Source organism: Castanea sativa, chromosome 10 (assembly GCF_040712315.1).
Source record: "Castanea sativa cultivar Marrone di Chiusa Pesio chromosome 10, ASM4071231v1".
In the NCBI taxonomy this organism is placed as follows: domain Eukaryota; kingdom Viridiplantae; phylum Streptophyta; class Magnoliopsida; order Fagales; family Fagaceae; genus Castanea; species Castanea sativa.
Window position 1 is genome coordinate 17,310,061 of NC_134022.1, and position 72,089 is coordinate 17,382,149.

Below are 72,089 nucleotides of genomic sequence, written 5' to 3' on the forward strand. Positions count from 1 at the left end.
AAACTTTTCACATTCATCAAGCCGGTGAAGCCTGGCAGTCATTTGAGTTCCACCAAGAACAAGATTTTTGGTATCCTCATTCGGGTTCTCACCATCCATATTGATGCTTTGCCAGCCATCATCAATGATGACAAAGCGCGGTGAGACACCACCCTCGACGAAATCATTCACTCCATGCCAAACACCAAGAGGTTCAACGGTTAAGTAGAAGGCATCCCAAGTGCACCAACCAAATTTGTCAACAAGATTAGGGACTGTTTTCTCTTCTAAGAGCCTAAATGTATTGAGATGGACCCTAATAGCACTATAGGCCTCTTTCATCAAGTTGTAGGGATTATCACACACATGCACATAAGCAATTGCATCAAAATTAGATGCTTTCACCTGGCTAGAACCGCTCTCAGCACAAATCATGACATGCCCATCAGACCCAGGATGGAGAGCAGACCTAAAAGAGCCATCAATAATAGGTATAACAATGACATAAGACCTTATTTCAGGGACATCTAAGAGCACCCATTGGGTCTCCATTTGTAAATTTGACCCAGAATTTCCCACCCACATGGTAGACCACCATGTTTTGAACCTAAAGATACTTAGAAAATCTCTACCATTTAGCCTACCCAAGGTGTTCATCAACCTATCAGATGGCTCATCCTTATTAAATCCAAGAAACCCACCCCTATGAGAAAGCTTAAGGACACGCTGGAGCAAGGTAACTGAAGCATCGGAGGATTGGCAGATTGAAGTAAAGGGACTAAAAGAGACATTGGTTGGAATTTCAGTGAGCAAAGGCACACCTTTGACACTAAACTTCCCATTTGACAAATCAAAATACTTGTCCAATCTCTCCCCTTGGAGGACACTTAATTTTGAAGCAACAGGGTCGTTAGGGGGTGCCATGATTGAAGAATTTCAGAGAAAAACAGAGAAAACAAAGGAAGACAAAAACAGAGAACCCTTTGAAGAAAAATAAAAAAACACAAAGCCTAGAGAAAATTTTGGTTTTAACGTGGAAGATAAGGAGCCCTAACTTGATTTATATGGGAGTAAGAGATCACCGAGTTGTTAATAAAATATAACCAACTTTGATTTTTTTTTTTTTTTTTTTGGGGGAAGTACTATATTGAATGAGCAAAACTTTGATACGCTTTGTAGTTATGGAAAACTAGAAGAGAATCTCAAGGTAGACTTCCTAATATTTCTATATACCACAGTTGGAATATACAAATCTTTGATACACTAAACAAATAAGGAAACCGTGAAAGAGAGATTACTTAAAAGACTGCTTGGTAGAGAATGAATGCAAATTACAAGAATATAGGATGATTTGGTTGACAAAGAGCTCAAGAAGTTGTTTAGTTGCACAGAAAAAAGTGGGAGAGCTATGCATATATAGGCAGAGAAGCTGAATTAGGTGATTGGAAAAAATGAATAAACAATAGAATCAAGGAAGCTACTAAGATAAGAACTTTGGGCGGTTGTTGCCTTGTTGGTAATGATTGGTCTTTTCATTCTTTTGGGCTTTTGAGTTCTTTATGTTTTATTCTCTTTTAAGACACGAGGAACCTCCTTAAATGAAAAACATGCCGACTGGTTGTTTTCATGGACAGTGACTACATATTATCCCTCTCCTTTTTCTAATAAAAAGGAAAAAACATTAGACATTGGTTGAAAGTGGGAACCTCCATGGTGTGCACATGCGTGCCACCTTGCCATCCATGCATGCCAATTACATGTATATGTAGAAGGATAAAACCTAGTTCACACACATTATTATTACTAAAACACCAACTATTAAAGAGTGTTTTATATATATATATATATAAAACACCAACTATTAAAGAGTGTTTTATATATATATATATATATATATATATATATATTTGGGTAAACTACGTATTTGGTCCTTATCTTATACATCATATTTCAATTTGATCCCTAACCTTTTAATTGTGTCAATTTGGTTTCTAACCTTTCAATACCGTGTCAATTTAATCCCTACAGTTATCTTTTGGATGAAAATTAATGACGTGTCTAATGGCCAAAATAAAAAATTAGCTTCTGTTGATGTGACAATAAACTAAAATTTTATTTTGGCTGTTTGCTATGTAAGAAATTTTCCTCTAATATATAATGGCAAAGACTAAATTGACACGACACTAAAAGATTAAGGACCAAATTGACACAATTGAAAAGTTAAGGACCAAATTGAAATATGGTGTAAAGGCTAGGGACTAAATATGTAGTTTACCCTATATATATATATATATATATATATATATATATATATATATATATATATATATAGGGTAACCTGAACCTCTCTCTCTCTCTCCATGGTGTGCACATGCGTGCCACCTTGCCATCCATGCATGCCAATTACATGTATATGTAGAAGGATAAAACCTAGTTCACACAAATTATTATTACTAAAACACCAACTATTAAAGAGTGTTTTATATATATATATATATATATATTTGGGTAAACTACGTATTTGGTCCTTATCTTATACATCATATTTCAATTTGATCCCTAACCTTTTAATTGTGTCAATTTGGTTTCTAACCTTTCAATACCGTGTCAATTTAATCCCTACAGTTATCTTTTGGATGAAAATTAATGACGTGTCTAATGGCCAAAATAAAAAATTAGCTTCTGTTGATGTGACAATAAACTAAAATTTTATTTTGGCTATTTGCTATGTAAGAAATTTTCCTCTAATATATAATGGCAAAGACTAAATTGACACGACACTAAAAGATTAAGAACCAAATTGACACAATTGAAAAGTTAAGGACCAAATTGAAATATGGTGTAAAGGCTAGGGACTAAATATGTAGTTTACCCTATATATATATATATATATATATATATATATATATATATATATATATATATATATATATATATAGGGTAACCTGAACCTCTCTCTCTCTCTCTTTCTCTCTATATATATATATATATATATATATATATATATAGAGAGAGAGAGAGAGAGTGAGAGAGAGAGAGAGAGGTTCAGGTTACATCTGGTGTAACTCTCATAAAGTTACACATTTTTTACACCATAGATTTGTAAGTGATCTAACGGCTAAAAAAATATCATTAAATGCTATTACTTTCCATCTCATTCATAATTAATACTAGTATTTTCTCTTTCTCCTTATTTATTATTTTTTGCTTGATTAAATGGCACACTGCCATTTTTAACAACTTGCATTTCTATATTTAAAAAATATATATATATATATATATACACACACACAAGAAAAGGTGAAATTAATTATAATTACTACCCACAACAGGCTTAATATAAGCATAATACTGATAGCAACATTTCAATGCCAACGTGAAATGCAACATTTCTCCAAAATTATGATATTATATAAAATAAAATTGTACAGTTTTTTAGACCCCTTAAACACAACCAGATTAACCTAGTTATTTAGCCAAGTGATTAACTTAGGTAAATTAAGCAGATTTAGGTTAACACAAATATATCATATCATGCAAAGCAGCGAAAATATAAAGAACACAATGATATGATAACGACCTAGACCACCAACATCCTATTGCTACCCACCAGTAGAAAACTTACTGACACGACCACGTGCAAGCTCCGAGACCACAGACTCCTTCTTTCTTGGATTCTCCAGCAAGTACAAGCACTCCTGCTTGTATATTTTTAAGCTCTTATGGCAGCAACTGAATAATTATCTGGCTCTTGAATAAATCTCCTTCTTGATAATCCTAAGCTTGTGTGAAGGCAAGCACCTCTTAGATCTTACAAGAGATTCACACAAACAGCAATATGAGTAACCTCAAAAATGTGACTAGGGTTTGCCTTTTATACCTAGGGCAAAACATAAAACCCTACACGTCATATGGGCTTAGGGCTGAGTTGAAAATTTTGTAAAAAAAACAATCTGCACGACTTTCGATCAGTCAAGTCTAATTCTCGATCAATCGAGTCAGACAAATTTACACAGTAACTTCTGCAGTTACCTCGATTCCAACTTTACATGAATGACATACTTTGAGCAAGTCTAAAACAAGACTAAACACCTGTTTTGATCATGGTTTCCCAATAATACACATTAGAGTTCTAATATATTAGTTCATAAGTACTTAGAACCTAACAAACTCCCCATTTGGCAATCCGTGACAAAACACAACTAAAAGCTCAAAGATTACAAAGAAACGCCCTTTACAAAAAAAATGTCCATTATAACAAATCCAATCCTAACTACTATCCATTAGTTGCAAGTGTAGACAGCAGCTCAATTGAATCAACCTGTATATTTCCTGAAACCCTAAACAAAACGCATAAACGTATGTGTGGAAAATACAAGTAAACAAAATAAAAATCTTGATTTCACAAAACACAAAATATAGACAAATATCAATGAATAACTCATAAACATAAGTCAATAAGCAGTGAAACAAGAAACATATATAAAAATAAATGTATCTCCCCCTAACATGAATTCATCAAGAGCCAAAAAAGTGAAGCACCTAGATACAATCTAATCTCCACAGGCTCACAAAAAGAACTCTCCCCCTAACTACAAAAAAAAATGTACTAAAAAATACACAAATGTAATTGTACTCCCCCTTTTTGTGACGGAATGTCAAAGGGCAATCAGAATCCATCATCAAAAGGAGGTGGCGTAGGCAGACGTCTAAGATGCGCCAAATCAACTCGCAAAGCACGGAGCTCATCAAGCATGTCCACCAAAATCTGACCATGAGCCGCCTGAATGGTCACGACAGTCTCCAATGTACGACGAATGTCAAAGTCATCTGAAGTAGATGGTGGAGAAATAGCAGCAGCAGCAGCACCTACAAGATCAGCATACTCCTCACCAGAAGTAAAACCTGTAGAAGAAGAAGAGGGTGCGGTACCAGAAGGCTCAACTCGAGGACGTTTAGAGCGCTCTCTCATCTGAGCAGCCCTCTACCTAAGAAAAGTGGTACCTATGGGAGTAATAATGTGTACGGGCTCAGAAGCGGGGAAGTCATCTAAACCTTAAAGCAACAAAATCCTATGAATGAAAACAAGATGAAAAAGAGCATGAGCAGTAGAGGAACTCCTATAAACTTCATTCAAAGAACAAAAAAACAGATGAGGAAAACTAATAGGAGCATCTGTAACAAGAGCATACAAAAATGTACATCACTCTAAAGGAATGATGTGCAGATGAGAAATAGGCCACAAGGAATGACACGCTATCCTAAAGATAAGATAGGTAGACTCAGTGAGCTCAGTAGAAGTGATCCGAGGATCAGAACCCCACCGGATAGAAGTACCAGTGATGTATGACATGATGTCATCTAGGGGAGGAGACACATCATACGGGTAAACAGGATGCTGAACAAGAGGCACCCCAAGAGCATTAGCCACTACCGAAGGGGTAATGGTGTACTCAACACCATGAATCCAACTCCTAAGGACAGTGTTGGAATCATAGACATGAATAGAGAAGTTAGAATAGAACTCTCTAACCAAGATGGTTGGAGGAGGGGAATCAAAATCCAAAAGAGGCAACCAGCCCCGACGCTCAAAGTTAGCCCTAATGGCAGGATCTAGCTCATCTAACAAAACCCGTCTCTCAGCCCAAATCTTTCTGTTAAGGTTAAGTGTCTCAAAGGTCTCTTCGTGCTTCGCACTTAAGAATTTGTCACTCTCAAAGGAAGGGGCAGAAGAAGAGGAGGACAACCTATTGGCTCTAGTCTTCCTAGGCATAGTGCTAGAATAAGAACAGAGACACACGAGAAATAACAAAACAAAACACAAGGGCAGACTGCAAGTTAGCACAACAAAAGATAAAAAAAAAATCTATATAATGCATGAACATATAAATGTCATGATGCATGTTCTAATGCAGTGATAACAAGTTCAATTTTTAAGTTTATAATCACAAAATTGGCTTGAGCAAAGAGTTTATAACAAAAACTCCAAAATCTTGAAAAACCACTTGTAGAATTTTTACTAAATTAACCAATTGATCAAATTAAACACAATAGATCATGATTATACCATTGTATGACAAAAACCCATTGATCAATTTCAGAAAAATATGGCTTGAATCATCAAAAACCCCAAAATATGCATAGGTTCAAAAAACTCCCTTAAATGCATGAATTTATGCATGAAATATGAAAATAAAATGCAAAAGAAAGGGTAAAAAGGCCTTACCGGCCTTGGGAGAGGAAAACCTTGCAAAAAGATCGGAGGAAAACGACAAAAATCTTGATTGGAGCCTTGACCGAGTCGTGTAGAGAGAGAAAAAGTTGAAAAACTTTTGAAAAGTGAGTTTAACACGTGAAAATCAGTCTTTTAAAAAAATTCTCTACACGATTTTTGATCGATCGAAAAACATATTCGATCGGTTGAAAATACTTCGATTAATCCAACACTAATCGAGCACCGATCGAAATAGACAGAGGCTGACCAAAATTTTAATCGCAATTTCGATTGATCGAAAAACAGGTTCGACCAGTCGAAATTCTGGAAAAAACAGTTTTTGAAAAAAATAGAGCAATTTGATGTAGAAACTCCTCAAAGCATTGAATTTTATGAATAAAATGCATCAGTATGGGATGAAATGCTTTTCAAAAACACATGTTTTGAACCCAGTTTTCCCAAAATTAAGATTTTCAAACATTTTCCTTGAATTCTCAAGTATCAAATCTATTTTGCATAAAACTCAAGGCATTTTCAAACTTGGTTGGTTAGACCAAAAACACACACAATAACATGTACAAAGTTTAGCAAAGAGTAACTTGTGTAGTGTGTGCAACTAGCAAAAAGCTTGAGATACATGTGAGGTGATATGTGAACAGAAATCAGCCACAAAGTCTACAAAATTCATCACAAAGAATTTGAAAGAGACTATCACCTAAAGATTTACATCATATAACTCCCAAATCTCCTAGATCATAAGCTTGCAATCATGTAAGTTTCTTGATTTTGCCTCATATTGTACACACAAATTTTAATTGTTCAGAAACTTATTAAAAATAGCCGGGATAATGTACACACCATTTTTATTTATTTGATTTAGCATTAAGTCCAATAATGTACATACCAATTTTAAGCAATTAAACCGAGGCTACACCTTATGTTCTTTTTGTGCATGTGCTACACTTTCTCGAGCACAAAATCTTGCGATATGCACTAAGGTGTTCATGATTGGCTAATGAACAGTGGTGAGATGATTATGTATGCCTTTCTCAAAAGGATCAAGTCCGACAGTCAAAGACATGTGACTTCAAGATCAAGACAAAGTAATCAAAAACTACAAATATCTTCCCACACAACATGCACCACAAAGCTTTAACTAGTAAAGTGCAGGAAATAAGCTCATCCAAGCTAAACAAGGTACATAGACATGTTGTGTGAAAATAAATTAACCAACCTTGTTTTCAAAACCAAGAAATAAATGCAAAACACAATTTTCTTCCCTTCTAAAAAAAAAAAAAAAAAAAAAAAAACCTAGAATGAAAGGCATGAATATAATGCAATGTAGAGACAAAGAAAAAAAAATGGTCACAATGAGTAAAGCAACGAAGTACAAGGACCATGTCAGAAAGACTCAATTAGATTGAGCCTTTTGCATCCAAAACTTTTTTGATGCATGTCGAGCATTGGAGTTCTTATTCACATGGGAATGATTTCCAACTCCAGGATTGGAATAAAGGTTTAGAGCCTTTACCAATTCACCAATGAGTACCATAGGATTTTGTTGTTGAGGCACAGGTACTTTTGGTTTGTTTGCTCTCTTAGCAGCTTGTAACTTGTAACAATTTGGACGAATGTGCCCAGACTTTCCACAAAAATGACAAACCCATGCAGGCTTATCCTATGACTTGTTCTTAGAAAGGGTAGACTTCTTAGGTTTAGACTCTTTCAGATCAACTCTAATCTTCTTGGGAGATGAAACTTCTATGGGTTTGACAACCTCACTCACAGGGGGTTCAGAAGAAGATGAAGGAACAAAGATTGTGGAATTAGGTGCAGATACATTGATGCTTTCTACAAAACCTAAACCAGTTTTGTCGAAATGAGACTTTTGAACACTCAACATCTGATTAAGTTTGGAATTAGCAAACCTATTAGTTTGTTCTCTAGCAACAGATAGTTCATGTTCCAAAGATTTAACTTTATCAAGCAAAAGCATGTTCTCAGTCTTCACATTATTCAAAAGTTCAGTAGCATCAAACAAATTCACAAGCAAATTTTTCTTATCAAGCTCAAGAGATGCAATTTTCTTTAAGCCTAATTTAACACTCATGGCATCCTTTGCAGCAACTTTGTAAAGTTTATTGTAGGCTTCTTGAAGATCTACATCCTCAGAGAGTTTCCCATCAGAAGGGTTCTCTTCAATAGTCACACTTTCATTGACTACAACAGTAGCAGTGAAAGCAATGAAGTTTCCATCCTCGTCACAACCAGACTCATCATCAGAAACTTCATCATCACTAAGGGTTACAGCCATACCTTACCCTTAGATCTCAAGAATGTTGGACATTCAAATTTCATGTGACCATACACTTGACATCCAAAACATTGAGGACCTATAGAATTATTAGAAGATTGACCTGCTTTTTCTCTTGGTTTTTCAATTTGTTAACCTTAGTAGGATCATTCTTCCTAAAGTTTCTAGGTTCATCAGTGTTTTTACCTCTTGCCATTCTGTTGCTATTTCTAAGGAAATTCCTATAGTTCTTGGCAAGGTAAGCAATCTCTGTAGCAGAGAGATCATCATCAAATCCACCAAAATCAACATCATCAACAGACTTAAGCGCCATTGATTTGGATTTGCTAGTTTTGAGTAGGTCCAACTCATAGGACTGAAGAGATCTTACAAGTTCATCAACAGGGATGGAGTCCACATCCTTGCTTTCTGTGATGGCAGTCACTTTGAGTCTAAAATCTTCAGTTAAAGATTTAAGAATCTTCCTAACAATTTAGGTTGATCATAGATTTCACCCAAGTTGTATGCAGAATTAACAATGTCATCAAATTTAAAATAGAATTCATCAAAAGATTCATCATTAGACATCTTAATGCTTTCAAATCTACTTGTTAATTGTTGTAACTTATTGATCTTAACCGCCTTTGTGCCTTCATGCACAGCTTGGAGGATATTCCAGGCAGTGTGAGCAACCTCAACATTAGAGATTCTCTTAAATTTCTCCATAAAAACAACATTAAAGATAGCATTCATAACTTTGCTATTGAAGGCGGTTGCTTCTTTTGGAGAAGTTTGCCACCCACTCACAGGAGTAGTGGGCTTCTCCCATCCGTATTCAACGAATTTCGAGACTCTCTCATCAATGGATTTTAGGAATGCTTTCATCCTGACTTTCCAGTAAGCATAATTATTCCCATCCAAGCAATCTCTGTAGCAGAGAGATCATCATTAAATCCACCAACATCAACATCAACAACAGACTTAAACACCATTGATTTGGATTTGCTAGTTTTGGGTAGGTCCAACTCATAGGACTGAAGAGATCCTACAAGTTCATTAATAGGGATAGAGTCCAGATCCTTGCTTTCAGTAATGGCAGTCACTTTGGGTCTAAAATTTTCAGTTAAAGATCTAAGAATCTTCCTAACAATTTTAGGTTGATCATAGATTTCACCCAAGTTGTATGCAGAATTAACAATGTCATCAAGTTTAGCATAGAATTCATCAAAAGATTCATTATCAAACATCTTAATGCTTTCAAATCTAGTTGTTAATTGTTGCAAATTATTGATCTTAACTGCCTTTGTGCCTTCATGCACAGTCTGAAGGATATTTCAAGCAGTGTGAGCAACCTCAACATTAGAGATTCTCTTAAATTCCTCCATAGAAACAGCATTAAAGATAGCATTCATAGCTTTGCTATTGAAGGAGGCTGCTTCTTTCTGAGAAGTTTGCCACTCACTCACGGGAGTAGTGGGCTTCTCCCATCCGTATTCAACAGAGTTCTAGACTCTCTCATCAATACATTTCAGGAATGCTTTCATCCTGACTTTCTAGTAAGCATAATTATTCTCATCAAAGTGAGGAGGAATAACAAGAGAGTGTTCGTGTTCCATGACAACTGGGGTCAAGGATCAGCTCAGAGATCAAAAGATCTACACACAAGAGCTACCCGCACTGATACCACTTGTACAGTTTTTTAGACCCCTTAAACACAACCAGATTAACCTAGTTATTTAACCAAGTGATTAACTTAGGTAAATTAAGCAGATTTAGGTTAACACAAATATATCATATCATGCAAAGCATTGGAAATTTAAAGAACACAATGATATGATGACCCAGGAAAACCAAACCGGTAAAAAACCTGGGGAGGATTTAAACTGAATCCACTATGAAAGAATCGAAATTGAAAAATAGCGATTTAGACCACTAACATCCTATTGCTATCCACCAGTAGAAAACTTACTGACACGACCACGTGCAAGTTCCGAGACCACGGACTCCTTCTTTCTTGGATTCTCCAGCAAGTACAAGCACTCCCGCTTGTATATCTTTAAGCTCTTATGGCAGCAATTGAATAATCATCAAGCTCTTAAATAAATCTCCTTCTTGATGATCCTAAGCTTGTGTGAAGGCAATCACCTCTTAGATCTCATAAGAGATTCACACAAACAGCAATATGAGCAACCTCAAAAACGTGACTAGGGTTTGCCTTTTATACCTAAGGCAAAACATAAAACCCTACACGTCATATAAGCTTAGAGCTGAGTTGGAAATTCTGCAGAAAAAACAATCTGCACGACTTTCGATCGGTCAAGTCTAATTTTCGATCGATCGAGCCAGGTAGATTTACACTATAACTTCTGCAGTTAACTCGATTCCAACTTTACATGAATGACATACTTTGAGCAAGTCTAAAACAAGACTAAACACCTGTTTTGATCATGGTTTGCCAAAAATACACATTAGAGTTCTAATATATTAGTTCCTAAGTACTTAGAACCTAAAAAAAAAAAAAAAAAAACACACCAGTATTCAACCTGAATACCATGATATCACCAATATCCACCAAAGAAAGAGTCTAGCAATGAGTTCAAAGGAAAACATCTTCAGCAAAAATCTTTTTCTTTTTCATTTTTTAATCACAATGATCCTCCAGGTGTGTCAATCGGTAATTTTCTCAAGAAATTTCGCTAACGAAGGTTAAGCAATCAAAGAAATTAGATTACGTCAGAATCATTAATCATCGTTCAAAGAGTAGGAATCGAAACCAAACCCATCACCGACGGTTGAGTCAAATCCAAAACCAAACTCAAACCCATTTATCACATCCATCAGAAGCCCAGAATTAGATGGTGAAGAAACCAATATTTTCTTGTTTTTTTTTTTTTTTTCAAGTATTGAAATGCAAATTGTTAAAAAGGGCAGTGTGCCCTTTAAAGAAGCAAAAAACAATAAATAAGGAGAGAGAAAATATTAGTATTAAATATGAATGAGATTGAAAGTAATAGCATTTAATGATATTTTTTTAGCCGTTAGATCACTTACAAATTTACAGTGTAAAAAATGTGTAACTTTACAAGAGTCACACCACGTGTAACTTGAACCCATCTCTATATATATATATATATATATATATATATATGATCAGATGGGTTCAAGTTACACCTTTTATGGACCATTGATTACTATTAGATCTGAGGTTCAAAAAACACTCATAGTAATGTCATTATTACTTCCTAGAAATTAGTGATTTAGGCATTAACTCTTATTATTAAATGAAAAAAAATCACAGCATTAACTTTTTTTTTTCTTCCATATTATCATATTCTTCCTCTGTATTTCTTTTTGCACTAGACTTTCAGGCCTCCACCATTCATAAAATGCTCAAGATTAAATTGTTAATACAAGCTATATATATATATATATATATATATATATATTTTTTTTTTTTAATAAACAAAATAAAGATAGCTTTCTCTAAAACAATTGTAACTTTGGCCATATTAATTCAATGAAGAAATCAGTGCCCCTAATCGTATGCATAGAAATTGTGAAAAATGATTTTTAGCCAGTTGCTCTTTGGTTTTATTGTAACTTCTACTCTTGTGGTGGATATATATCTAGGCTTCAAATTAACTTTGACATCTTCATTCTTCACTTGGCAAAAAAATTAAACTAAATTGGAAATTTAAAGTATTTTTCAATTGAGAAATTTATCAGTAGAATTTCTCTTTCTCGACAATCAACTACGTACTTATATTATTTAAAAAAAATATTTTTAGGTTTTTAAGTATTAATTTAATAACTTAAATAAAGAGTTTAAAATTTTGATAATATCATTTCCCAACTTTCTCTCTATTTTATTTTACCACTTCCATTTGGACCATTCCTCCCTTTCTCTCAAAAATAACTATAGATTTTTTTACACTCCATCAATGTCTACTCTAAATTAATCTCCAAAACATCTAGGGTTCAATCCCCGCGTACACTAAAAACTGATTGGTGTTTTGGTCTGATGATAAAGAGCTATTATCAGAAGCGGACGCTAAAGGTTGAAACTCTCTCTCAAATTTTTTTTTTATATGCGCAAAAAATCATTAATATTTATATAGGCATGGTGAAAACATAGATTGTAGTGGTGGCAACGATGTTAAAGGAGTGATGGTGAGGACAAAAATAAAGATGGTATGATGTTGGTGGTAGTGACAGTAAAGGTGTTGCATTAATGGTGGAAGCAACTATATCTGGTTTTTTTTTTCCCCTTTAATAATAAGAGTTAAAGCCTAGACACTAATTTCTAGGGAGTAATAATGGCATTATTATGAGTGTTTTTTGACCCTTGGATCTAATAGGAATCAATAGTTCATAAAAGGTGTAACTCTTATGAAGTTACACCTAGTGTAACTTGCACCCATCATATATATATATATATATATATATATATATATATATATATATATATATATGTATATATAAGGTTCGGTTCAAGTTACACTTGGTGAAACTTTAATTAATGTTACACCACTCAATATTTTTTAATTGGATGCGAATTTTGACAAATCCACCATTAGATTACATTATCTTCGTATATTCTCTATGCTTGCAAATTTTCATGATGATCAAAGATTAATAGCCATGTCATCAATCAATTGTTTAAATTCAAATTTTTGTAGTTTAAAATAATGCATAAAATTGCGTTTATGAATCGAATAGTAAATAACATCAAATTAATATGAAAATTGGCAAGAATGTTAAAAACATATAAAACATGTAATTCAACGATGGGATTTTCAAAATATGAATTCTATAACAAGTTGTTGGATAGTGTAACATTGCTTAGAGTTACACGTAGTATAACTTGAACCCAACTCATATATATGTGTGTATATATATATATATATGGGGCGTCTCTTGTAACACCTAGTGTAACATCATAAGAGTTACACCTTTTATGGACTATTGATTGCTTAGTGGGTGATGCATTTCATAGGGCGTCTCTTGTAAAGAAGCATATAAAACATAATATTCAACGTCGCTCCTTTGGAATTAAATTTTTTTTTTAATTTCCTTTTCATAAGCCACAATAAGAATTATATTCCAAAATTTAGGCATGACAAAATCAAGTGTAGAAAAATATGAGGCAATTTTCATAATCCAATTTGAAAAATATTTTATCAACTAAGGTTGTTCCAACTTATGTTAAATAGAGTTGTTTCACATCAGGACATAGTTATATTAGCATATTTGACATGATACTCACCTCTTGAATATATATATATATATATATATTTTTTTTTTGGTTGAGAAAAACCTCTTCAAGAGTTGAGTTCTAAAAAGTGGCTATTTTCTAATATAAATTTATAAAACAATGTTATTTTTTCATATAATTCAAACTTAGAAATTATTGAGAAAAATTATTTGATGACAAAGAATTTAAAATCCAAATATATTTCGAGGGCACATCCACCATGGCCACAATTAATATAATGGCATTAGCTTGAACTTTTTCTTTTCTTTTTTCGACACATTGTATTTTTCTCTTTCATCCTTTGAGAGAGAGAGAGAGAGAGAGAGAGAGGATCTTTCCCTTATTTGATTTGATTGGGTGAAAAAGATAGTGCATGATGTTCTCTATGAAGTCACTTTTTAAGCCCCCCAAATTGAGAAGAAATGAATAGATGAAGAGAGAGAAAATCATGTTTAATTATTAAGGATTTCCACTCGTAGAATTCTCTTTCTATCTAATTTGGAAATTTTTTCTAAGTAAAATGTTATAGGGAACTTTCATTTCTTCCTTTTCTCTTCAAGTAAAAGCTAAGGACTACTAAAGTTCACTAAATTTCACAACTTGAAACACTTGACAAAGGCCTTGGTAGCTAACTAAGAATATATAAAGGGAAAAAAGAAAGAGAGAAGGGAAGGAGGTGTGCTTTGAAAATGGTCAAAACTTAGATACAATACTTTATATCATATACCTTAGGTTTCTCTCTTAGAATTTAGCCATGTGGCCGCTTAATATAAATATTATATGGACATTAAAACACTAAGAAAAAGACACTTTGAAAATCCAACTCCTTTCTCTTTACTCCCATTGAACTTAGTGGTGGCAGCGATTTTCTTGGTGAATGTTTTTGTGAAAAAAAATTCACTCACCTTTGTATGATTTTCACATTCTCTCTCAAAAAATTCTCTCACATTCTCACACTTTCCTAGCAAACCCACATAGAATTTTCCCTCAAAGAAAGTGGTTTTCCTTACCACAAGAACATACATATTCACTTTCAATCTCTCTCTATTCTCCTAAGCTTCATTATTTATTTCGTTAATATGTAAAATAACTTCTGAAGCCCATTGCAAATTCGCCTCCTCCAACCACAAAATTCACTTCTACCTCCACCAGGACTACTGAAATGGAAGCAATAAATCACTGCCGCTGCCTCTACTAGGTTCAATAGGAGTGACAGAGACAAGTTTTTAGGTTATCTCATGGGAAAATAGGGGTTTTTTACATCCATTTTATGTTTTTGTTAAATATACAGGTGGATAAATTTAAAAGAGGAACCTAAAATATAGGATATAAGATATTGTATTTATGTTTTGCCCGTACGTTGAATAGTTTGCATATTTAAAGTAAACTCAAAATCCCCATTTTAGGGAAGAAGATTAAAAAATTTTAAATTATAAATAATAATTCTTTGAGCAAGACTTAGGTACATTACTTAGGTGCTCTTTCTAAGGTTCATTTTTAAAGATTACTCCCATCCTATGATAAAAAATCCACATGCTAGAATATTAAAAAATGAACTTTAGGAACAGCACCTAAGGTACTGTACCTAAGCTTTGTCCTAATTCTTTATAGGATATTGATATTTTGCTTGATGAACAAATTTTAAAACTCACACTCTCTCTCTCCTTAAATTTTATTGAGATCCAAAAGTCAACACAATGAGAGAATATCTATTTTTAATCCCTAGATCTTTGCGCTCCATAATAAGCTCCTCTATTCGAGGATGCAGTCAATTAACAGTGGCGGCTCTAGGAATTTTTTCCAGGATGTTCCTCAACAAGTATAAATTACACGATCTAATAAAAAGAAAATTTTATATATTGACAACAACAATCAAAAAACATGTAAATACATAAAATTTACAATTGTCTTCTACGATTTTTCATTTTTTGAAATCGTTGCATGATAGTCTCATTATCAATGCTACAAGTTACATCTTTTTCAATATACACAACCAAGCAATCATTCATCCACTGATCTCCCATTCGATTGCGCAGTTCATTCTTTATATATTTCATTGCTGAAAAACTTCTTTCTACTGTTGCAGTAGCAACAGGAAGGGTCAAAGCTAACTTCACAAGCAAATAGACTAATGGATAAGTCTCATGCTTCCTCGTACTCACTAACTTTTCAGCAAGTTCACTAACCCCTTGAAGCTCTAAAAACAAGTCATTGTTGCGCATATCAAAAATGAAATTCTGAAGCTGAGAGTCAAGTGCCAAGATATCTGTCCCAGGAAAATCATATGGATAGAACTTTGCTAGATGTATTAACTTTTCCTTATCAAAAGCCACAAATGAATTACTTGGATTCAAGCAAGCCATACAAATTAGCAAATCGGTATTCACCTTTGAAAGACGATTGTTTAGCTCTTGAAGTTGCATATCTATGACTGTGTAGAATAGCTCAACACGATAATGATGTAAATTTGTATTTTGTTGGGTGTTGCGTCGCGGCCTCCCACTAACTACAAATATTTCATTCATGTTCAAGATAGGAATATCATGTGTGGCACAAAATGAATACACTTCAGTCAATAAAGATATCCATTCATCATCTCTTATCACTTGCAATTGTTGCTTAGACACTTTAACAAGATCCATAGCATTTACTATATCTTGATTTTTTTTTTGCAATGCTATTGACAACTCATTTGTGATCCCTAAAATGTTTTTCATCAAGTGTAGAGCAAAAACAAATTCAAAAGATAGAATTTACCTCATAATAGATCGAGCTTCAACTTTTTGGTCAGAAAGCCCATCTTCTTCAATAATCTCAAGTACATCAGCAATAGCAGAGAACATCAAAATCAAGTTGAGAATAGTCCCATAATATGATCCCCAACGTGTATCACCAAGACGTTTAAAATTTGTCTCTTGATTCAAACCTTGTCCACTTCTTCGTACACCATTCTCTAAATCTTCTTTAATTTTGGCAAATTGAGCATCTTGAAGAGCATCTCGTCTCTTACAAGAGCCTCCAACAACAGTTACTAAATTACTAACCACATAAAAAAAATCAGCAATGTTAATGTGATTTTTAGCAACGGCAACAAGTGTCAATTGAAGTTGATGAGCAAAACAATGGACATAAAATGCTGACTTATTCTCTTTCAAAATTAAAGTTTTGAGACCATTGATATCACTTTGCATATTACTAGCTCCGTCATAACCTTGCCCACGTAGTCTCGATAAACTCAAATTATGTTCACAAAGTAAATCTTCAATAGCACATTTGAGTGACAAAGCGGTGGTACTTGCTACATCAATACCAAGGAACCGCTTTATAATAATTCCTTGTTTGTTCACATAACGAAGAACGAGTGCCATTTGTTCTTTCACTGAGATATCACGTGACTCATCAACTAATATTGAAAAGAACCCATTGCCAAGATCCTCGATGATGGCTTTGGATGTTTCATGTGCAATTGCATTCACCATATCTTTTTGAATATCATGATGGGTAAGCTTGCAACTTTTCCAAGTATTTTGCATCACTTCATTGATAGATTCACTATGATCCCCCAAAGATTGTAGAAACTCAAGGAAATTTCCTTTATCACTTGAACCTTGAGATTCATCATGACCACGAAAAGCTAATCCTCGGAATAAAAGGAATCTTATGCAATCAACTATTGCATTTAATTGAATCCGATATTCAGCTTTATCTTGATTTGATTGCTTAACTAAAACACTTTGAATGTGTTGCTTTTCCTTCTATAAATCTTCACTCTTCTTGACAGCTTGGTTATGAGCACTATTAACTCCTCTAACATGGGAATCTAACTTCCCAAGCTGATCCCAAAGTCTGAATCCCTTCGTTACAAAAGTGTCACCTCCTCCTTACTTACAAACATTAAAAAAAGGTAACAATAAAAACAAAATGCTGCATCTTTGGCTATACTATATTCCAACCAATTTTTAGTTACATACCATTCGACTCTAAATCGACGGGGCTTTCCAGAAAAATATGATACAGGGTAATCATGAGGAGGTCGACAAGGGCCTTTTCCTAAATAATGTCTTCTTATTTCATCATGATTATTAGGATGATAAGATGATATCTTTTGTCGTAGCTCAGGATCTGAAGGAAGATTTTCTAAGTTAAAGTCAACACGACTTCGCTTAGAAGATGGAGATGGATCTTGCACAGGAGATGAATCTTAGATACGTGGTTTTCTTATCAAGTATTTGTTCATAATTCTAGCAAAAGAATAAATAATAAATTATAAGTTTATTTGAAATATTAATAAATTATTAATTATTGTTGTTTAGTTGTTTCATTAATTTGTTTGTCTTTTATAAATTATAATTTGTTATATTATTGTTTCATTAATTATAAAATTATTAATTGTTGTTTAGCCTAACATAATTTAATTTTTTTTTGTCTTTTATAATGTATTGGTTAATTAAATTATTAATTATTCTTTCCAATTAATTATTGATTAATTAAATTATTGTTTATTAGTTGCACATTACGCTAAAAGAGTCCGTCATGTGCACATTACACATTCCATGTGCTGATGTGCACGTTACACTGCTTTACCTAATTACCCGACCCCATGTGTCCATCAGCCTATCCACCTCCACCCCACTCTACAGACAAGCCTGCCCAATACCCTAATCACAAGAACTAGCTGCCAATTAGAAAATTTCACAATCACAATTTCACAAATCACTATAACGCTATAAGACAATTAATGTCTTCGAGTCCAATACCAACACACACCAACAGTCCAACACGGCAACACCAACACCAACACATTATACACCTACCAACGGATAAGAATCAATCATAAGATAAAGCCAAAAGCAAAATGCCAAATTCAAAAAGTAAAAAAATTAATAAAGTTAAACTGAGTGATTGTTTCTCAAAAAAAAAAAAAAACTGAGTGCTTCAGCCAATGAGCCAATCACTGTTCACCAGTTCAGACAATGAGACAAAGTCATAAAGTTAATAAAGACTAAAGAGAGAGAGAGAGAGTCATAAATAAAGTCATTGTTCTGTGTAACTGTGTTCATTATTTCATTTTCATTTCCTATATTCATTTCAGATTCAAGATAGAGAGACTGAGAGACTGAGAGAAAGTTAGAGAGAAAAGGAGAGAGAAATACCTGGGTGACGGCGGCGATGGTGACGATGAGCGACTGCGACTGGGATGATGTGGACCGATCTCTGTCTCCGATGCGATGAGGGGCGACGAGTCCGATCTCTAATGAGTGACTGCGACTGGAGCTGGATCGATCTGGCAATCTCCGATGTCCGATGAGTGACTGGAACCGTGGATCGATCTAACTTCTAAGGGGAGCGCCGTTCGGCCGTTGCTCTGTTTTTCCTTTTTAGGTTTGCTTAATGCTTTAGCTTTAGTGAATTTTTTTTAATTTTTTTGAGAAAAGCTTTAGTGATGTACTGAACTACTGATAACTGATTTGAGGTTTCTAATCTGTAATGGGGTCTGTTTTTTTTTTTTTTTTTTTTTGAGAAACCGTGGGTTTGCTTCCTCTGTTATCTGTTGGGCTTGCCGTGGGCTTGATGTTGGGCTTGCTGTGATCCCGTCCGTTGTTTTGCTCTTACAATTTTTTTTTTTTCCAGATTTTAGTTGAAATTTTTTTTTGGGCTTTTTTTTTTTGGCTTGAAAGTAGAACAAATATATATATATTTTTAATGTGAGGGTGTTCCTAATTTTGATTGAGGGTGTTCCTATTTTATATTTTAAGGGTAAAAAAAAAATTAGTATATATAAATTTCAAGTCAGGGTGTTCCTGGGAACACCCTGACCATAATGTGGCGCCGCCACTGGTCTCAAGCCATGTTGTATTTATATATGGCAAAAGATAGTACCATTTTCCACCTTAGCACAATTCGTATTGGTATTTTATTTATAACTTGGGTATATTGGAGTTTTTTTGCGTATGAATAATCTATTTTGTTATTTATTTATGAATTTTATGATGAAAACCAATGGAATACTTATTTTCATGAAGATTATAGAAATATTCAACTTTTTTAATAATTCAATAGTTGGGGTGGGGTTCTTATAAAATTTATTGACATTAAGAGTGTTTGGTTTTACATTGTAAATCTTTGATGAATTGGTATAATTTGGTGTTATACTTGATACTAATTTGGCAAAAAATTAGGTAGCTTGACAAAGTAGAGAAAAGATAAGAGCCTAAGAAAGGGAGGAAATACATTCTTGAAAAGTATTAGATAAAGCTTGAAGATGTAAGCACAATTGTATATTTATTCTATTTACGGGTTTTTTTTTTAATACTCATTAAACTAAATGTAAGAGCACATTATGATTATTGTAATATATTACTTCATAATATTTGTATTTATTTCATTTTTAATATTACTTCATAATGTTACATGTTTCATCTTATATTAGAGCCAATTTAACTTTCAATAATTGAAATTTGAGAACTGTTTAAACCTTAACATGTTAACATTTGATTTAAAACAATCCCATGCATTGCACGGATTAGCGACTAGTTATTATTATTATTGAAAAAAACTCTAATTATTTAGCCTTATCAAAAAAAAAAAAAAAAAAAAAAACCTCTATAGGACAAGCTTTCCCCCTAGATTTTTTTTCTTCCCGCACAAATTTTCCCCCGATTTTTCATTTCCCACTTTTTTTTTTTTTTTTTTCATTTCCCACTTCTCTCTCCCCTCACACCACCAGCCCTAGCCACCAATCTGCTCTCTCTCCCCTCACGCTAGAGTCACAATCCCCATAGCCTCTTTATTGAAAACACTCTCTATTCCTCTTTCTTCTTCTAAATCTCAGAGAAACTCTTCGTCTTCTTCCTCTTCTTCTTTGAAAAACAAGTTTAGGGTTTTTGGGTTTTGTTTAGAGAGAGAATGGCAGATACTGAGATGTTTGCTTTCCAGGTTGAGATTAACCAGTTATTGAGTTTGATCATCAACACTTTCTACGGCAACAAGGAAATCTTTCTCCGCGAGCTTATCAGCAATGCCTCTGATGTATATTCCTCTCTCTCTCTCGCTTTCATTTAAAAAGTTTCATCTTTTTACTGATTATATAATAACATGCATCTGTGTTTGATTTTCGATTCGTAGATTTTTATTTTTAATTTTTTTTTTATATTTGTTTATTGTGATATTGTAGTAGACCATTAATTTAGATCCACTATGCTTCTCATACATTGGTTTAGTTTTATGCCTAAACGTATTTGGAATATCATAAAAAGGATGAAATTTCTTTTCTTTTTTCGTTTATATGTGTGATTTGTTAGTAATTGCATCTGAATAAATTTTTTTGACTATTGATTTGCCAAACTATAATGGGTCTAATGAGATTTTGTGATATCTATCTATTTAGGATTATTAAATTTGTTTCTTGTTCATGTATGCTACTATTGGGAAAATATTGAAACTGTGGTAGCTACCAAATTTTTGGATTTTTAGTCTTAAAAGAGTCTGACTGGCTAATTAGGTTATTATGAATATGAATTAATTTAGTTAAAGTTGGTTCCTATTAATTTGTTTAGGGTTCTTATACATGTTTCTATGCTATTTTTTCTGGGATTTTGGATTAATATGAGTTTTAATATTAGTTAGTGGTTTTTAGAAGTCAATAATAATGTTATCAACTAAATTACATGTAATTTAAGCACACCACCTGTTTGACTCAATGTCTCACTGAGATTTTGGGCTCTCTCATGTTCTTATGATTACCTCTCTCTTGAATAAGACCATAGGAATTCATTTTTCTTGAACCAAATTATTTAACTGATATCAATTTATGCAATATGTTTGTTAAAGTTTGATTAGTGGTGTTTAGAATTTACAAGTCATAATAATATTACATACTAAATTACATCTTCCTGATGCGCACCACCTATTCGGCTCAATGACTCATTGAGATTTTGGCTCTCTCAATTTAAATTTGAATTCTGGAAGTGATTTTCTTGCCGTGATTCAACCCTAATTTGATCACATGCCTCATGTTGACACCTCACCGTCACAAAGAGTTAGAAGGTTCCCCTCTTTCTGGGGATTCAGTTGACTGGCTTGAATTTATGAGTTCTAAGCTGGTTAAAAAATTTTAGGCTATAAATATTTCACCTCATTTCCCATGGAAACTTCACAAACATGGGAACAACTGTATGGAGCTTCCCATCATTCAGCATACACAGGGACCTGATCTAGATAGGCTTTCTTCTACTTTAAATGGTAAGATCACATGCTTTTTGTTTTAGCTTGTTGGTGGTATGAACCCACTTGGTAGTATGATTGGTTAGTGGTGCTTGCCTGACATGTAACAAGTGAGATTTACTTTGCACATTATTTCTTCTTTTCTGTTTATGGCAGCAGACACTACTTTTGACTGGATAGTCATAACTTTCCCCTTAGGTGGGTTCAGTCTTTTTGAAGGCATGGAAGTAAGATTTAGAACTTGTTTACTATACTCTGGCCCACTTAATATAATTTTTTTCTACAAAATTTTCTAAATGATGTGACTTGAATTTTTGTTTGTGCTACAATTGTGTCTCCTGTCTTCTTGAGCTGCATGTCAACCTTCATTTTAGGATATGTATATTATATTTCTCAATTGAAATGTTCTCTCCCTAGTCACGAATGTGGTGATTGACCTTTTGAGATTATTATTATTATTGTTTTTGTTATCATTATAATTATCTCTTTTTTGTCTGAGGTGTCAAAACTCTTTATGAGATTATTGTTATTTCATGCACACAAATACAAACACACGCGCACATAAATGTGTGTGTGTGTGTATTGGAAATTGGACATAATGCTCAGAGGCTGTGTGGAAAATTACTTATTCCCTAGGATGCTAGATGCTATTTAGCATATCATAAAATATGGTGCCTTAAAATAGATCTTAAATAAAATACTGGTTTCCTTTTCTTTTTCTTTTTTTCATACTTGGCAAAAATGGTAAACTTGACCTTTATTTAAAGCCTTAGGGCTGCTGGGATGCCAAATGTTAAGGTAGGTTTTGTGGGAGCTAGTATGACAAGCGTTTTTGAGGAAGTAATGCAATCCTCAAAGCGAACACTCAGCGTTGCCTTTGCACCCTCTAAAGGTACTCATTCATGTATTTGTGCAGGCTTGCACTTAAATTTAAACTTTCATTTTGCTACCTGTTATTGGGAACACATGATAATCAATATGATGAGCACTGGGGGTATTATCATACTTGAATCTTGATAATCGGCATGAATTAGGCTTTTGACATTCCGACATTTTCTTAGTTGCTTTGCTTAAAGCTAAAAAATTGAGTGAATATGTTAGAACAGTCTCATGTTGATGTGTCTGTTAGATTTCTGGATTGCAGAAATTTAGTTTATTATATTGAGAAGACATTTAGTTGGGTTTGATTTCCTGCATTTAGGGCTGGTTATTGGCCCCATTTATACATGTGACACAACATACATACATACATAGATACTTATATGCATATGTGTGTGTGTGTGTGTGTGTGTGTGTGTATGTTTCTTTTGAGTCTGTCTCATTCATTGCTAACATGGTTTATTGTTTATGGTATTTTGTTCAATGTATAATTCTTCTAAAAAATGACTATTATTTGAATTGGTTAAGCACCATAATGTGAAATTTTTGTGAATTTTCTCACTCCAACGACGGGTAAGGTCCAAAGAATCGGCAAAAATGCAAAGTCTTATATCTTGCTTCTACAAAAGGTTATGCTTCTTGTTATATGTTTTCTTTTGGCCTTTTTCAATACTGAGAATGTTATTTATTTGATATTTTATGAGAGTGAGACTGATGTTGTGCTTTGTAAAATCAGTCTGATTGGTTTGGTGCAGCAATACAAGTAAGTTTTAAGGTTGATGAGAAGTAGTATGTGATCATGCAGTTGTTGACTCAAACTAGTAGCTAGAGTTGGCTTATAACAACCACCTTAAAAAGTGGCCAACTGTGGGCTTTTTTAAATAACAATATACAGAAATAGGAATCCAAAATTAAGCACCAAACTAGCAGTTTCAAAACCCACAAAATAGTCCTATTAAGACATAAAAAATGTTAAGGAATTTGATAAGAGGGATTTTGGGGACACTTCATTAAATGAGCTTCACTTTGACCAAGCAAAGTGCTTAGATCTTGAGGCTTTGAACTTTGAGTTTTAAGTCTGCATTTAACAACACTACTATGATAATGATGCATTTCTTTGTGGGTAAATTACAAATTACCTTCCTATGATACCGGGTAGTTACAAATTACTTCTGTGTGGTGAAGGGTATCCGAAGCTTAATAGTTTTAAGTCTCAACTTTTCCTGATTTTGCAGTCAGTCTCATACTTAGTTGATTTTCTTTGTTTTTATATCTGAAAAAGGTTGTGCGAAATCGTTAACAACCATTATGGTGTATGTGTTACAGAGGAAGGCTTGTCTAATAGTGGATTTAAGGTCACAAGGCTAAATACATATACGCTGGTAAAGTAGTGAATATTTTTGTTTTGAAGCGCCATAATAGTGCTGCTAAATTTTTTTATTACTGCCGCAATAAATCTACTGCGGTTCTTCAACAGTGGCGCTATGAGGAGCCATAATAGCACACACCACTAAAGGTCAGTTGTGCCTTTAGCAGTGCTTTTTTGGGCTTTAGCGGCGCTATTGGCCCACCGCAATAGCCCTTTTTCTTATCGTGACATCTAAATTGTCAATGACTATGAACTTAAAAAAATGTCGATGACCTTTCAGTCAAATGGAATCTCTATATTTGCAATTATCAACATAGATATCTACAGCTCGAATGCACCTCCCCCATGTAAAACGTATTAAAAAAAATTACATTTAAGTTATTATAATATTTTTGTTATGAAGAGTGACAGATGCTTCTTCAATTCTAAACTGGACATAAACCACTTTTCCAAATAAAAAATTAAATGGGTAAAATATAATTTACATTAATTGATTAAATTGTAGTATATTATTAAAAAAAATACTATTGTACTATATTACCAAATTCGCTGAAGGTAAAGCCTATGGTGCTACATATTGAATTTTTTCCATTCATACATAACAAACAGCTTTAGTGAAAAAATAATGCTTAATTAATCGACTGTAGGTAGTCTGGCGATCCATCCTTCTTGGTTAATGAATCTGTTGACACTTAAAAATTGATTGAGTTCACTTGCACTCAACTTCTTTAGCCAAGGAACACGTTTGGAAGTGTCAGCTCCTGGTCTAGAATTATCCACCTCTGCGTATGTAAATTGATCTCTGCATCAAGTATTCGGTGAGTATTGTCAAACTTTTTATTTTTTTTTAATGATACATCAATGTTTGGGAGTAAGAATTTAAATCATATATGTTTGCGATGGAAACAACAAAAAGTTTTGAGCTACAAAACTGTTGGTGAGTACTATCATACTTGTATAGCATCAAAGAGCAAACCCTTAATTAAGATACAAAACTATGTTTTAGACCCCATAAAAATTATTGTAGTAAATATATATGAATTGAACTATATGAATACGTGTGAGTGCACGTCCAGATAATGACCGTCTAGGCTTCTAAGAGTAACAAAATTCAGATTTTTTGTTTTAAAATTGGGGTCATTCATTTTGAAACAAGTGAATTAGATTAAATCACATCATTCAAAATTTATAAATTTATTTTTAAAAAGTTGATTATTACCATTTTGATATTTATAGAATTTATTGATGAGATGGAAAAAAATCAATTTGCTTATTTTAAAAGATTTCAAAAATTCTATAGTCGAGTTATTACTTACTCTTAAGAATTCTAGAAAATCTTATATGGTATGATTCTATATATTTATAGTAAAAGATAAATTTAGACAAATAACAATGATAGGAATATCAAGAGAGATTGAATTTCTTGGACATCTTCAAATTCTGGTGAGTTCTCTAATGGCGAATAATTAGATGCTTCTTGATCTTTTTTTGTTTGTTCTTTAGATTTAGAAATTTTCTTCAAATTTTCAACCATTTGAAACCTAACATTATAAGGTACACTCATACATGCAGCCACATCACCTTTAATTCTAGCTAGATGTCTTTTCATCCTATTGATGCTCCCTCCTTTATAACTTTTCCCACAATGTATACATCTCTAACTACTTTTTCCGTCTTTCAACTCTTGAGTTACATGATCTCATGCGGGATCACATTTCATTAGACCCTGTTGTAGAAGCATGTTCATTAGATGGTACCGAGGCGGATTTCATTTCACTCAACAATTTCAGACTGACAGCAACCATTTTATCAACAAATAAATTCATCAACATAACATACACAAACAATAGTCAATAATTTCAGGCTGGTAGCAACCATTTTATCAACAAATAAATTCATCAACACAACATACACAATCAATAGCATAATACTCTGTAAACTATATTTCACAAACAATAATGCTCTGTAAATCAAATCTACAACATACACAAAATCACAAATAAACTAAAATGCTATTGTAAATTAATAATTGAAGTTACCACCTACCAGTGAAGTTATAGAAGGAGAACCTGAGATGAAGCCGAGAACATGAACTGAGAATCTGAGATGAAGCCGAGAGAAATGAAAAAAAAAAAAGGAATTAAGAAAATGATCAAAATCAAAATCATAAAAAAGAAAAGAATATTAATTATTACCTGATGAAGCTGAGAGAAATGGAAAAAAAAAAAAAAAATTGAATTGAGAAAATCAAAATCAAAATAAAAAGAAAAGAACATTTCCCAATTAGAAAACCCAAAACTTAGACGCTGAGAAGCAAAGAGTAGACTGCAAAGCTCAAAGGGCGAGGGCGAGACCAACACAGAAGGAAGAAAGAAAGAAAGAACAAAAAAAAAAGATGTCGTGAGGTGCGTGCTGTTGTGTGTGAGGCAGGCAGAGAGAGGTTTGTGCTGCTGTGCGTGAGGCAGAGAGGTGCGTGCCGCGTGCGTGCAAAAAGCGAAGTGAGGTAGGGAGAGCTTGAGTTGAGTTGAAAGTCTTGAGACTTGAGAGCTTGAGGTGAGTAAGAAAGTGAGGCAAGAAGTTTAAGTCTCTAAGAAGAGGCATGAAACGTGAGATGAGAGAGTGTGGACTTTAGGGTTAGTTTTTAGGACTTTAGGGTTAATTTTGAGGAGCAAAAACAACATAGTTTATTTTGAGGAGCAAAATCGGTTCGACCACACCGATTTTCGGTTCTCAGGTTGAATCGGCCGGTTTGCACTATTTATTGGTTTTTAAGCTATTTTCAGTTTTTTACCATAACTGGACCGGATTGAAGGCTGATTCCCGGTTGAACCGGTCGGTCCAATCCGGTTTTTAAAACTATGTATTTTACACTTGTCCCTATAAACTATGAGAATGCACACTTTACCCCCTCCTCCTCGTTGGAGGGGGGGGGGGAATACTCCATTCTACACTTACCCCCCCCCCCCCCTAAACTATGACATTTTTTTACACTTATTTCCCTAAACTATGAAAATGCACACTTACTTCCTTAAATTATTATCCATGGAATGGAGTACAAAGTGTTACACGAGTAATAGTTCAAGGGGGTAAATGTGCACTCTTATAATTTAGAAAGGCAAGTGCTAATATAGATTTCACACCTAATACATAAAAGAAAATTACATTTCATGTTTAGGTCCACAATTCCCTCAAGATTGAGAGTATATGTAATGAAAATCGTGAGATTTATTATTCAGTTGACAATCATAAATAGAATAATTAATCACACATGGTACAATTCAATGAATCTTAGCTTACACACTTAAGAAACATCAACATATCAACTAAGAGTATCCACTTTCATGATAAAGACAAATTATCTTAGTTGACATGTTATAGTCTTGGTAGATGAAATGTCCAACTTCATCACTGGCTACAAAATCAAAATATTGAGTTTATAAGAAATTTGTGATTTATATATTTTGTAACTAAATTACGTAAATCACATATAATGCATCTCAACTAAATTACATAAATCACATTTTGGCAACTGGCAACATTGGTATCTCTCTCTCGTTGTCTTTATCTCCCTCTCTCTCCTCTTCCTTTTCCTTTTTTTTTGTTGATAAATCCTCTTCCCTTTCTATCACCACTCGATTTCAATCTTCATCTTAGGGAACCAAGCTCTATCACATTCAACCACTTGGCTCTCTACAAGTCTGGCCAAAAAATTTTAAGTTCCATATCTTTGACCACATTCCCTTCTCCCTACTACATTTCCTAATTTCATCATTGATATAAAATCCCATAATCCTCCCCATTGATATATATAATAACTTGAAGTTTCCTTTGCCGGATTGATCAACAGTGATGGTAGTTGCAATGTTGGATCCAATATAATCTACAACTCTACATATGTTGAAGTAAAGTAATAACAAGAAAAATGTATAAAAAAATTGGACATACTCCATATTTTACATGTGAATTGTTTGATATTATGCACTTTGGAAGAAAGAATTGTTTGATTTAGATTTTTGAGAGATGCTATGATTTATTATTTTATATGTATATTTAGACCAAAAACAGGATTTTTCTCATCAATGAAGGATACATACGTTATCCGGTGGACAGTGGATACCCATAAAAAACCTAGTGATTAAAAATACTGCCGATTAGAGAAGGATAAAAAAACATAATTACATATTCAAATTTAGATTCTATAAAAAAATGAATAGGTTAAACATGCATTACAAAAAACGCGGGCTATAGCCGCGCTTTTTGCTGACCTATAGCCTCGTTTGTAAGTATTTTTAGCTGCGTTTTTTTTTATAAGGCCTATAGCCACATTTAAAAAACACAACTATAGGTCCAGCAAGTAATAAATATATTTTTTTAAAGGTTGACCGATGGCTGTGTTCAAAAAATGTGGCTTAGGTCTAGCCAAATAATATATATATTTTTTTAAGAAGGATCTATAGCCGCATTTAAAAAAAGTGGCTATAGCTAACTTATAGCCGCATTTTTTGAACGCGGCTATAGGTAACACCAAAAATAAAAAAAATCTTTCTTTTCCCATGTACCCCCACTTTCCTTCCTACCCCCACTTTCAAATTTTTTTTTTTTTTTTTTTTTTTTTTTTTTTTTCACTCCAACACAACTGTTTTTTTTTTTTTCTTTGTTTCTTTCGAGCTGTTGCTTCTTTGTTTCTTTTTTCTTTCTTTCTTCTACAAGTCACGCTAGGTTCTTCTTTTTTTTTCTCTCTCTCTCTTTTTTTTTCCTTTTTCTTTCTGCCTTCATCACTCCAGCACAACTCATTTTTTTTTCTTTGCAACTACTTCTTCTTCTTCTTTTTTTTTTTTTTTTTTTTTTTTTTCATCTCAAGCACACTGATTTGTCTATAGATTTAGTTTTTTTTGTGTGGTTATTTTATGTTTAGTTAGTAAGAAAATGGAGGAAATGTCGAAAATTTTGAATGAAGTGGATATTCTAGCAATATTTGTGTCTATGTCTTGATTTGGATTTAAGTTTTGATTTTGAATTTTTTGAATCTGTGCTTGAATTTATGCTATTGTGTTGCTAATATTGTGCTTATGTTTAAATGGATTTGTGTTCTTGAGCTTGTTCTTTTTGTTAGGATGTGTGCTCTTAAATCCTATTGTATGATGCTATGTATGACATTATGTATGACTTAATGTTATGATTAATAAAGTTGTTTTATTATTATCTAAAATAATTGTAACATGAATATTTGAACAATATCATATAGTCCATGAGATACATAGTATGTGATTTATGTGAAAAGTCACATAAGATATAAATAACAAGTTCTTTGTAAACTCAGAATTATAGTTCGTAGTTGGTGATGAAATTAGACATTTCATCTGCGAAGATTATAACATATCAACTAAGATGATTTATCTTGATCATGGAAGTGAAGACTTCTAGTTGATATGTTGATATGTTGATATGTTTTAAGAGTTAAGACATATTGAATTAGACCGCTTTGAGATTTGTTATTCTCCTATCAACTGTCAAATGAATAATAAATCTCATGACTTCTATTTGCATGAACTCTTAATCCTGAGAGAATAATGGACATGATTATGAAGTGTAGGTTGCTTTGATATATCAGGAGTGAGGTCTAAAGTTACGATCAAAACCTTAGTATGTTGGGCAGCCACATTTAGTGTTGATGGAATATATATTCTCAAGATGGAATTCATAATCTCCTAATGGAGATACAAAATATTCCCTTGATATAAGTTTAATGAGTTTGATTATTCAGAGTGTTAGGCCTAACCACTTTAGTAAGGAGATACTAAAGTATATATTTATGAAATTAGATTTCATAAATATATGATGAATAACTTAAAGGATTAAACTGGGCACTCAAGGATTAAGATGTAGTAATCTTCAAAATGGCAGTCTATATTTATGACTTTGTATTACTACAAATATTTTATGAAGGAGTTGCATGTATAATAAAGTCTTGAGATATAATTTATTAATAAGGCCTAGAGTGCAATTATATTTATATGGTGGTATTAAATATAATTAATGGTAATTTTGGACTTGTCAAGAGTTGACAGAAAAGTCCAATGCCCATTGGAGTTAGTATCTTATTGGTCCCTTTTGATTCTCCTCCAAGCTACACACTAAAACCTAATTGGAAAGGCCCAATAGGTCAGCCTAATTAGATAACCAGTTAGATATAAAGGGAGAAACATACATAATTTTTTATTAGAAAAAAAAAGAGAGACATCATTGTGAAATGACGTGTATGTGTGAGTGATGCCACTCAATTATTCTCCCTTGGAAATTAATTGAGAGACCACACTTTTTGAGCGTAAAGTGGAATTGGAGTGAAGATTAAAAGTGTTCCCAAGTACTTTTAATCTTTTGTTTTGAATTTCACCACATCAAGGTATGCTATTTTGTTCTTAAATTCTGAAATTTACATAGTGCATGTTATCAATCATGAATGAAATAGATTCATATTTGTTGCTTCCGCTGTGTGTTTTGTATGAGATATAAAACTATGAACTTAAAAAAGATGTCAATGACCTTAAGATCAAATGGGATTTCCATATTTTCAATGTTCAACATAGATATTCACAGCTCAAATCCTCCTTTCCCATGTAAAATAGGGGTGTTAATGTTTGACTCAACCTGTGAACACGACACAAACCCGACACGGGTTTTTTCGGGTTAGGGTTGAGTTTTTATGGGTTTGGGTCATAAGCGGGTCGACCCAAAAGCGACACGATAAGAAACGTATCATAAGCAAGTCAACCCTTGTGACCTGTAATAGACACATTTGACTCGCCAATTTATTTGTGTCAACCCAAAATGTCCTGCTTAACACAACCCATTTAACTCGTATAACAAATAAATATTTATTTTATTTTAGATTTGTCAAATACCTTTTATATCCAACATATATTTTAGATTTAAAAAGAAAAGTGAGTAGTTACAAAAACTTATAAGGGATATAATTGAAAATTGAAACTTTACAAATCCTAGATCTCTAAACCTTACAAACCCTAAATCTCTAAACCTTACAAACCCTAAATCTCTAAACCTTCTTATAAATATCTAATTTTATTTTTTATTTCAGTTGTACTACTCACTCTACTATCTTATAGACTCATGGCTCAATTCTCAAACACAAAGTCTCAAACCGGTTATTGCTCTCTCTCTCTCTCTCTCTCTCTCTCTCTCTCTCATGTGTCTCTCATGTGTTTAGTGAGTTTTAGAATTAAAGAAAATTGTTTTCTTGGTGTTTCAAAATTCTGAAGTAATTTTTTCGGCATAATGTTTTTGTTCTATAAACTTTGAACCCATGTGCCGTTATTAATATATGAGATATATTAATTGTTGATTAAGGCCACGGTTGTAGCTTTTGTCTTGTGCCGTGTTTTTTTTTTTTTGTGTTTGTATTAGTGTTGGACACCGTCTGCGTATCTTGCAAGTGAGTTTATTGAGATAGTTTATAAACTAGATCTGATGGATATTGCTTTTAAAATTGTTGAGGCATGTCATTTTTGTAATTACTAATACTTATATATATATATATATATATATATATATATATATATATATTTTTTTTTTTTTTTTTGGCATAGAACTTGCACAAATGAAATCGGATGACCTTGTGGAAGATGTTATGAATTAGGACATCAACAAAGAATCTATGGATGATAATCGTAGTCATAGTCAAGATTAGTCTACTATTTGCTCAAATTCTTTCAATATTGATACCTAGCATTAGGCGAGTTCCAAGGATATTATATGTTTTATGTCATATGAAAAGATGTTTCTTCCATTTTAAACTAGACATTAACCACTTTTCCAAATAAAAAAGGATAAGGCTACAACTTTACACAATATCTTTTTATTGAATATGAATTTGACAAATCCATTGTTAGATTACATTTTCTTCTTACATCCTCCATGTTTGCAAAATTTCTAGAACATTAAAGATTAATAACTATGTTATCAATCAATTGTTTAAATTGCAAACCTTTGCAGTATAAACTTATGCGTAAAAATAAATTTATGGATCATATAGTAAATAACATCCAATTGGCATAATATTTTACATGTATGTTAAGAGTGTAAAGAACATATAATCCAACGGTTAGATTTTCAAAATATGTAGCAATATTAATTTTGATTTAAAGAAAGTTGTAGCTTTAGGTTACAACTAAATTTGTAGTGAAATTTTATCCAATAAAAAATTAAATGGGTAAATATAATTTTCTTTAAATGATTAAATTGTAATATATTATGAACAAAGTTTAGTTACAAAATTGTTTGTACCGTAAAAATATAACCTTACTCGATAAAATAAATATTATTGTATATTTTGAAAATCTAACCATTGAAAATTGTGTGTTCTTTACACTCTTAATACACACGTAAAATTTTGTGTCAATCAGATATTATTTACTATATAATTTATAAGCTTATATTTTATGTATAATTTTAAAATACAAAAACTTGCAATTTAAACTATCTATTGATGACATAGTTATTGATATTTTATTTTCTAGAAATTTTGCAAACATGAAAGATATAAGAAGAAGATATAATCCAATAGTAGATTTATCAAAATTCACCTCCAATAATCCAATATTGAGTAAGTTTGTAGTCTTAGATTACAACTAATTTTGTAACTAAATTTTGTCCATATATTATTTTTTTAAAGAAATACTATTGAACTATATTACTAAATTCGCTGAACGTAAAGCAAACCAACTGTCACAACTACATATTGAATTTTTTCCATTGATACATGACAAACAACTTTGGTGAAAAAACAATGCTTAATCAATTGACTGTAGGTAGTTTGGCGATCCATCCATCTTGGTTGATGAATTTATCAACACTTAAAAATTGATTGATTTCACATGCACTCAATTTCTTTAGCCAAGGAACACGTTTGGAAGTCTGAGCACCCGGTCCAAAATTATCCACCTCCGCATATGTAAGTTGATCTCTGCATCATGTATATGGTCATTACCATCAAACTTTATTTTTTTATTGATACATCAATAGTTCGGGGGTTGGGATTTGAAGCATAGATGTCTGCATTGGAAACAACTGGGAGTTTTGAGCTACAAAACTCTTTGTGAGTACTATCATACTTATATAGCGTACCCTAAGGATACGTTTGGTACATTAACTGGAGATTACATTAAGAATAGTAATACTTAGTACTGAGAATAGAAGATATTTTTTTGATAAACTGCAATTTTATTAATTAAGATCTAAAACATAAAGCCAATCTGTATTACAAGCAAACCTCAAGGGAGGAGGCATATTGTAATGGAATAAGAATAACTATTACAATTCATAAATTTGGTTGTTACATATGGAATAAGAAAAACTGTTACATATAAATTTGGTTGTTAATAAATATATTAATTTTAAGACCAATTATATGCACTAAGGAATAACTATTACATTGATTTTAAAGAGAAATAGTTATTTTTCATTTTAAAGATTAGTTATTCTTTTGTAATAACTAATACATATAACAAAGATGCAACCAAATGATTGAATTACTATTACACATCAACAGCTATTCCATTATGAGAGCTATTACTCTATAGCAAACATATCCTAATTTAAGATACAAAGCCATTTTTTAGACCCCAAAAAAATTATTTTAATAAATAAATAAATAAATAAATATATATATATATATATATATAGACACGTGTGAGTGCGTGTCTAGATTATGACCGCCTAGGCTTCTAAGAGTAACAAAATCCAGTTTTTTTTTTAAATAAGTAAAAAATAAATTGGGGTCATTCATCTTGAAACAAGTGAATTAGATATAACCACATCATTCAACATTCATTTATTTATTTTTAAAAAGTTGACTATCACCATTTTGATATTAATAGAATTTCTTTTATGAAGTGGCAAAATTCAATTAGCTCATTTTAAAATAAATAAAAAATGAGTAATGCTATAACCACAAGCTATTTTACAATATTTTTACAAAATGTTGATGTGGTTAAATCTCTTATTGGTTTTCATATAAGCCCACCATTAATATCATTTTTCCATTTACCAATAATCACTCACCACATCAGCAGTTGATAAAAAAATTTGTAAAATAGTTTATATCTCTAGCATTATTCTTAAAAAATTCTATATACATGTTTTTTTTTTTTTGATGAACACTATATATACATGTTATTACTCCTAAGAGTTCTAGAAAATCTTATATAGCATGATTCTATATATCTAATAACAATGACAAGGACATCAATGTTTCGGAGAGATCGAATTTCTTACTCATGGCCCACGAATTGCCAAGCATCCTAGCCCACTGGGACTACTATATCTGATAACTTTGAATTGGCAATAATTACTCTGGAAAAAGCTTTCCAAGCTCTCCCAAGGTAAGCTTTACCTCTCCCATGAATCACACAATCTTTAAATACAAATCCAGAAGATTCCTCAGCTGAGTCCCTCCCTTGTGCTGTTATATAGCCGATGTAGGTTCCATTACCATATGTTTCCAACGAATAATATAGGACACTTCGCTACATATCCAACCAAAAAATTAAACAAAACAAAGAAACAGTTATTACATGGAATAATTTTATTTAGATTAAAATATAGACGAAAATGAATAATTTTGTTTTCACCTAATAGAAAGATTGGCCATTGCCAAATATAAAATCGGCTCCACCTTGGATGTAGCATTGGTAAAAGTAATGGCGGCCGCCCACATCCCACAACGTATCTTGCACCCCAAAAAAGCTGCAGTTGTAGAAAGCAGCTTTGTCCCCAAGTATTTCAGCTGACAAAGCTGGTACGAGGTCGTTCTGTTTTGGTCCCAAATTGTATGTGTTCTATTAAGAGTTTTACACGAGTTATACCATATCTAACGTTAACACTAAATAATTTTCACATGTATGTATTCAAAAGGGTGAGTTTCACTAATTAAATTCATGATAGGATCTACCATTTATGTGAGAGGATGTCGTATGCATTAATGGTATTCTGGGAATACCTAATAATTTTCCATGTAACACATTTATTAATTCAAAGTGTATTTAATGAATTTCATAAAAATAAAAAAGTTTATATATTATTATTGTACTATCCTCTCCCTCTAATTATTCTTATACCACTAATAGCATATCGTAGAAATATATAAGTAAACTAGTTAGGGCAGCACGTGCAAGGCATGTGCTTGCTGTGGAATAAAAGTAGTGATTAAGGTCAATTCTAAATTTTATTTATATCACAAAAGAAAGATATAAATCATTTGATTTTTAAAGTACATAGAGATTTGCAGTAATTAAAAGAGACAATAATTTTAAGAATTTTGATAATTATGTCATAAAAAATTAATCTCATTCGTATAAGAATTTTGATCTCACACAAAGTTAGGGTAACTATTTAACATATAAATATCTATTTTGCTTTAATAGTTTTTTAGTAACAATTTGCTAAAGGCAATACATCCACTCAATAAAAACTTCTACGAATGATAACGAATATCATTTTCTTCCAACAATAAGCAACTAAGTTTTATTAAGAAAAGAAAAAAAAAAGAAAAAAAAGAAGAAGATAACAAGAGGCATGTGTCATCGAATTTTCTATTAGATAAATTATAAGCTTCAAAAATTTAAATCTAGAAAATCAATGTTCTTTAGATAACAAATAAAATACCTTATGTCATCATTCCAACTTTCTAAGCATTACTACCATCTAAACTTTAAAACACGTGAAGAAAATTTATGGGATGTTAAAATTTAGTGGGAGTATTTTAGATATTATATATTAATATATTTTAAAAATCATAAATTTTCATTAGGGTTTAACTGAGAGAATCACAAGATGACATATTTGCTTTTTTCCAAAGTATTAAGGGAAAAATTTCTTGATTTAAAGTTAAAGAAGGAACTGTAAACTACCCCAAACATAAATGATGAAAAATGTTTTTATCTTAATTTTTTTATTTTCTTTTGTGTGTGTGTGTAAAACTATGTGTTTTTACTTAAAATGGTATGTAAAGAAAAAAATTACATTGTATGTGAAATAGTGAATTTTAGCTCAACAACGTTGACTAAACCAATAAAAAATTTCTAGAAACATAACAAAATGGCACAATATTTTCATAATATCTTTATAAAATTGTTATATTTTATTTTGACTTTTAAAGAATCAATAGCGCAACAGTTTTGAAAATATTGTGATGACAACAAGATGTCTTAACATTTTCACAAAATAAATTTTATATCCACGATATGTTTATAACAAATTATAAGTAATAGGATGTTACAGGTTATTATTGGTGAACAAAAAGGTAATTTCATTAGCAAGTTTAAATTAGAACCAATATCAATTTATTACCTATGGTTTATTATGAAAGTGTTGTGAAAAATATTGTGGATGTAACACTTTTTTTGCACAATAATTTTATTTTTAGTTGTGGTTGGCTCCAATATGATATTTTATTATTTTATTTTGACTTATAAGAAATTAACACCTCAAAAATTGTGGTAATATAGAGTTTGGCCCCTTAAAAAAATTTCTAACTCCGCAACTGATTCAGATCTGAACAGTTTTGAGGCTGTTCTAAAAATAAAGAGTTATTGCTATTGTTATCCTTAATTACATTAAAGCCAATGCCTTTCGCTACAAGATTTTCAGCATATGAAGTGAAAGTAGAGCTAGTATTCGTACTTTCATGACCATCCCATTCAATAAATGTTTCCCGGCTGCCTGCTCCATCAAGGAAAATGCATGTTTTATCGTATGTGATTGTGACTTTTTCTCTGCACAATAAGATAATTAAATAGATATAAAACCTTATAATCAATTAAGCTCTACAATTCACTAATTAATAACTCATTCATCAATAAATAAAAATATTAAAAAAAAAAAACAGACAAATACGCACACTAATAACCCTACACATATATACAAGCACACAAGTGCGCATATATTTATACCTCAACTAGGTTGTAAAGTGTTTTTTTTTTATAATTGTATTACCTGTATACGCCAGCAAAAATTTGAATCCGTATCCACTTAGCGTTGCCTGAAGGAATAGAATCAATGGCGCTTTGAATGGTCGTGAAGTTTCCGTGACCTGCAATATCTACAGTGATGGTAAATGCAACTTTGAAGGGGTTGGCTTTATTGAGTTTACACAAGAAAGCTGATCTAGACACATTGTAGTATAGTAACAAAAGAGTAATCAATGTAAAGAATCGGAGAGACCGCATTTATGCACGTAAGTATCTCCTAGCTAGTATAAGCTTTTGAACAAATATTCTTTAAGTACAAAACTGTAATAGAAGCCAGTAATTTATATAGTGACCAACAGCAGGGTATTTTCCAAGAAGCCATGACCTAAAATCAAATCCTGAAGTCGAATTCGGGGTCATTATAAGGAAAATGTTCATATTTTCTGTCAGTAAATTTCCAAATTTAACCCGCAAAATGTAAGCACATCAGGTTATGGGTGTATCAACCTTTTTTTTTTATAAAAGAAAAAGGTAAGTAAAGCTTTATTACTAAATATTGTCCATTTGTAATATAATTTCCAAATCTGATGGTAATTCCTCTACCCAAACATCTAAAATTGTAGATGAAATTGCGCTCCTTCTTAACAAGTTGATTACCTTCCCTCTTTTGATGACCAAGGGCACACTTGGTACACTAGATGAGGATTATGATAAGAATGATGAGGATTATTACTTAGAATTAAATGCATTGTAATGAAATAACTAAACCTAGGTTTGATTGTGAATTCAAATAACTTGTAGATAATCCCTTTAAGATATATTTTAGGAAATATTTTACTCATACAATTATATTTCATAAAAAAATATATTATTTTTTAGTTTTGAGAAAGAGTTTATTTAATTATTTATGATTTTTTATTTTCATAATTGTTGCATGGACGAGGATCCCTTTTTCCATTTAAATAGGCCACCAAGGCGGTTTCCGAGGATATACCTAGGACCTTAGGGACGAGCAATAGCAAACCTCGGGGATGAGCATTGACTGTGGGAGGCGCATGGAGGTAAAATATCAGAAAGTAGAAAGAGCTGACTTGGCACGAAACGCGAAAAGGAAGAAAGAAGAAGAGTTTAAAAGTCATCCCCTCCGTATTGAATGCAAGACAGCTGCTCTCCTAGCTGCATTACTGAAAAAATGACCATGAACAGTGGTGGTACACCTAACGCTGCAGGGCAAAAGCTTACTAGGAGGTTCTAGATGAGATAGAAGTCCTGGGAATGCAATCTCAGCATTCCAAGTGTAAGATTGAGATGATTTGTGTTGGAATATAAAAGGAAAATCAAGATTCATATTTGGGGGGGGGGGGGAATCTGGAGAGGAAAATCACTGTATACCATCCTTAGACTTTGCCGAGGAGGATTTTCTTTGCATTAAACTATTTGTTCTTTCTTTCAAATATCATTTAGCCTACTTTGATTACTGTCCAACACATTGAAATTTAGTTTCTAACCCACTCTCTACAAATTCATTGTTTTAGACTCTTTGGGCCTTAGTCCTTTTCAACATTTGGGCTATCTAAGCAAAACTTGCCCTTACAATTGTTATATACATATGAAAACTTTGTTTATTCATAAATATATTAATTTTATACATTATTACACTTACTAAGAAATAACTGTTAGAACCCTTTTAAAGAGAAATAATTATTCCTAATTTTAAATAATAATTATTTATAAAGAATAATTATCCCTAAAGGCACAACTTTGTAAAGGAAGACATGCTCACACTGACATCTCCAAACATGGTTCTTGAAGACCCTTTCTTGTTGATAGTTGAGATAAGTTGTAGATAATCCCCTTCAAAATCAACCCGAAAAACACTCAATTCCTTCCAGGGGCGGCTTGATGAATTTGGGGGCCTAAGGCAAAAATTGGTTATCTTGTTTCATATATAAAATTACCATTAATTAACATGAATCACGTAATTTTTAAAAAAAAAAAAAAAAGTTTGTAAACACAAAAAAATTTGACAAAACTTTTTACATTTGTTGATGTGGCAGATTTATAGTAGTGAGTAAAAGAGTGAAGTTAATGGTGAATCTAATTGAAAACTAGTAAAAGTCTGCTAACTCGACTATTGTAAAAAATGTTGTGAATTTTTTTGTGAATTGCTTTCTTTCTTTTCTTTTTTCTTTTAAAAGTGCTACATTCAAAATATTTTTCATAACAAATTTTAGGTGTTAAGTTGCTTCTTATTTTCTAGTTGAACCTATCACTAAAATTATTTTTTTGTTGTCAACAACAACCTTTAACAATTTGCTATTTAGGATTTTTTGTAAAATTGTTGTGAACATAACATTTTTTTCTCTTTTTTATTTGTTTTTCATTTGATAAAAAAATATTATTTTATTTATTGGTTAATATTTTGGCTTAATTAATACTATTAGTTAAAATTTAGGGGCCTTTTTTTCACTTGGGGCCTTAAGCGGCCGCATCAATGGCTTATACTGTTGAGCCAGCACTGATTCCTTCGCAAATGTTACTGCACGACTAGCTGCCATGGCTTCTGCCAGCTTGACTGAGTGAGGAATTTGTCAGGTCATGGGTGTATCAATTGTTCAATGCGACATAGATTTTTTATTATTATTATTATTATTATTATTATTATTATTATTTATTTATTTTTTTTGTTTTTTGTTGAGAGAGAGTTTCAATCTGTGGCGTCTGCTTCTGATGATAGCTCTTTATCATCTGACTAATTTTTTTTTTTTTTGCTGAATACACTAACTAGGATTTAAATTAATTGGACTGCACGGTAGATTATTGAAATCTTTTATGGCTATAGAATAAAAAAGGTAATATTAGACTTGATCATGCTTTACATTCTAAGTTTTTTTATTTTTTTTAAGCCACATTCTAAGTAAAACTATATAGGAGCAAAAATAACTTTAACTATATAAAATAAGATGAATATCTTTTATGAATTCCCCACCTCCTCTGGTTCTCTTCTCATCTATCTCGGCTGGACCATATAGTGTAGGATATTCAATGCCTCATTTTATAGTGATCTTAGGTGGAAGTTTGTCAGTGTTGATGAAGTGCCAATTCTGTTGCTCACTCTTTCGCTAGATATGTTGTTCTAGGAATTTTTTTTAAGAGTCATAAAAACATAAATTAATATTTAAATATATTGAGTTATCGACACACACACAAAAAACATGCAAATATATGAATTTTTACAATTTTCTTATACAAAATTTTCATTTTTTGAAATTGTTACATGATAATTGTAAGGACGCAATTTGATGCCTAAGCCCTAAAGGGAAAAGGATCTAGGCCTAAAGAGTCCAATACAATGAATTTATAGAGAGTGCGCTGAAAAACTAGGTTCTAATGAGTAAGATAATAATTATAGTAAATCTAGATGACAAGAAAACTAGAATAAAATGGTTTTGCTCAAAGAAAATCGTCATCGGCACAATCCGAGGAGACCAAGTCTTATATATATTCTTCTGAATTTGGTTACAAGTACAGTTCTTGGTGCTACAATGTTTTTTCTTCCCCCCCCCCCCCCTCCCTCCCACCCCCCCACCCTTTTTTTGGATCCCCTCATAAAGGACTTCTTTCTCTATTATATATTTTGTTTTTCTTCATCTTCACCCTTCACGTGTAGGGCAAGCTGCTGGATTTTATCTTTGTCCCATCAGCACCTTTTTTGAAGTCTTTGGGAGTAGCTATAAAGCTACTGGCTACTGCTCAGGTATCACCTCCACATTAATGCGGCCAGAGGGTTAGTTGCAGATGCGGTGGTAGCAGCTTTCCCTTTGATATTTCTCAGCTCTTTTTTGTCCTATGCTCCCCTGATACTCATCCTTACCAGTAGAATCTTCTGGAAGGTTGATTTTATGTGGCATTTGGTACGAGGGAATCTACATTACTCCTGACATCCAGATTCCTAGGAATCACATTTCTATGAATGTAGTTATTCCTATGTTTGGTTTCATTGGGAATGTAAGATGATAATGTTTGGTTTATTTTTAGGAATCTTAAATGAATTATTTATTTTTTCCATTCTATCCTTAAATTTGAATGTGAACTACCAAATCTTAAAAAAAAAAAAAAATTCCTCTAAATAAATAATGAAAAACCAAATATAAACTATTAATTATGACAAATTCATTAAAATTATAGTCTAACATTTCAAAATGACAAGTACAATACAAAAATAACTATTTAAATTCTCAAATGCTTTTACTCTTAATAATAATTTTTAAAAGAGTTTAATCCATAACAAAACAACTTGACAACTTTTTTTTTTCCACACGTGAAACCTAAATAAAACTTTGTTAAAGAATATATCAACTCCTGTTTATATTATTTTGGCAGGAAAAGATAAAGATAAGGGAAAAAATATTGATGATTTGTTTTATATTTTATCTTAATTACTTAAATGATAAGAAAAATGGGTTAAAATTGTCAATTTATAAAAAATACAATTTCCTTTAAGCTTGGGAATCTGGATGCCCACCTGTTTTAAAGGGAATCCACATTTCTATAGAGAGGGGTTTAAGGGGGGAATCCAGATTCCCTTGGCATCTAATTCCCTAGCGTGATTTGCAACCAAACATGGGAATCTTTAAACATTCTTAGGAATTCTAAAACATTACCCCGTACCGAACGCCACATTAATGGCATATCAAACCCTCTGACCTCTGCCTTGCTTAGCTGAGGAGGCATTCTTCCTCGGACTACCTCCCCAAGCTTTCCCACTCATAGTTTGTCCGTGGCGCTTTGATTCGCACTTCCTCCCTGTTAACTTCTAGTCCTCGGACTACTAGATGTTCCCAGACATGGCTCACGACCCAATATACACTTATGGACCCTTTATCCCTACAATAATTATTTAGTAATTGCCATTATTTATTGTCAATTTGGGTATGTGTGACCATTTTATTTTGTTAAATTTTTATAACAATTTTCTATTTATGTATTAATTTGTCATTGATTTTAAAAAGATATTTTAAACTAAATGAAAAAAAATTAATTTGTTTGCATTGTTTTAATTATTGCCCACACAACTACATTTATCAATACATAAATAATAGACAAGAGCACATTCGGGATGCACATATAAGCCAATTTATTGTTTACTTTTCCTACTATTTGCTGGTCCCATGTAAGTCACCTACTTATTTTATTTAACTTTTACCTTTTATTTATAGTAATTTCAGCAAAAAGTTTTTAGCAAAAAATTAGATTAGCTTGAACAATCAATAAATTTACTATTTTTTTGTTATGTTTTTGGCATAAATTGTGTTAGTCTAATGGCAAATTTGGAGGTAGGTCACGGAGCACTAAAGTAAAGGACTATAGGTGAGTAAAGTGTCAAAAATCAAATTACAGATAGGCAAGTTGAATTTTGGGCAAATCACAGGTGAGTAAGTTGTAATTTGCCATACTTTTTTTTTTTTTTTTTTTTTTTATATATATAAAAACATATAAAACCTTATTTGATGTAAATATTTTTGTGTAGGTAAGAAAACATCATATGTTAAATAAAAATTACAAACATTCCATATTTGTGTATTAGTTAATCTTTAGATTTTATTTTTTGTATTGTATATTTAGCTTGTCCCCCTGGAAATTTTTTTTTTTGTTGCTCCACCACTATTGCTATGTATGCATCTTTTGCCTCCATCTCTTGTATATGTCTAAATTGAATTTGGTGAGAATTAATCAAAAGAAATGCATTCGCTGTAGCAGAGTTATTTGTGTGAGAAATAAATGAGAACTGGATATGTATCTCTATCATTTTGCGTAATAAACTCAAGTTGTAAGAATATAGCCCTCTTCATCTAAAATTTATCTGTACAACATTGGCATGACATCAAAATCTGATAGGACTGTTAGGATTAGTGCCCTAAAATCCTATTGTATGTCATGTATGACATTATGTTTTATGTAATAAACTTGTTTTATTGTTATCTAAAATAATGGTAACATGAATATTTGGACATTATCATATAGTCTATGAGATGTATAGTATGTGATTTAGTCGCAGATGATATAAATCACAAGTTCTTTGTAAACTCAGAATTTTAGTTCGTAGTCAGTAATGAAATTGGACATTTCATCTATGAAGACTATAACTGTAATACCCGGAAAAAAAAAAGGATTTAAAAGGAGGGGTATTTAAGTAAATTTTTTTGTGGGGCCAATTTTATAATTTATAATTATAAAGGAGTTTTTAGAAAATAAGGTTGAAACCCTAGTTATATAAAAGCTTATTAAGTCAACATATATGAAGAGATATTTTGAGAGAAGAGATTACCCAAAGGAATGAAATAGAGAAAGTTTGACTGCATAATTGAGGAAAGAGCCTAAGAATCTCTTTCTTGTCAAATCTAAGCTTTATTTGGAATTATAGTATTTTTTAGTGGGTATTTTGGCCAATAGTGAGACTGTTTATATATATATATATATATATATATATATATATATATATATATATATATATATATATATATATATATATATATGAGATTAATGATGTAAACGAAGAAGGAATTTGATTTATTTTTTCTGTGTCTTGTGTTGCATTAACTGTAAAAGAAAGCTCTTGGGTCCGGTTCTTCACAGGTTTACCAAAATGGAGTTTTGGCAAATAGCAAAAGGTTATGGTGTCCTTGTAGGCTTGATTTTGTATGACATAGAATATAGTACCTTTTATTTTCCTAGTTTTGTCCTAATCTCAAAGAGAATTAGGGGTGAATGGAGATTAAAAAAAAAAAAAGAAAAAAAAAATTATATGAGCACACGTATAGAAGATTAGGTGGTGTACATTTGACCCTATATGGCTATATACCTATGGTGTATCTATAGGCTTTATCCTTAGGTACTATTAGTGGCAGAAAGTGGAGGATATATATATGATGAATATGGAGATTTTTAACTATGAGATAATATTGGGCAATTATTGGATATTTTTAACAGTCTCTCTTCTGGCCGAGTATTCATATAAGTTTTATTTTAAAAATATTGGATTATTGAGTAAATGATATTTGAAAAATTGTTTAGGTGATATCTAAGGATTTTAGAGGAAGTGTTAGGGAGAAGTTCATTGTGATATCGTTTTTAGAGGTAAGTAACCTTATCCTAGTTGGTTTTATTTTGCGTATTTTAACTACTAAAAATTGTTTACAGTTGTTACAATTTTATTTCTATTGTATTATTGATTTCAAATAAAGAATTTTCACAAATATATATGAGCATTGAATATAAGATTTATTTTATTTAATTGTTTTTTTAGCTATATTGATTTAAAGTAAGAATATAGAAATATCACAAAGAATATTGAATATATGATTATATATATATATATATATATATATATATGTATTTGAATAAGATATATTTTTATTAGAAACTATGATTTCATATATATGATTATGGACAATCTGACTATGAATTGATTCTGATTAGGGGTGGCAAAATTTGACACGACACGACACGACACGAAATTAGCAGGTTATGGGTTGAAGCTTAACGGGTTCGTGTCATATTCGGGTTGACACGGCTAGCCCGTTTAATAAATGGGTTGGGTTAGTGTTGAACACATAGAACCCGTTTGACTCGTCTGACCCGTTTAATTAAATGATATTTTACCAATATACCCTTCAAACTCTTGGTATATAAACTTATTAGTTGTTGTGATTTATTTTCTTTGACATATTGTGATTAATTATTTGTGATATTGTGATATGTTTTAATTTTGAATGATTATTTGTGATGCAGTTACTCGTTAATTCTGAATTTTATATTAAAAATATTTATTTGTTTGTTTTTTCATTAATTATTATTTTTCATTTTGATAAAAGCTGATAAACAGGTCGACACGACTGACACGTTTAATAAATGGGTCGTGTTAGGGTTGAGAAATCTTGACCCGTTTAATAAACATGTCGGGTTAGTGTTGACCTATGTAGTCGAATACTCATGACTTGACACGACACGAACCTGACACGCGAACTCGAATTGCCACCCCTAATTCTGATACCCAGCCAATGGGAGTTATTCATTGGTACTCTGATACCCAAACTAATGGAGGTTATTCATTGGTATTCTGATACCCAAATCAATGAGGGTTATTCATTGGTACTCTAATACCCAGCCAATGAGGATTATTCATTGGCACTCTGATGCCTAGTTACGAGGATATAGTGTGACCATAGTCATAAGATTGTTAAGTATATGAATTACGTTTGATTATTTGAACTATTTGAGTCCTTAAAACTACATATTTGATTTTGGAAATGTTTGAATATTTGAACTATTTTGAGTCCTTAGAATTACATATTTGATTTTGGAAATGTTTGAGTATTTGAACTATTTTGAGTCATTAAAACTGCTTATGTATTTTTGGAACCTATTGTAAGTTATAACTTTTGATATATGGAAAACTGACTATTTTCTAAACCATCTATGCTATATTTGTAAGATTAAAGTATGTGATCTATTTGCAACTTATGATTTTAAGACTATGAAACTTCTTTAGTTATTTTTGAAAACCCATAGTATATTATAACTTTTGAAGATTCATATTACATCTTATTACTTTTAAGATCTATTGCTTAATAGAACTTATTATAATTTTGGTTACTTATTGAGATGTCAGCTCACCCCTTTTTGCCATTTAGTTTCAGATTGTGAAGAATAGCAAGTTTTGGGAACTTTGATGTTGTTTTGTGAGTAGGAAAAGAAGCTTAGTGATTTTCGGATTGGATGATCTTCTAACAGTTTTATAATTATTGGCCAATTGGCATTATGTACATGAAGTTTGGATTTTGTTCCTGTTAAATTATTGGAGATCTATTCATAAAGAAATTGTTGAGGTATTTTGGGTTTATTTGATGTAATTTTTTAGGATAAATTTTAGATGCTAAGAAAGCCTTGCACGCTTGTAAAGTGCTTACTTTATAAGCGTGCAACGGTTGTCACATGCCTATTTTTATAGTTGGGTTTAGGGCCTGACAATAACATATCAACTATGATGATTTGTCTTGATCATGGAAGTGGAAACTTCTAGTTGATATGTTGATATGTTTTAAGTGTTAAAACATATTGAACTGGACCGTTATGAGATTTATTATTCTACTAACAACTGTCAAATGAATAATAAATCTTACGACATATATTTACATGAACTCTCAATCCTGAGAAAATAATGTACTTGATCATGAAGTGTAAGTTGCTTTGATATATCCAGAGTGAGATCTAAAGTCATGATCAATACCGCAATATGTTGGGCAGACACATTTAATGTTGAAGGAATATATATTCTCAAGATTGAATTCATAATCTCTTAACGGAGATGTAAAATATTTCCTTGAGATAAGTTTAATGAGTTTGGTTATTCAGAGTGTTAGGCCTAACCACTTTAGTAAGAAGTTACTAAAGTATATATTTATGAAATTGGATTTCATAAATATATGATGAATAACTTAAAGGATTAAATCGGGTACTCAAGGATTACGATGTAATATTCAAAGTGGCAATCAATATTCATGACTTTATATTATTACGAATATTTTAATGAAGGGGTTGAATGTATAATAAAGTCTTGGGATATAATTTATTAATAAGGTCTAGAGTGCAATAATATTTATATAGTGGTATTAAATATAATTAATAGTAATTTTGGGCTTGTCAAGAGTTGATAGAAAAGTCTAAAACCCATTGGAGCTAGTGTCTTATTTGTCCCTTTTGGTCTCACTCCAAGCCACATACTAAAGCCTAATTGGAATGACCCAAAAGGCTAGCCCAATTAGATAATCAGTTATATACAAGAAGGGAAACATACAGAATTTAAAAATGATATGAAAATGGTGTGTATGTGAGTGTAAACCACTCTCTTATTCTCCCTTGCACACATACGTATAAACTGATTGAGAGAACACACTTCTTGGGCATAAGTGGAATTAGAGTGAAGATTAAAAGCATTCTCAAGTACTTTTAATCTTTGATTTTGAATTTCACCGCACCAAGGTACGCTTTCTTGTTCTTAAATTCTAAAATTTACATAGTACATGTTATCAATTACGAATGAAGTAGATTCGTTAATTTTTCGCTACGTATATTTTGTATGCGATACAAACTATGTTTTTCCTACAAGGACTTGGTAAGTATTCAGACAAGCTGACCAAATTACTTGGAGAGTAAGGCATTTATACATGTATTGGTCCCCCTGCTAACTTGTTAAGGAATTACTTAATGACAAGTTTTTTCAAACTTTATAGAGTGCACAACCCACCTCAATAGGGTATAGAGAGAAGAAAAACGCATATGAGAAGTTAAAATTTTAACAAAGAGACGAAAATATCTTTGTTTAAACGGTCCCTCTCTCCTCCCTCCATCACAGCCAATTCCAATGAATTTTTTTTTCTTTAAATATTCAAGTTGTCTTTTTTTATATCATATTTTCTGATGTTATTTTAATTTGTAAGAGAATTGGTGATTTTTGTTAGTGATATGCTATAGTTAATTTTTGTTTATATATAAAATAAGGCTAAGAGAAATGTGAACAATGACAATTGCTTTCGTCTTTTTGCTAAAATTTTAACTTCTCTTACATGTTTTTCTTCCCCCTATAAAGGTATACTATACTTTATAAAGTTCGCCAAAAACTTATGATTAAGTACACGTTAAGAACTTCCTTGATGGGTGCCGTAACGTAAGGCACATCTTAACTTAACCCGTTCAATTTTATGAATATGATATTAATTGCATTTATTATAATATGGTAAACTTTTGTACTAAAATTGTGAGTATTTTTAATAGTGAGCACAATTGAGGGTTGGCCCTTATACAAGGCCACTTAGGCCATTGCCTACCCCACCCCCTAATTGAAAATAGGTCCCAAATTTTTAAATTAATAATTATTTAAAAACAACAATAATATTACTAGTACCACATACTTTTACACAAATTTAGTCACAACTATCCTATGTAGCAAATTATATGATTGGTTGTTTGTCACTATCACATGGACGACCACCATTTTTCTCCACTATTCATAGTTTGTCTTATAAGATAGTTGTGTGGTACTAGCATTATTGAAAAGAAAAAATATTAATAGTTAAACTCTCTAACTTCAAGAAAGACCCAAATTAGAAGGTAATAGTTGGATTCTCTAAGAGAGGCAAGGGTAGCAATTTGTATATGCGTGTCGGGTTTGTGTCCAGTCCACTCATGAGTATTTGACTAAATGAGTAACTTGTCAAGTTTATTAAATGGGTTAGGATTCCTCAACCCTAACACGACCTGTTTATTTAATGAGTCAATCGTGTGGACCCGTTTATTAGATTTTATCAAAGTGAAAAAAAAATACAAATTTTAATATAAATTCAATTGTTTTGAACTATGAAAACCAAATAAATAGATTTATTATTATTATAAAATTAAGAACTAACAAGCAATTGCATCACAAATAATTATTCATATCACAAATAATCAATCACAATATGTCAAAGAAATTAAACCAGAACAACTAATAAGTTTATATATCTAGGGTTTTGAAGGGTATATAGTAAAATGACATTTAATTAAACGAGTTAGATTGGTCAAACAGGTCCTGTGGGTTGGACACGAACACGACATGTTTATTAAGCGGGCCAGTCATGTCAACCCGAATATGATACAAACCCGTTAAACCTCAACCCATAATCTACTAACTTTTTGTTGTGCTAACTTCATCTCGTGTCTTGTCATATTCACAAGTTCTATCGGATTTTGCCACCTATATAAAGGACACATTGTGATAAGCATCTAGGCAAGAATCAAAATGTTGCAAGTACTTTCCTTCGAGGTATTAGACTGTCAATGTTAAATATATATTACACGGACACATAGTTTTGTAATGAAAATTACTCCATGGCGGCAGCGGGTGTACTGAGGAAGTTGAGTTATAGTGCAATTACAAGTTTCACTTGCCGTGACCATGGAGCAACTCATGTCCAACACATGTAGACATTTGAGGCTGCTTTCAAATTTATTGTTAATTAATTCTGTCCTAATTCCTAACTTGTAATACTTCCCAACAAATAGCATTCCTACAAAACATGTGTTCCATGCAATTCAAAATTTTTAATTTGTCATAGTATTTTCTACTTGAATACCTTCAAGAGAGAAATATGGGTAAGCTTTTAGGAAAGGTTCGAGTGTTTGCCTTGACATTATTGATGGCGACGATAGTACTGGAGATATCAAAGGGGAGAAACCTTGCTAGTGGTGATGTAGGTGGTAGTTTTACGGGTGGTGCAGATGGAGATGGGCGTGCTAGCATTGGAGGAGGAGTAGGCATAGGTGGTGATATTGGTCTTGGTTTTACGGGTGGTGAAGGTGGAGATGGGCGTGCTGGCATTGGAGGAGGATTAGGCATAGGTGGTGATAATGGTTGTGTTTTAGGGGTGGTGCGGGTAGAGATGGGCAAATTGGCATTGGAGGAGGAGCAGGCATAGGTGGTGATAATAGTCGTGGTTTAAGGGGTGGTGCAGGTCGAGATGGGCGTGCTGGCATTGGAGGAGGAGTAGGCATAGGTGGTGATATTGTTCGTGGTCTTAGGGGTGGTGTAGGTGAAGATGAGCATGCTGGAATTGGAGGAGGAGCTGGCGTAGGTGGTGATAATGGTCGTGGTTTTAGGGGCGGTGTGGGTGGAAGTGGACATGTCGACATTGGAGGAGAGTAAGTGTAGGTGATGGGGATGTTGGTGTTGGTGAAGCACCAAGTGGTGGTCAATTCTAAAATTCCAAATCTTCTAAAATATAAATGTATGCCTATAAATAAACTTTAGTAAAAAATAAAGAGTAATGCCTATTATCTACTCATTGTTACACACAAAATTGTGTATTTTTTTTAATTGAAATCGTGACTTCGTGATTTAAATTTAAAAATCTATTACACACAACTTTGTGTACAATAGTTTATGCCTTTTGTGCACAATTCATTTCCCAAAAATAAATTGTAAAGTTCAAGCATAATATAAAATGAAGACCTTTTCAAATTTGGGTGGCATCCTTCTTTTGTTTGTTTTTAGTGATGTGGAGATTGTGAGAATAGTGAAAAGATCTTTCTGTTAAATGAAATCTAGTTTACCAAAAAAAAAAGAAAAAGAAATAATAATGAAAATATGGGAAAAAAATTTACTTTCAGAAGTATGAGGTGGTTTCATTTTGGTTCTTGTAGATACTCAATTTGGCACCCATAATTTAACCTTAGAAGATGACTGAAATGATCATTCTAAATACCCAAAAATCATAATTGCATTTCATGCATTAAATCATTTATCACATGTCATAAAAATGATCTTGAGACTCAAACAATCGCGACGATATGCCCGGTTCCCAAATTGGACAGTCAAATTGAAAGATATCACAAGATAGAGTTTTCACGATCTGTATGGATTTTATGTGGGTGAAGCTGATCACGTGTGATTAATTGAAATTAATTCTGATTGGTTAACAATTAAAATTAATTAAGTAATTTATGTGATTGACTATTGGATTTGATCAACAATAAGCTTGGTTGCATAGGAATAAAATGGATAATTAGATAATAAGGGAGTTGTTGATAATTAAGTTTTTTAAATAATAATTATCTTTCAAATAATCATTATTTTAAGGACCTAATTATCAAATTGAAAGGGATTTATTTTGGAATACAAATTTAAAAAATGTCCAAGTGCAATTCCCGACTCGGAAAATCCCTAAAAAAGAGTCCAAATCGAACTAAAAGAGAGAACTGGGCCGAGCACCCAAGCAGCACAGATGATGAATAAATCAAAATTCATTCAACAACATCACATAGTACCAACATTGCCAAATTGCATGAGCCACCAACATTGTCCAAGTTACACCATGTTAAAAAAAAACACACACAACAATTCAAAATGTCCCCAAAGCCAAGATTACAACATGATCAACCATACAATGCCCCAAATTTCAACAAGAGCACACAACAACACAATGACAATGTCTCAACATCAACTCTCAATGGAACATGAAAACAACAAATTTCCTCAACAAAGAAACATAAAAATAAAACATAAAAAACTCACCTTGAAATCCATCTTAGAATGTAGAGCATGGGTCTTGGGGTCTTGAAGGAGCCCTTCTTCATCACTCCATTCAAGAGATGGGTGGTATTTTTTCCCATGAAAAGTAAGGAAAGAAGGCCAATTGGAAGATGATGCCATTGTAGTGCAAAGAAAAGGGAGTTTGGAAATGGGTTTCACAAAATGGATGTATAGCAAAAATGGCCAAAAACACAAAGATTTGAAAAGATATGGAAGGGGATGAGTGAAGGGAAGTGGAGAAGTTTAGAAAAACATTTTTTTAGAGAAGAAATGGTGTAGTGAAAGGAGAAAATTCAAGTGGAAGAAGGAGGTGAATAGTAGAAATGGTGGAAGAAGGAAGAAAGAAGAGAGAAAAGCAAAGAAAAAAGAAAGAAAGGACAAGGAAATGGGGGGCCAAAATTCGACCCCCCCTTGTTAAAACAACCTGAGTTGCTAAGTCAACTCATGTTTGATTGAGTTGACTCAGTCAACTCCCATAAATTTTTTTTTTCTTTCCTTTTAAGAAAGAGAAAAATCATGAAGGATGAGTGAATTTTTTGTCAAAATTTTAAAAATAGATGATGTCAAATTCAAGAAAAAATTTTGTGTGATTTTAAAAGAAAAATTCTTGTCAAAATTTCAAAAATAGATGATATCAATTTCAAGAAAAATTTCTATGTGATTTTAAAAGAAAATTTCTTGGAGATGATCAAGGACAAAAGATTCAATTTCTCTTAAGGAGAAAAGGCTTCAAATTCTCAAATGTCAAATTTTCAATCTCAAGTTTCAAATTTTCAATTCCAAATCTCAAATTCTCAATTCCAAATTTAAAGTTGTCAATCCCAAATTTCAAACTCACTTCCAAGTTTCAAGTGTCAAATTCCAATTTTCGAATTTCAAAGATAAAATCTTTTTCAAAGAACTGCAAAAATCCATCAAAGTTTTCTTGCTAAAGAAATGAAAAAAAATTCAAATCAAGAAGGAACAAATGCAAATCACACATCTCAAAAACGGTGGGACCACAAAGCACTCATCATTTAAAGTCTAATTTCAAAATTTGACTTTTTGTAGCTAACAGTTTAGATCAAAGTAGAGAAGCCCTTTGATCAACACTTCAACAACTCAAGTCAAAGTAGAGAAGCCCTTTGATTAACATTTCAAAAATTCAAATCAAAGTAGAGAAGCCCTCTGATAGACATTTCAAATGTTCTAGATCAAAGTAGAGAAGCCCTTCGATTGACATTTCAACAGCTCAGATCTACAAATCGAAGTAGAGAAGCCATTTGATCGACATTTCAACAATTCAAATCAAAGTAGAGAAGCCCTTTGATCAATATTTCAACAATTCCAGATCGAAGTAGAGAAGCCCTTTGATCGACATTTCAACAGCTCAGATCAAAGTAGAGAAGCCCTTTGATCAACATTTCAACAATTCCATATCAAAGTAGAGAAGCCCTTTAATCGACATTTCAACAGTTCCAGATCGAAGTAGAGAATCCATTTGATCGACATTTCAACAGTTTAGATCAAAGTAGAGAAGCCCTTTGATCGACATTTCAACATTTCAGATCGAAGTAGAGAAGCTCTTTGATTGACTTTTCAAACAGTTTAGGCCTAGAGGTAGAGAAGCCCCTTGGTTACCTTCCATTAAGATCAAGGTAGAGGAGCCCCTTGATTGCCACAACTCAAGATCTGAGGTAGAAAAACCCTTTGATCAATCCGCCACATTCAGACTGAGATAGAGAAGCCACTTTGTCACCTCAATTTTCAAGATTCATTTCAAAATTTATCAGTTATCAAGTAGGTCAAGTATTCACAGTTTCCATTTCCCACAAATAACAAGGCATTAGTTCTATGTTCCAAGGTCTTAGATTCTAGGGCTAGGTAATCTTTGAAAATCCAACCTCAATTAAATCATGGTTGCTAAAATCAGTATCTTTGTTTTACATTTATATTTCCTTTCCAAACTTTGTCAACGAGGGGCATTCTATAGACACTCGATTTTGCACCCATGATATAATCAAGGAAGATGGCTAGAATGACCACCCAAAATTCATGATTGCACTATATGCATTAATTTGTTCACTACATATCATAAAAATGATCTTGAGGTTCTAACGGTCGCAACAGTATGCCTAATTTCCAAATTGGACTGTTGGATTGAAAAATATCGCATGATCAAGTTTGCACGGTCAGCATGCATTGTGTTTAAGTAGAATCAACCACACGTGATTAATTTAAATTAATTCTGATTGGCTAGACAATTAAAATTAATTAAATAATTTTGTGATTGGTTGTTAGTTAGTGTCAAAAATAGGCTTGCTTGCATGGGAATAAAGGGGATAATCGGATAACAATAAAATTGTGGATAATCAAGACTTTTTTTGGAGTATTTATTTACAAGATAATCATTGCTAAAAAGTCCTAAATTATCAAGAAAATAGTTTAATTTTTAGAATATGGATTAAAAGTACGTCTATGTGCAAGTCCCGGCTCAAAAAACCTCAAAAAATGTGTCCAAAATGGACCAAAACTCAAACGAGAGACTGGCACCCAAAAGGGCCATTCGACACTTTTGGAGTGCCGATCGACACTTTCCAAGTGCCGATTAGCACAAATTTGGGCCCCGGCCCAAGGGCACTTGGATTGAACTAAAACACATCCTTTTCGATTTTTTAGAGATAAGGACGCGTCCCGTATTCTGATCACTTAGCTAATATTTCGAACATCCCAGCCTCTATAAATAGAGGCTGCATCTCAAGATTCGGCACAATTTTCTCGCTTTCTAATTTCCCCTCTTTCTAACTCTTCTTCTCTATTATTTTCTCTCTTACATTAAAGACGTTCTAGAGGCTCTAGCCTTAGAAATTTCTTCTTTGTAAGCAAGATATTTTAGGTTTCAAAGATAATTGAATAAATTTCTTTGAACCTTAAAATATTCCCTCAATAAAAAGAGCACGTCTATGCAAGAGGTTTTCCTTTTTCTATTTTTTTTTATTGTACTGATTGATGCATGAATAGATTTAGGATATTTTTTTTAATTTCTGATGTAGATGCCATGTCTTGTTAAACTTTTCTTTAAAAATTGTTCTTAATTCTTTTGTTGTTATGGTTTTCCTTTTGATTTTCAAAAATCTGCTCATTAATAAATTAAAAAAAAAACCAAAACAGATTTGTATTTTCAATAAATACAAATCTGAATTTTTTTTACACATCAAAATAGATCTATATTTTCATTAAATACAGATCTGAATTTTTTTACACATCAAAATAGATCTGTATTTTCATTAAATACACATTTGAATTTTTTGACAAATTTAAACAAATCTGTATTTTCATTAAATACAGATTTAAATTTTTTGCACATCAAAATTGATCTGTATTTTCATTAAATGCAAATTTGAATTTATTACACCTCAAAACTGATCTGTATTTTCACTAAATACATATTTGATTTTTTTTAAAGAAAATTTCCTTTGTCACAAAAATGGAAAATTTTGAGATTTAAAAGGGAAGTCGATAGTTGAGATGTTTTTTGTTTGATGCATGTAGTGTAGGATTATTTCATGAGTGTAGTCCTCTTCTAAAAAAGTCTTTTTCTTATTTTATTCATAAAAAATAAATCTGATTTTTCTTTACAAAACTATTTTTTTACATATACCAAAACAAATCTGGTTTTTTTTTTTAATGAATCAAATCAATTTTTTTTATTAACAAGAACAGATCTGAATTTTTTCTAAAAAAATAGGACACACTCATAAAATAGAATTATGTGAGTCAGTTTTGGTTAAGTTTGTCATGTATGCAACATATCATTCATATCATGCATAAATGGTATATTGGTCATTAGAGTCTACAAGACCAGACTCTGTCTGGGCGAAATGGGTGCCTACACCTTCTCATTCCGTAACCTAGTCTCCGAACTTAGTTTGTTTTGAATAGGTAGACCTAGGCTTTGTCTTTCTTTTTATTTTTGGGTAGATTGTACCTAGGACAAAAAGCCATGTAATTTTTGGTAGATTGTAACTAGGACCTAAAGCCTTGTAATATTCAATATATCGAGTTTGTATTTATTTTTATTCAATCAATAACAATGAAACATTTTGGTCATGTAAAGTTGTATTTAGTTTTTTCTTATTTTTTTGTATAAAAAAAATAAGTGGCGACTCCGCACCACTTATCCAAAAAGAGAGGTGCCCTGAAAAAGCACCCAAATCTCTTTTTTGAGAGCACCCAAGTTTTACAATCTCTCACATAACTCTAAAGAGATTTCCCCATTCCCTTGTAGAATTCATTGATGCATTAATGCAAGTATGCTTCTATCTTTTTTTATTTTTATATTTACATGCTTATGCATCAATTCAATTCTCTATGCCTTTGTAACATGCACTGTCTTCTGTTTTTTAAATTTTCTTTATGTCAAATAAACATGTGATGATGTTTGTTTATATGCATGTGTTTCATGTAGATATATAATACATATGATTAAATCCTAGACTTGTTGCTTCATGTAAATTAAAAATCAAATCTGAAGTTTTAAATCAAAATCCCATTATTTTTCTAAACCAAAACCAAAAATAAGATTTGAAGTTTCAAATCAAAATCTCATTCTTTTTCTAAACCAAAAATCAAATCTGAAGTTTTAAATAAAATCCCATTCTTTTTCTAAACCAAAAATCAGATCTAAAGTTTTAAATTGAAAGTCCATTCTTTTTCAAAATCTCTATTGTTTTCTAAATAAAAAATCAGATCTGAATTTATTTTTAAAATCTCTATTGTTTTCTAAGTCAAAAATCAAATCTGAATTTTTTTTAAAAACCTCTTCTGTTTTCTAAAACAAAGAATCAAATCTGAAATTTTACTTTGAAAATTCATTCTTTCTTATTTTGAAAAATCAGATCTGAAAATTCTTTTCAAAACCCATTCTGTTTTTTAATTAAAAAATCAAATTTGAATTTTCCTCTTGAAAGTTCATTCTGTTCTTTAATTAAAAATCATATTTGGAGACTCTTTTTAAAATCCATTCTTCTTTAATTTTAAAAATCAGATCTGAACTTTTATTTATTTATTTTTGTTTGTTAATAGATTTGAAACTTCACTTGAAAAATCATTTTTTCTATAAGCAAAATTTAGATGTGATTTCTTCTTGCATAGATGCAACAGATCTAAGATTTTTGCATATTAATCAACCATAGATCTAGGAATATTAACACAACAATTTGCATGTCATTTTTTTCAATGGGTATTTAAACGGTCGTTTGAAAGTTTAGAAGATCAAACTATGTCTGGAAAAAATGGGTGCCTAACACCTCCCATTCTGTAACCTAACCCCTGAACTTGAGATCTTAGGTTCGTAGAAGATTGTCTTATTTTCTTTTGATAGATTGTAACTAAGAAACAAGGCCTTGTAAATTATTTTTTACTAGATTGTAACTAGGAAACAAAACCATGTATAGTTTCTTTGATACAAAGCCATTTATAGTTCCTTCTATCAAGTTGTAGTTATTTTAAATTAGTGAGAATGTATATTATTCAAGATCTCTTGTAATCTTTAGTATAGTTTTCTTATTTTACTTATAAAATAAGTGGCGACTCCGCTTAATCTTGAAAAGAGACGGTGCCGATGTCTAAATCTCTTTTCGAAGAGCCGAGTTCCCTAGTCTCTCACAGTTCTAAGAAATTTAAATTGTATTATTTTAGTCTTAGTTTTTTTTTTTTTTTTTTTTTTTTTAAATTTTGTTCTAAACATCATTCACAAACAAAATTTCATTAATGATGTTGAAAAACATGGTCTATATCTCATAAAAAACAAGCAACAGAAAATACTTTGATCTACTTTGTTAATGTAAGATAACAAGGAACTTTGAATATTAGAAACAAATAATAAGAATCATACCTTGATGTAGTTATTCTTAAAAATAAAGTAAAAGGTCCATCTTAAGAAACCTTCAATCTTCACCCAAATTCTGATTGGTGCCCAAGATCTCTGTTCTCTCAATTAGTTCTTCATACTTTGTTTTTCTTTCTTAATGAAAGTTGTCTACAAGAAAAAAAATTTCTTTTGTTTTAATCATACATACATTTAATTGCCAAAAATGGTTATTTTATTTTATAACTCTTATTAAATAAACAATTTAGTATCTAATTAAATTAGCTTTTAGGCCAAACCCAATTTAGGCTTTAGTGTGTGTGGCTTGGGATGAGATCAAAGGAACAAATAAAACCCTAACTCCAATGGGTTTCAAGATTATCTGTCAACTATTGACAAGCCAAAAGTTGTCACTAATTATATTTGATAGCACTATATAAATATGATTGCTCACTAAGCTTTATTGATAAAATATATCCCAAGAGTTTATTATCTATTCAATCAACCCCTTCATGAAAATATTCATAGTTACACAAAGTCAAATATAATTATTGTGGGGAGTAAAGGACCCAAGCAGGCATTTGGGCCTTTGGGTTCTAGCAAGGAGAGTCGAACTGCTCTTGAGCTAAGGATTTGTTAGTACTGCGAATCGGCCCATACGCCGAGGGTTTGAGGATACAGCCGAGGGTGAGTTTCTCCTCAGACGGATCCAAGAGAAGTCGGAGATTCACTACGAAGGTCAAGACAGAATTCTGGAAAGACTGTTGGTTAAAAGGGGGAAACCCTGAACCTTCTAGATACACCGGTGTTAGAAAAATACCAAGAGCAAAGGCTGCCACCTCCACATTAAAGACTCTGCACCTATCTCCTTGGCTGCATTAATGGGGAAGTGACCCCTGAACAGTAAGGCTGAAACTTTTGGTCACTATTCAAAGGCACTAAGGGAAGAAATATCTAGGGGGGAGGGGGTTTGAGCAACACGTGGATAAAGCATCAGAAAATGAAGTATTTAAGGGGGGTGAAGGTTAAAGAAAAAGGGGGTCAGTCTGTAACTAAGAAAGAAATTAAGAATTGTAATCTTTAAGAAAGGAAGATAAATAATATAACAGTAGTCCTCGGCTCATGTCCGAGGAGGTCCATCGGCAATTATCATTCAATATTTACAAGTGTTTGTACTTCTTAGCCTGTTGTCAAGTTTTCAGTACTTCTAACCTAGATTTCAAGCCCACACTCTACAAATTTTATTATTTAAGGCTCATTGGGCCTGAGCCCATAAATTTCTTTGGGTCCAGGTGCAATTGTGCACTTACAATTATCACTTTATAAATCACTATATTTTGACCATTAAGTTTCTGGTTTAATGGAAAAATTATAGATTACCCCCTAAACTATACCACATTTTACCATGGTTTTAAAAACCGGTATGGTGAAAGAACCGAAAAAGGAGCTAATTACCGGTTTTATGGTTGGACTGGAGTTCGACCAATGGTCGAACCGGTGACGTCATAAATAATTTAATTATTATTTATTTAAATTATATAAATAATCAATAATTTTTTAATATACTAAAACTAACAAACCAATAGTAATAAATATGTTTCCTTTAAAAAAAATACAAGTATATAAGTATATAACATCTTTTTAAAGAATTTAACATAATAATTGATGATGCCGAAAAATCACCAATAAGTCGCAAGCACTCCTCTCACCGAAGCAACACCTGAAAAAGAGGAAAAAAGATGACCTAAAAGAGTGCACTGGTGTGGTGCCGGCCTAAAACCCTCTGAAGGTCAAGTTAGAATCTTATTTTTCAACCCTAGAATGCCAAAGTTGAGATAATTGTGCGTACCTTGATACTAGGGTTTCTGGGGTATTTATATTGGTGTAGAATTTCCTTTCCTTTTAGGATTCTACTTCCTTCTTGAGCCCTTTTCCATATAGGAGTCTTCTTATTATGGTCGAACGTGTAACGCAAGAACTCTAGGTGTACACGCTTGTGTGGAGATAAAGCAAAGCCAAATCAAACACATCATGTGGCAAACAACTAAGGATTTACAATTAATCAATTAACAGACGGGTACTCAATGATCGGCACCGTCCTATATGCATACCCACGGTATTAATCCGTCTACATCCATTCCGTCCACCTAGGACGGAGGAAAGATCCGTCTTATGTTTTTCATCCTCTTCAGTTGCCCCCTTCACTCCTTGGATCCGTCTTTCTAAACTAGACGGATTCATGGAGTGACAAGTAAATTTGTTGAGATATGACGGATCTGGTTTATGAAGGACACATGGCCTGTATTTATGACGAAGGACACGTGGCCATTATTGATTAGCTGTTCCCCTGAAACAAGGCGTCCCCTCGTATTCTATGCCCTTCACTCTATAAAAGCCTGCCTTTTCTTCCTTCATTTATTGGTGATTTTTCGGCATCATCAGTTGGCGCCGTTTGTGGGAAAAAATCTTTCGATTATTTCAGCCTCGCTCTATTCCTGAGACAAAAAGTTGTATGGTACTCACTCGATCGATGGCAACAAACAACAATCAAGGCGACGAACCGCACGCCACAGCTCTAGAGAGGCAGGTCCAAACGCTTGCAGCGGCAGTTGAGCGCCTCACCAAGCAGAATCATGATTTGGAGGAACAGCTGCGACAAAGGACCGCACACCCAAGTGCACCAGAGGAAGACCAGGAGGGTGCTAGTCCGGAAGGAAGGAACGCAGAAGGACCTGAGGGCAGCAAAGCTCCAACTAGACCCGAGCGGCAAGAAACCAATCGACCATCCGTCTCAGACACTTTGCCGACTCACATAGCTGCCGAAATGCAAGAGATGAGGGAATGTATGGATGTGATGATGAACGCCCTTAGAGGACGGGTATCCAGTGACCTAGATGACCTAGTCCATAGAATGGATTCGCCTTTCACAGCGCTCGTGAATTCATGCCCCCTTCCTCCAAAGTTTCGCATGCCTCATGTGGAGAATTACGACGGATCCAAAGACCCATTGGATCACTTGGAATCTTTCAGAACCTTAATGCATCTTCAGGGTGTACCAGATGAAATCATGTGCAGGGCTTTTCTCACCACTTTGAAAAGGCCTGCGAGGGATTGGTACAGTAGACTGACACCCAATTCCATTGGCACTTTTAAGGAATTAGGTGCACAGTTCGTATCACACTTTATCGGAAGTCACCGGCACAAGAGGTCTACTGCGTGTATATTGAGTATTAAGCAACGAGAAGATGAGACTTTAAGATCATACATAGCCCGCTTTAACAAGGAAGCCCTCTTGATAGACGAGGCGAATTACAAGATACTTGTGGCAGCATTCATAAACGGGCTACGAAAGGGTAAGTTCTTGTTCTCTCTATGCAAGAATGACCCAAAAACTATGTCCGACGTGTTTTACAGGGCGACGAAGTATATGAACGCAGAGGACGCCTTGCTGGCCCAAGAGGACTATAAGCCAAGAAAAAGGGAAAGACAGGAAGATACGAAATCGGACTATGGACGAAAAATGGCAAGAACCAGAGACCGACGAGAAGACCGGAGATCCAAACCACCTTCGGGAAGATTTACAAGCTTCACCCCCCTTACAGCTCCAATTGACCAAGTGTTAATGCAAATCAAAGATGAAGGAACCTTGATGTTCCCGGGCAAGTTGAAGGGAGATCCGAACAAGAGGCCAAGAGATAAATACTGCCATTTTCATCGCGATCACGGCCACGATACGACGAACTGTTATGACTTGAAGCAACAGATCGAGGCCTTTATCAGGCAAGGAAGGTTGCAGAGGTTCGTAAGGAAAAAGAGAATGGATCAACCCCAGGAGCAGAATCCCAGACGGAAAAATGAGCGTCCCAGGCCACCCGTAGGAGATATACGGATGATTGTAGGGGGCAACACTTCTGCAGGGTCATCCAAAAAGGCCTGAAAAACCTACTTACGGACAGTTCAAAGCGTCCAGTCGACAGGTGCTTCACCAAAAGCGACACGACAAGATAGTCCCAGCATCGGGTTTACGGAAGAAGATGCGCGACGCCTTCACCACCCACATGACGACGCGCTTGTGGTCAGCATACGAGCAGGGGACTATAACATGCATCGAGTTTTGGTGGACAATGGGAGCTCTGCGGATATTCTCTATTACCCCGCGTTCCAGCAAATGGGGATTGACAAAGAACGACTGGTCCCAACAAATGCACCCCTTGTTGGCTTCGGAGGAACAAGGGTCTATCCATTAGGTGTCGTTACGTTGTCTGTGACGGTTGGAGATTACCCGCAGCAGATAACTAAGGATGTTTCCTTTCTCGTGGTTGATTGTTCTTCAGCGTATAACGCCATCCTCGAACGGCCCACTCTCAATGCATGGAAGGCCGTAACCTCTACCTACCATCTAATGATCAAATTTCCTACCGAATATGGAGTTGGAGAACTGCGGAGAAATCAGGTGGCTGCACGGGAATGTTACGTTGCAATGATGGAAATGGACGATCACCTACAAGCAATGAATATCGAGGAACAGAGAACAACGGCGGAACCAATAGAAGAGTTAGAAGAAGTTCAACTGGATAATTCTAGGCCCGGCCGAACAACCAGAATCGGCACCCTCGCCGACCAAACAATTCGACAAGCACTTGTATTATTCCTCCAAAAAAATCAAGATGTTTTTGCGTGGAGTCACGAGGACATGCCGGGAATAGATCCAACAGTTATAGTTCATAGGTTGAACGTATCACCTTCCTTCTCTCCGGTTCGACAGAAAAAACGGGTGTTTGCCCCAGAACGAGATCGAGCCATAGCAGAGGAGGTGCGGAAGCTACAAGAAGCGGACTTCATACGCGAGGTATACTACCCTGATTGGTTGGCGAATGTAGTAATGGTCAAGAAGTCCAATGGAAAGTGGAGGATGTGCGTCGACTTCACGGATCTGAATAGAGCCTGCCCCAAAGACAGCTACCCACTCTCGCGCATTGACACTCTTGTAGACTCCACCGCAAGACATGAAATTTTGAGCTTCATGGATGCTTTCTCCGGTTACAATGAGATCAAATTGGATAAGTCTGATCAGGAAAAAACCTCATTTGTGACGAGCCAGGGACTTTTTTGCTACAAGGTAATGCCTTTCGAGCTTAAGAACGCAGGAGCCACGTATCAAAGACTGATGAACAAAATGTTCACGCACCAAATTGGCAGAAATGTGCAGGTTTACGTGGACGATATGTTGGTAAAAAACGTCAAGATAACTGATCATCTGAAGGATCTCCAAGAGACTTTTGATACTCTTCGGACGTACAAAATGAAGCTGAATCCAAGCAAATGCGCGTTCGGAGTAACTGCGGGAAAATTCTTGGGATTTATGGTATCCCAGAGGGGCATCGAAGTCAACCTGGAGAAGGTAAAGGCGATTATAGAGTTATCTCCTCCAAAGACGGCAAAAGAAGTGCAATGCTTGACAGGAAAGATAGCGGCTTTAAATAGGTTCGTGTCAAGAGCGACGGACAAATGCCTCCCATTCTTCCGAACGCTAAAGAAATCTTTTGAGTGGACGGACGAGTGTCAAAAAGCATTCGAAAAGTTAAAGACATACCTCTCCGCTCCGCCATTGCTTAGCCCATCAGTGCCAGGGGAAGAATTGTTCCTGTACCTCGCTGTCTCCACAGAAGCGGTTAGTGCAGCTCTGATTAGAGAAGAAGGAAAGGTGCAGAAGCCCGTGTACTTCATAAGCCGGGCATTAAGAGGAGCGGAAGAAAGATATCCACCAATGGAAAAACTCGCATTTGCTCTTGTGACTGCAGCCCGGAAACTCAAGCCATACTTTCAAGCGCACACCATAAACGTCCTGACAGATAAACCCCTACGGAGAGCAATGAGCAACCCCGAATCGGCTGGACGGATGGCTTTATAGGCAATAGAGCTAAGTGAGTTCGATATCCAGTATCAGCCCCGGACGACAGTGAAAGGACAGATATTGGCGGACTTCATTGCTGAATTCACTACCGTAGAGGAGCAGGGGGCAGAAAAGACGCCCATTTGGAGAATTCACACGGACGGATCTTCCAATAAGCACGCTGGGGGTGTGGGAGTCGTACTCCACACCCCGAAAGGAGACAAGATTGAATGCATGATCCGTCTAGACTTTCCTACTACTAACAATGAAGCAGAATACGAGGCCCTTGTTGCGGGACTGGAACTCGCAATAGTGGCAGGAGCAAAGAAGGCGATCGTCTACTCAGATTCACAAATCGTGACCAGTCAAGTAAATGGGAATTATGATTGCAAGAATGAGAGGATGAAAAGGTACCTTGGGGAAGTAAAGGGTCAAATGAGTGACCTCCAATTCACGATGATTCAAATCCTAAGAGAGGAGAACCAGGAAGCGGACCGACTTGTAAAGGCAGCTTCGGCCGAACCAATGATCGTCCCGGAATAGGTATTGTCCTTTGTCCAAGTTTTATCATTACTAGATGATATCAGCACGCAGGCGGTAAGCAATAAAGATTGCTGGACGACCCCAATTATGGCGTATCTCAAGGAGGGCAAGCTGCCTAATGACAAGGAGAACGCGAGGAAGTTGAAGGTAACAGCAGCCCGATTTGTCTTAATCAAAAACGTCCTCTACAAACGAGGATTCTCCCGACCATATCTGAGATGTCTTGGCCGTGAAAAAGCAGACTACGTGATGAGAGAGATCCATGAAGGGGTTTGCGAAAACCATTCTGGGACAAGGTCTCTAGTGCACAAGCTACTCCGGGCCGGATACTACTGGCCAGCAATGCAAAAGGATGCCTATACATATGTTAGAGCTTGCGACAAGTGTCAACGATTTGGCAATTTCATTAGGCAGCCAACGGAAGAACTCACCCCTATGACAGCTCCATGGCCGTTCGCACAATGGGGGTTGGATATCATGGGTCCTTTCCCTACAGCGGTAAGGCAACTGAAGTTCTTGGTGGTTGGTATTGACTACTTCACCAAATGGGTGGAAGCAGAAGTTCTGGCTACTATCACGGAGAAAAACATCCGTAGTTTTGTGTGGAGAAATATTATTTGCAGATACGGAATTCCAAGGGTGCTCGTTTCAGACAACGGGAAGCAATTCGACAACGACGCGTTCAGGGACTTTTGTTCTCAGCTGGGAATCAAAAATCACTACTCGTCGCCTGCCCACCCACAGGCCAACGGACAAGTTGAAGTCACGAACCGGTCCTTGTTGAAGATTATCAAGACCCGGCTCGAGGGGGCAAAGGGGATCTAGCCGGACGAACTACCAAGCGTTTTATGGGCATACAGGACAACGGCAAGAACACCAACGGGAGAGACACTGTTTCGATTGACGTATGGTACTGAGGCCCTTATACCGGCAGAGGTTGGATTAGCGAGCTACCGTGTGGAAAGCTACAACGAGAGCAGGAATAACGAAGCATTGCGTTTAGAACTTGACCTTATAGACGAGGTCAGGGCAGCAGCTGCACAAAGAAAGGCCCTATACCAGGACATGATGGCAAAACATTACAACTCCAAGGTCAAGCACAGGGACTTCCAGGTAGGAGATCTGGTGTTACGAAAAGTACTCGGCGCTACAAAGGATGCCTCCCAAGGAAAGCTGGGTCCTAACTGGGAAGGGCCGTACAGAATCATCTCGTGGCGTAGGAAAGGAACGTACTATTTGGAGACGTTAGACGGAAGGAAACTGAGCCATCCGTGGAACACAGAGCACCTGAAGAAGTACTACCAGTAATGCAGCAGGGCATGAGACAACACAAACCTCCTTATTTCCCATATTTCCATTTCATTTTTAAACAGTTGCAGTTTTCAATTATCAGTACTTAAGTTTTCCTTCCCATGAACAATATATGGTCTATTGATCTAACATTTTGAAAAGAGTTTTTATTCAGAACATATGAAGTGTATGATGCTCAAAATTTACAAAGTCCACAAAGTGGACGGATCATCCAAAAGGATGACGACCAAAGTCTGCAAAGTGGACGGATCATCCAAAAGGATGAGACCAAAGTCCACAAAGTGGATGGATCATCCAAAAGGATGACGACCAAAGTCCACAAAGTGGACGGATCATCCAAAAGGATGGTGACCTAATTCCACAAAATGGACGGATCATCCTAAAGGATGAAGACCTACAAAGTCCATAAAGTTCACAAAGTGGACGGATCATTCAAAAGGATGGTGACCTAATTCCACAAAATGGACGGATCATCCTAAAGGATGAAGACCTACAAAGTCCACAAAGTGGACGGATCATCCAAAAGGATGGTGACCTAATTCCACAAAATGCACAGATCATCCTAAAGGATGAAGACCTACAAAGTCCACAAAGTGGACGAATCATCCAAAAGGATGGAGACCCTACCAAGTCCATAAAATGGACGGATCATCCAAAGGGATGGAGACCCTACTAAGTCCATAAAATGGACGGATCATCCAAAAGGATGGAGACCCTACCAAGTCCATAAAATGGACGGATCATCCAGAAGGATGAAGACCTTGAAAATCCACAAAGTGGACGGACATTAGCTAAATCCACATAGTGGACGGACCCCTACTAAGTCCATATAATGGACGGGTCATTCAAAATGGACGAGTAAAATCCACATTATGGACAAGTCATCCACATTATGAAGAGATCTTTAAATCCATATTGTGAACGGACCACCAAATGGATGAAAGTTGTCCATATAATGGACGGATCAACCTACAAGAATTATTATCATATTATCACATAATATACGACGGAACGAAGTTCACAAAATATGAAGATTCAACAAAATAAGCCAAGTAAAATTTCATAAAATGAAATGTTTACAATTAAAATACAACGGTTCAACAAAATAAATTACAATGGTTAAAGTTTTGACCGTGATATAAAAAAAATAAAAAAAGAAGAAGAAGAAATTTTTACAATGGTAAAAGGGGCCACTACTGATGCTTGGGGGATGTAGGTTCATTCCTTTGATCGTCATCTGGTTGAACTGGAGGGAGAGTTTGACCTTCGTCAGCTGGAGCAGTGACGGCAAGAACATCGTTTGTACTATCTGAACGGACGGACTGCACAAGTGTTTGCCTTTGAGCATCAATGGAGACATGAGAGATGTCCAGGTCCGGATACGATGACTTGACTTGACGGATGGCATCGTCGAATCGTCAGCGAATGAACTTCTAAGCTCTGCAAGGAGAAGGTCGGAGTCGCGATACTCCCGGACGGCAACTTCTTTTGCGTCGCATAGTTGGATCTTTGTATCCGTCAGCTCCTTTTCCTTGTCTTTTAGGATTTGGCGCAACTGCTCATTCTCCCTCTCCAGCTCACCCCTAACCTGCTCCGAGCACTTGAGCTTTCTATCCGTATTGATCTTGTAGGTCTTCAGGTCGTGAAGCTCATCCTCAATCGTCTTATTTTTCTTCCTAAGACGGTCCATAACTGTCTCGTGATTGAGACAATGGCCCATTAGCCCTTTCATCATCAGCATGGCCTGAAAACAAAATAGAATACTGTGTAAATGACGGATGATAATGAAGATTGCAAAGTTAAAGGACGGGCTCGAAAGTACCTGCGCAATGTTAAAAAGGCCCGTCTCACCCATCGCCTCCGTCGCATGGTTGCCGAGGTCCTCGTAATCGTCAGCCGTCAGGATGGACGAAAGTTTCTCCAGGGCGTAACTTGAATCTTCTCGAAAGAGAACGGGTGGTTTCTCCCCGGTGGGAATTGGGCCCTTCATTAAGCCCTTACCCTTGCCATGCTTGACGAGTGGCTTCTCGGCTTCCAAAGCTACGATGGGCTCTGTCTTCTGCTTCTTAGGCAGACGGTCCACCTTCTTTTGTTGATTCCGTTTTGACGGAAGAGATGGAACCGTCACCTTAGCTGAAGATCCAGCCTCTTGTTTTTTCTTCACTGCTTGTTGTTTGATGAAGGCTCTTCTCTTGGTAGCGTCCATCTCTGCAAATCAAAGACGGATGTAATTAAAGGCAAGAGTAGAAAATAGAAACAATACGAAAAGACGGACATATTTACAACGGACTTACGTTCGCGTACTCTGCTATCGTAACGGCGGGCGGCGACTGAAGGTTCAGAACCGTCACAATACCAATGAAGGGTATCAAGAGTGACGAGTTGTGCCCACGTCCTCTCTTGAAGCTTCGTCTTGTTGAAGATTCTCTCCAGGAAGCTCCACTGCTCTAAGGTAACTTGTGGACGGTCCCGAGCTACAACAAAGACGATTAGTTTTAAAAAAAAAAAGAGTGAATGAAATGAAAGGAATGAAATAACTTTCAAGAGTGAATGAAATGAAAGGAATGAAATAACTTTCAAGATTCAATTAGATGGTAACAAAAGCAATAGCATACCGGACGGAGGCATTATGCCCCATGTGGTGTCGACGGGCATATACGTGTCATCTCCTGGACGACACATCCATTCATCCCCCTCCAAAAAGAAATATCTACTTTTCCAATCCCTATTGGAGTCCGGCGTATCACTAACTAGCCTCAACAACCGACTCCTGGCTACGAAACTGTACATTCCTTTTGATTTGACGATCTCCGTCGGACGGTAACAGTGGAAGAATTCTTCCACCGTCAATCTTCGGGCACCGTCGGACATCGCTCCATATAAAACCTCTACGCCTATGAATACTCTCCAGGCGTTTGGGGAGATCTGAGTGACGGATAGGCCAAGGTATTGAAGCAGACGACGGTGGAGAGAACTCAAAGGGAATCTGAGCCCTGCCTTCATGGCATGCTCGTAGATTCCAGCACTGTCGACCCCCTTGTAGTAACACTTCTCAGACTTATGGGGGAGACGTAGACGGACGTTATCTGGTATTTGATACTTGGTTCTAAGTGTTTTCAGGTGGGACTCAGTGATTGATGACCTAAAGTCATTCACTGTCCAGAGGGGTAACATGACGAATTCTCTAAGACCGTCCGGACCAATCACTGATTGAACGGGGGGATCCACACCATCTAAGCTACTACTCGACGACTTTGAACTCTCTGCCTCCAGACCTTCATCATCTAGGGAAGAAGAGTAACTGGACGGATTCTTCTCTTCACTTGAAGTGTCAGGATCTTTTGGACCTGACGGGAATCTCTCATTGTAGCCCGCCCTGTCGCGGACAAACGATTAATTACTTGACGCACTAGACATTACCTACATTTATGACGGTATGACCTAAGACTGACGAATCTAAAGAAATTGCATATCTATAAAATAAAAAAATAATAATAAAGAGATGGACGGAAGAAAGGTTAGGAGTACATACCGGATTGAATTGAGCGAATGCGAAATGACGGATATAGAAGGACGACACGAATGCACGATATGGGTGACGGTGGCGCTCTAATTGCAAATTTTCTATGGGTAGAGAAAAATGAAGGAAGAAAAGGCAGGCTTTTATAGAGTGAAGGGCACAGAATACGAGGGGACGCCTTGTTTCAGGGGAACAGCTAATCAATAATGGCCACGTGTCCTTCATCATAAATACAGGCCACGTGTCCTTCATTAACCAGATCCGTCATATCTCAACAAATTTATTTGTCACTCCATGAATCCGTCTAGTTTAGAAAGACAGATCCAAGGAGTGAAGGGGGCAACTGAAGAGGATGAAAAACATAAGACAGATCTTTCCTCCGTCCTAGGTGGACGGAATGGGTGTAGACGGATTAATACCGTGGGTATGCATATAGGACGGTGCCGATCATTGAGTACCCGTCTGTTAATTGATTAATTGTAAATCCTTAGTTGTTTGCCACATGATGTGTTTGATTTGGCTTTGCTTTATCTCCACACAAGCGTGTACACCTGGAGTTCTTGCGTTACACGTTCGACCATAATAAGAAGACTCCTATATGGAAAAGGGCTCAAGAAGGAAGTAGAATCCTAAAAGGAAAGGAAATTCTACACCAATATAAATACCCCAGAAACCCTAGTATCAAGGTACGCACAATTATCTCAACTCTGGCATTCTAGGGTTGAAAAATAAGATTCTAACTTGACCTTCGGAGGGTTTTAGGTCGGCACCACACCGGTGCACTCTTTTAGGTCATCTTTTTTCCTCTTTTTCAGGTGTTGCTTCGGTGAGAGGAGTGCTTGCGACTTATTGGTGATTTTTTGGCATCATCAATAACATTACAAAACAATCATCCTTAACATAATAAACTTTCAACAAAACCAAATAAATAAGTTCATTAGTCATTACATTTACATACAAATGGCAAATAACAAATAAGTTCATTACATCCAAATAGCAAATAAGTTTAAAGTTTCAAACAAACAACTACTAAGTTTTAAGACCAAGCCTCATTTGTTATGAAGAAAATTGAAATCAGTATCATCATATGAACCAAATGCTCCACCACTAGCATCATTATCATCATCCTCATTCTCATCTTCTTCATCTTCAACATGAATAGGATGATTTTTATCTCTAAATCCGGGAGGAGCATCATCTTCATCACCAAATGATTCCAAATTGATGCCATCATCATCCTCAATCACTTCGTTTTCCATATCTATACATATTCCAAAACCAAAGAACAATAAATGAAATAACGATTCTAATAATTATATCTCATAAATCATAAATAGTCTAATTAAAATATGCAACTAGGCAAAGAATTGTTATAAGCTAACCTCCTTGTACATGGCTAGAAGACCTTTTGATGAGAATCAACAAGCATTCAAGGATCCATTGCATGTTCCAGTTGGGCCTATTACAAGAGCAAGATCCAAGAAGATCCAAGAAGCACTTAATGGGCTGATTCAAGAGATTTGGGCTGATTCTAACGCAGGATGTTCCAAGCTTGGCCCAAAGGAAGATGAAAGTGTAGTAAATTTAATTCAAGCTATTTAGGGCTGATCTGACTTAATTGGGAGTGATTTATGGTATGAATTAATGGCTGATTGACTTTCCAGCTCTGTATCAGTTAAGGCAGATTTTTTCCTATTTTGGATCTGCTAATTTCAGACCAAATCAGCTTTTATTTAGGGTTTTATTATTTAGTACGTTTTTTAGGTATTTTCCTTGTTTTTAGGTGCATTTAATGCTTTTTAGGTCAAACTTGATTCCTGATATGGTAAGGTATCAATTAGGAGTTATTTCAGAATATGTTTTCTTGTCTGTCAAGTTTTGTGGAGTCCTTAAATAGGCTTTGAAGTCTGTAAACGTTTTTTAGATTATTATTGAATAAAATTCAGAAAAGGTGAGGCTTTGCTCTCTTTTGGTTCTTCAAGAACTGTGAACTTATCAAGGATTCTTCCTTGTGGCGTTCAAACTTTATACCTTTGGTTCGTGATTCTTTATAATCATTTGGTCAAGGTCAACTTATACCTTTGGTTCGCGTTTCGATTATAAACGTTGGGTCAGGGTTTCTATCAAATATCTGATTTTTAGCTTTCCTGGGTTAAATATTCCAATATTTTTGTTGGGTCTCAAAGCGTGTCGATTGAGGTTCGCATCATTTGGTATCAGAGCACAGGTTCTAAAATAAGTTTTCTATCCCTTTATCTTTTGTTTCCTGTTATCATCCTATCCTGTTTTTGTTGTGTTCTTCATTCATCGTTCTTATTTTTTTTGTTTTTGTTGAAGTGCACTAGGTTAAAATCGTGCACCCAGTTCCCAAAAAAAAAAAAAAAAAAAACGTGAAAAAAAGACATCTGAAAGGAAATAGCAAAAAAAAAAAAATAATAATAATAATAATTTGTTTGTAGTTTCAATTCTCTCAGACCAAAATATTGTTTTCTTTTGTCTTCTTCCTTTGATTTGGTATTTCTGTCATATTTTCTTGCCATTGGTATTTGTTTTAACACTACAAGTTGAATTTCTTGATCAAGTTTATTAGTTCATTGCAAAACTGAAAAGGCGAAGCTACGAGTGGAAAAAGGCAAGAGAGTGTGAGACTAATATCGGGAAAAAGCCAATTTCAGAGTGAAACACGAGTGGGAGTGACATAATTTGAGTGCAAACACGTGAGGGAGTGTTGTGAGGAATTATTGCTAACAATTCTTTGTTGTTTCAAAAGTATGTCTTTCAGGTGTGAAACATCAAATAGGGAAGGAGGGGAGGAGTCGTCCATCATTTTGCAGGCTATGCAACAACAATTTGAACGCATGAACGTGGTGTTTAATGAGATTCGGGATCGGATAGATAGGTAAGACACTGTTGTTGCTACTTTGCGTGAGGAGCGTCGTCAAAGAGGCCCTAATGCAAGAAGGCAAGAAAGGCGTTCTCACATGAATGATTCTGATGACTACCACGAGGATGAGTTTGAAGATGAAGAAGATCAATCTTCCTTGAACAATGAGGGCAGGTTTGTGCCAAGGGGAGAAAGGCGTGGCAGAGGTTTCCGAAGAGATCCAAGATGGCAAGATGGGACTGACAGGAACCTAGGAAACATAAAAATGAAGATACCAACATTCCAAGGGAAAAATGATCCAGAAGCATACTTGGAGTGGGAGAAGAAGGTGGAGTTAATCTTTGAGTGCCACAACTACTCCGAGGAGAAAAAGTTAAAACTCGCTGTCATTGAGTTTACTGACTATGCTATTATATGGTGGGATCAACTTGTGATGAACAGAAGGAGAAACCATGAGAGACCTATTGAGAGTTGGGAGGAAATGAAGGCAATCATGAGGAGGCGGTTTGTTCCTAGTCACTACTATAGGGACTTGTATCAGAAATTACAGAGTCTTACTCAAGGCTATAGGAGCGTGGATGACTACCACAAGGAGATGGAGATTGCCATGATTCGGGTAAATGTAGAGGAGGATAGAGAAGCTACCATGGCAAGGTTTCTGAATGGGCTGAATCGGGACATTGCCAACGTGGTGGAGTTGTAGCACAACGTGGTGGAGTTGTAGCACTACGTGGAGTTGGAGGACATGGTGCACATGGCAATAAAGGTGGA

The 72,089-nt window shown here is 34.3% G+C and overlaps 1 protein-coding gene, 1 long non-coding RNA gene and 2 pseudogenes across 2 annotated transcripts in view; 1 reads left to right on the plus strand and 3 right to left on the minus strand.

Moving 5' to 3' along the window:
• LOC142611759 (stachyose synthase-like) overlaps positions 1-1,508 on the minus strand; it is a 4,040-nt gene extending 2,532 nt beyond the window's left edge. The window contains exon 1 of the mRNA XM_075783886.1: positions 1-1,508. This exon is cut by the window's left edge and continues 573 nt beyond it. Within this exon, the coding sequence (XP_075640001.1) occupies positions 1-903 (903 nt within the window). The 5' untranslated portion in view covers positions 904-1,508.
• Positions 1,509-9,367: 7,859 nt separating this feature from the next.
• On the minus strand, positions 9,368-18,342 carry LOC142612132 (uncharacterized; annotated as a pseudogene).
• A 2,079-nt stretch (positions 18,343-20,421) lies between these two features.
• LOC142612803 (uncharacterized) lies at positions 20,422-23,628 on the plus strand. The gene is made up of 2 exons (XR_012840190.1): positions 20,422-20,769; positions 21,858-23,628. It is a non-coding gene; the product is annotated as an uncharacterized LOC142612803 (long non-coding RNA).
• A 9,394-nt stretch (positions 23,629-33,022) lies between these two features.
• LOC142612133 (putative pectinesterase 55) lies at positions 33,023-37,452 on the minus strand (annotated as a pseudogene).
• Between the last annotated feature and the right edge of the window lie 34,637 nt (positions 37,453-72,089).